This window comes from Pararge aegeria, chromosome 8, assembly GCF_905163445.1.
Source record: "Pararge aegeria chromosome 8, ilParAegt1.1, whole genome shotgun sequence".
NCBI lineage: Eukaryota > Metazoa > Arthropoda > Insecta > Lepidoptera > Nymphalidae > Pararge > Pararge aegeria.
In genome coordinates, this window is record NC_053187.1 from 14,674,958 (window position 1) to 14,747,046 (window position 72,089).

The 72,089-nt window shown below is 34.6% G+C and overlaps 1 protein-coding gene across 1 annotated transcript; it reads right to left on the reverse strand.

The window, feature by feature from the left end:
• Positions 1-759: 759 nt before the first annotated feature.
• On the reverse strand, positions 760-39,688 carry LOC120625797. The gene is made up of 6 exons (XM_039893008.1): positions 39,487-39,688; positions 14,894-15,102; positions 11,458-11,593; positions 3,917-4,050; positions 2,576-2,993; positions 760-1,453 (listed from the first exon to the last, which is right to left on the reverse strand). The coding sequence occupies exons 1-6, from the start codon at positions 39,587-39,589 to the stop codon at positions 1,392-1,394; spliced, it is 1,062 nt and encodes a 353-aa protein (XP_039748942.1). The 5' UTR covers positions 39,590-39,688; the 3' UTR covers positions 760-1,391.
• Between the last annotated feature and the right edge of the window lie 32,401 nt (positions 39,689-72,089).

Here is a 72,089-nt window from a genome sequence, read left to right on the forward strand (position 1 = left end):
GATCTAAATCTAAATTATTTACATTTTTGTTAAGGCCCGGAATCCTCCAGAATACTTTGTGCTCCTAGGTGTCAATGGTGGACAGCGACGCAATAAAACACAATAAAAAAATCCAAGTTGAATGGAAAATCCTTTTTTAATACAGCTGTTCAAACGTTATTACTCTTGATTTTACTTGAAACTATTATTTATTTTCTTACTTGCATCTAAATGTACCTTTTAAGCATAATGCCGTTTAGAAATTAGAAAAACTTTTGTAAGTAAAAAACTACTACTACTAAATCTTAATTCAATGTGTTCGAAAAAGCAACTTCAAGATAGACGCTGCGACGAAATAGCTCTGGAAATATCAGATTCGATGGCCCCTCATAATTAATTATTGAAGTAGATTAAAAAAACTGCATTGTACGAAAAGTTGTTTTAAAGTTCCTTCAAAGATAGCCAAAAAAGGTAAGTTAAAAAGGAACATACTATTTTTTTTAACATACCATTAAAACATACCATTAAAAAAATATATGATTATTACATTGAGAAAAAAATCTTCTATTGGAAGTTACTTTACCAAATTCAAAATTTTAATGGGTAGATTGACGTATAAACAAACTACAATTTTATATAAGTAGACCTACGTAACTTTTAACGATATAATTTAGCTACATCGTGATCTAGTTTATATAGTAGTATTCTAGTGTCCATACAAAAAGTAATATGAAAGTTCTTCGTCAATTCTGACGTCACAAAATGAATTTCCAGAAGAGAATCCAGGTGGTTCCGGCTCTTAACCCGCTAGGAATTACTGTTTGACAATAACGCAAACATTTACAAATCAACACAATAAAATATGGATATGTTACATGAATTTGTACAATGAGCGTCGCACTTCACCAAGGGTGCCTTTTGGCCAAGACATGAAAACCAGTTAATTTTCCATACCAACACGGATAAATTTTACAAACAAAATCAGTAATAGCAGTTCTGTTCGTACAAAGTTATCTTTATTTGGGAACGCCATCGGGGAACGTCTAATTAGTGGTTCTTTTGTATCACCGTTGATGGAGTTGATTGACCGTTCGATTTCGATCTCACACTTAGCAGCATTGGCGAGGAGTTCAATTAGTTCTTCTTTTCGTATACAGGTGCAAGTAATTGGTCAAAGATCGGTTTTATAAAATGTTCCAGAATTATCTTTTTTTTGAACAAAACCTAACGGACAAATCGATTTCAAGCTCCGCTTGTATAGGGGATGAAAGTGAATGGATGCGTCGCCAGGGACTAATTGGTTTCCCATACATCTGTCCGTGATCGTCCCCACACATTTCTGATAGAAAGACAACCTAAATAACCTTAACTGGAGTATTTTTCACTAAATTTAAATCAAACCACACAATAAACTACCGAATCGTTAACCAAATTATTGGTATAAGAGATGAAAGCCGCCAAAATATAGATGTACCTGAAACAGAAGATTTTATATTACATTTCCTAAACATAAAATATACTATCTCAGAACATGTAGTGCAAAACGTAAGCAAAACGTAAATGCTATTGAATCAATATATATAAATATTTGCTATAACGGATTTCGCAAGAGCGCTTTAATTCTTATTGCTAGTTTTTCATCTAATTTGGTATGTAATATTTTATAATAAACAAAAAGATTACCTTTAAAAACGAAAATAGCAATTTGTCATAATACATGGCTATCCCCCTTGGCTGAATTGAGATTTTCAAGCAAAAATAAAAAATGTAAAATTAAGGCTAATTTCTATGAAAACTTTCATCCCTTTTAAGTACTGCGATCAAAGTTATGACCAAGTTATTTGCAACTCAGAATAAAAGCAACTAAAGCGAGATACTAATCGGATGATTAGCTTTAGACGGGAATTGTACCTAGCGCACTATATTGCATATCGATACAGTACGTACTATGAAATAACATGAAATAATTATTACCTTACGGTTTGTCATAATGTATGTAGCAGATTTTATAAGGATCGATATGTATTAACCATCCACGATATCCTAACACCGCTAAGGACAACCCACTGAAGCATTAATTTGAATAATTTTCCAGTTAGGATTATCGATGATCCATAGACTTATAATCATAACACCCCAGATTTACTGTATAACGTACTCAGGTAGGCTCATAGTTAAATATACCTTCAAAATTAGCATACTAAATCCACTGAACCACTAAAGATTAAATGTCCACTAAATCTCTATTATTTCAAACGTTTTATTAATACTTTATGCCATTTGAACGTGGAGTATATTTTTATGAATTAAGATTTTGAACCGAATTTATACCATCACTAGGTAGTGACCTATATCAAATACATTGAAATTTTCATCAGTAGAAATTTATTTCCAGTAAACTAAGTATTTGAGCAGAACGATTAAAGCTGTACGCAAAAGTGCATATGAATGTAGTGTCATAAGAATGTAGGGTTGTTCAATTTGCATTAAATAAATGCAAGTTTCAATGTTAAATTAATATTTGTGTGAAATTTAATTTAATTTTGCATCGTGTGCTCCGGCTAAATGTAGGTCATACAAATTTAATAACACTCACCTATGGCACAATTACGAACGCCCAACACCGAAGCAACTTCTGGCTGCTCCATATCGAAAATTAGTTCTGCGCGTGCCGCATACAAGTTGTAAATACTTGCTATGCAGGTCAGCCTCAGGCTGCCTCTCTCAAACGCCTCGTGGCGGACGACAAATAAAACTTCGCCTACTGACGGCAGCCTATTATCGGGTCCCAACCTCTCGAATACTGGTTTCATATCCTCCTTAGGAGGCCGTCTGATTTCCTCTTTGTGAAGGTTTATATAAGACTCGTCCAAATATTGAATATTGCTCTCGTCGTGGAATATGTTAAAATTGATTTCGTCTTCGGGCTGCTCTGTGGTTGTCGTTTCACTTTTCGGGGGCGGATCCCATTTGAACCAAGCTGGTAATTCATGCAGGAATGATTCCATGTCGATCTGTGATCAAAGGAGCAGCTAAAATTATTACACTGCATTATGATACAAGTATGATAATACAAAGCTATAGATAGATGCAACGTAGGTGGTGCTATTAAACACGTAAAAATACATAAAAATAACAGTACCTAATAAGATATTATATAGTGGCTTACGATGATTTAAGAATTAATTCGCAAGTAAATAAATGTGTATAAATAGATTTTTGTATAGAACAGTATGTAAGAAGTAGGATGGAATAAACAATTATTTTCACAATAAGTAATAGAAACGTGATCCTAAGTGGATAGCGGTTTGCTGAAAGCTAATATTGCTCGTTATTGCTTTCTGATTAATGACTCGCATGCCGCTGGTGGTGGCAAAAAATACATCGCAAGAAACGAAATAGGAAAGTGTGGCACGTACATGCCTTATGTTGACCTCGACAAGCAAAAAGTGTTAGTGGTATAGTTTAATAATATTTAAGGATATCGCAGCTGTGTTTTGCATCAAAAAAAAAGTCATCACGAAAAGTCTTGGTAGTTTAATATAAAAACCATATATCGGAAAGTAGTTAATGTGTTCGGAATTAAAGAGATTTTTTTTTTATTTCACTACAAGTTAGCCCGTGAATGCAATATCATCTGCAAGGCTAGCACAGGAAGGAGACAAAAATTATACTCCCCGATTATATTCGCTGATAGGGGATATAATTAAGGTCTCCAAGTTATTTGTAAAAAAAACTTATTATTTAAAAATTCGGAACCGACTGGATTTGAACTTGCGACTCTCTGGCAATTTCGGCCTGAGTGCCACTAAGCTACGGTTCTCATACCATCGATGATATGCCCTTTTTTATCTAGTAGGAAACACTGCAGTTTTGATCTACTTTTTAAAGAGAGATCCACATTACTTTTTTATGATTTTCGTTAAAGTGTATTTACCTCGTGGCCGTTGAGGGCGAATGTGAGATTGACTGGGGGCTGAGCAAGCGGGGAGGCGCAAGTAGCTCGTAGGGTTGAACCGACGCCGTACCACGATCGGTCTGACACAAGCTTCGGGGCCCATTCTGGAGGCTCTGTGAAATAAATCATGATTGACAAAAACATGTTTAGATAAATTAACATAATACAAAGTAAATAGCCGCTCACTCCCAAAATGAGGCTTTTCCCACAATCACTGGGCTGGGCTGGGTTCGTGATCGCAGTAGATGATAATAGTGGCACAGAGGACGCTGATGCACTTTCTCCGATAAATTCCCATAATCTCCTTCGATAATACCCGCAGGAAGAGAAGCAGTGTTGACAACTGTATTCGTATGTCGTCACTATACGGCATGGCAAATATATGCATCTCCACCAAATATATGGACTTAATTATGTCTATTTGTTAACAGTCTTGAAGAAGTCATATTTATAACTTTCATTGTAACGATAAAGTAGTGAGGTACATTAGGTATTTAGTTAGGAGATGGAAAAGAAACTTCTAATCAGGTGATTCAAATTTTCTTTTCCAACTCCGAACTGACCAAAAAAACTCACGTAGACGTACACAACCGACTGAAAAAAAATATTTTTTGGTCAACCCAAGGCTTACCCAATAATTAGATCTTTGTAGATGATAACTTGTGTTGTAACTGAGTGGAAATGGATGGTTTAACAAATGAAATTGGATATGATACGTCATTCCGAACACAGGTTGAATGACCGAAACCAGTTTGAAATAAATTGAAAAAAATAGAAGTTTACGCTAGTAATGTACTTGTGCATTTGATAGAAAAGCGACTTAATGCTCTGGTCACAGAACATTTATTTGTAACTGTTACATTTACAGACACCGACCTTTGATTGGAGCTAAGTTAAGTCCGGTCATATAAATAGTATACTGAATTTATACTATATTTTAATTTTCCCACCCTCGAGGGTAACGGGATGAAATCTCTTTTTTACAGAGATAAGTTCTCTAATGTGCGCGTTTCATTCTTTACATGACTTTCTTTATTGGTTTTTGTTACAAAATCGAAGTAAAAATAATGGCGCAAATAAAATAAACCAAAACACAATTCTCGTCAGGAGACGCCAATAAAATACAGACTGACACTCATTATTCGTTTGTCTGGTGGTTGGCATTTTCAAATACATTCAAATTTGTAAATGCCAACCAATTTGAGAAGTTGTTAAACTTCAAAAAAAATATCAAAATTGGTTCACAATTGACGCAGAAATCGTACATATTACAGTCAACCACATCGTTTAGTTCGGTTAAAAAAATATTCACATATTTTTCTTACAGAGGATATTTTAATGTTGAGGGCAATCTTTAGGAGATTCTCTTATATTTAGTTACACCTGATTCAGGCTACATTCTGGTATAAGTATTCCAAATGTAATCATAGTGTGGTACTATTCTCATAAAGTTCACGAGAGTAATCTATCAACCAGTACGTCCAACTTTAAGGCATCTAGGATAGAGAGCTACTCGTATAATATAATGAAAGCATCGATCTTCGTCGCAACACGGAATCTGAGAGCCAATTCAGTCGACGGAAATCTGAGTAACTAGAAACTGTTGAATAATTAGTAGAGCTTTATCAGATTAACAAGTTTAAAAATATTGACCTTCTTTACTGATTTCAGTAAAAGTTAATCATGTGTCGAATATTATTATTTCAAAAAATCTATATTTAGCTTTTAAAATACCAGCCGTTCATCTATTTCGTCGTTTCATTTTTATGCTCTTTATTTTTACCTTACTCATCCTGTACTGTCATTTTACGTCTATTTTATTATAATTATAAAAAAAAATATCAATGCTCTCTTTTTGTAAAATTTAAAAGCAAGTTTTGTAAAACTAAGTTAATCAAGATCATTTGAATGAGACCTTTAAAAGAGTACTCAATAGCGTCCACAAAACGGCGACATTTACATGAAAATTAAAAAAAAAAACACGGAATTCAGCCTTTCTATCTTTTTTGAAGTCCTTTAAAATTACAACATGCGATTCAACGATACAAACGGTCGTTATATTGCAATAAGCAGAGAAATATAGAGTTTAAAAATGGAACAAAGAACAAGCCAGTCTTGTTAGGGTTCCGAACCGCATCACTCAAAATGGTATAACAGAACTTATATGAACTTACAGGATCACTTTGTTATCTCTCTGACACGGCCGTGTGATACAGCTTTTTTTTTTATTACAACTTTGAATACTTCAAACCATGGTATAAAACTTGTAATGCATTATAATAATAAAATCCAACCGGGAACGGCAGGGCAGATCACTTATTTTTACCTAGCATAAATTCATTCTTCTTGCAAAAAATCAATTAGTTCTAGTGTGAATTAAAGCCAGATGAGAAATTTTAAAGTTGATATTTTTACTTTGTTACGTGAGATAGGCAAAACGTGTTAAGGTTTCTATCCAAAAATAGGTTTTTATTTCCATTTCTAAATTTTCAGTTGTCTTAAAAATAATAATCCTATGTACGTGTTGCAAGTTCGAAATTATTCTTTACCACCAAACTTAGTTTTACACACTTAGCTTAGCTGTCACAAAGCAAGGGACATTTTTATTTAATTTTAGGCAGTCGTATTATTTAGCCTAATTAATTATTATGTCTTTCCTTCATATCTACAGAACCCTCGGTGCACAAATATGACCTCATAATTGGCCGATTTTTTATTCTGAATCCGAGTAAAATATGTACCTACAATATCGCAACAGTACGTTATTCATGTAAACGGAAATGTATATCGCCGGCTTTATACATAAATTTATTTTGTCAGGTGAATTTTATTGGAGCGGTAGAGCAAATGCGGAAAATGCCCTGTTCGGCATCTCTCTTTTATAGAATTTTACTGTGATAAAATGGATAAGGACATAGATGTCTATTGCAGGTTTGCTAGCAATCCGATAAGCAATTCCTTTGGCAGATTATCTGGAAGCAGGTGGCTCTGCTGGATTAGAGTAGATATCCTGGCTGTTTTCCAGCCAGAGAGCTCGAGCGAGCTACTACTCGCTTGTTCGACATTCGCATCAGGTTGATGCGCAATTTTGTTAGTTCGACACCCGGACGGGATACGTAAATGTATTGTACTTACAATTTATAAATGTATAAGTTTCCACTCTTTCGTTACACCGACGTTACTATATATGATGAATTTCTTAATTACAAGGGCGCTTTCATTTCACGCAAGTTATATTAATTTTTGTCAAAAACCTAATTTTGCAAGAGAGCAACAGTGGCGTTTCTTGCTCATTTCTCCTTGATAATATCTGGCTTTCGAATCTGGTAGAGTTATACAAACAGATAGACTTGATGTTTCAACAATGCTTATACTCGTATTAAGCCTACTTAAAGTCGAAGAGTTTTGAATTATTTCACTCAAACATAATGGTGCAAATTCAACTAATCACGTACAAAATATTTATCATTATTGTCCAAAATAAATATTGAAGTATAACTTTTTAAGGAGAATATTAACTCTACATCTCGTTTTTTTATATCACATCGTGTTTCTTATCACAACGTCGGAATTGTTGTAAAACTAACAGCACTCTTCAAGCATTACTTGTTTAACGAACATGAAGTTTAATTTGCTTTACTTCGCCAAAAGCAGGAAAATCTGGGTGGTGGTAACTGGAGACGATATTGAAGTGGTACCGAAGAATGTCCTCGTATAGTGTAGTAGCCTAATAATATTCTAATATTTCGATAAATTATTGGTAAGGTACTTCATATTGCAAAGCGACACGATTTTGTTGTAGTTACAAGAAATCTCGCTAGCGACTTTGAAGTTTGAAAACGTCTAAATAAAATAAATAAATAATTTCAAGAGTGTGCCGTTGGAATACGTAACGTAATAACAGGAAAAAAAATTGTTTTTTTATTGCACTATAAGCTTGCCCTTTACTGCGATCGCACCTGCTGGTACATTCAAAGATGGTAACGGGCTAATCTGGCAGTTAAAAAAACATTGAAAACACATGAAAAAAAATAACAAACAGATAAACTGACCTACTTTAACATACAATTAGTACGTTTGTTATCTTTTGACATTCAATTTATCACCTTTCCTTTCTGTAACAACCTACCTCTCTTTTACCTTTTATCTTTCCCATGATCCTATTACATGTCGGAACATGTACTTATAATTCATTCCCACATACATTTTTTAGTAGACCCTACAGCTTGTGAATAAAGTAGTTTGTATCCGTATGTTATATTTCCTTCGGCCGGATTTAAAAAAAATCTTAGCTTGAGAAACCACTATCACGTAAAGTGCAATAATATATTCGACTACCATGTTTGTATGCGTGTTTTTTTTTGTACGGTATAATTAAAAAACTTAATTTTTTTTAAATAACTCACTAATATACTTTGATATGGCAATATATTAATTATTATTATTTTTTATTTAAAAAGCTCTCTCAGCTTAGGTAGAATATGATTTTTACTTCTTTGGTTTACTAAGACATTCAAATCTTGTGAAAGTGATTCTGACAGATTGTGTATGAAAATGGTGTCATAGAGAATCAAAACCCTTACCAATTTAATGATATATTTTTGTGATATCTATTAATTCATAAACTTTAAGAAGGTATTAATAATAACTGAATGAGACTGCTTAACTTGCTCTTCGAGGCACGGTGTAGACACCGTGCCTCGAAGAGCAAGTTATAATGCCAATTTCATAAACACGCAATGCTGCTTTCATGCGCGTTTGCGAGCTAAACTATTTTAAATTATGTTAGTAGAAGAACGATGGCAGGGTGGGATTTCAGTCCTCCCAAATTATTATCTCCAATACCTTACATATTTCAATGATTGTTATTCAAAAATACTAACATTAGGATCTGGTATTCTATAAGCAATTCGCCAAATGATAACTTAATTAGAAAAAAAATTATGACTTGGCTTGTCGAGAAGGCTTTTTACAATCATAATGAACTTTTGGAAATTAAAATATTTTGAAAATTTACTTCTAATTATATAATAATATACTTCTAATTATATATAATAATATATGTATAAGTTAATTCATTATTTAATAACTACTATGTGACGTATAATAATAATATTAAGGAATAATTGACTATTAGACTAACCAGGCAGTCAGAAGAGATAGTATATGTGGGAAATAATAACACAATTTTGCTGAAACAAAGTACTCGTAGTACTCTTTTACTGCCGAACTCTGACAAAGTGCTACTAGGTTTTGTATCCTTATACTTGCTTTTGGTTGACTTTATTCATAGATTTATGTTGGCAGGTGAATTTTATTGGTGCCAAGAAGAAAATGCTAAACAAGCAGTGTTCGACACGTCCGTTTACATTCCTGTTGGCAGTGCTGAGCTACCTGCAGAAATACGGGAAAATAAACAATCTGCTACGTGTTTGTGTTGAGACAGACTTCAATTGATAGTAAAGAGAATACTGCTTTATTATCCAATTTGTATGGAACATTTACCAGTTCTTCGTGGAGCAACTATGTCCCCGCTTCGTTTAAGCTAGAGTTTATTTTTTCTTGCTTATAATTATCTTTTCCTTCCTTATTCTTTTGTGTAAACTATGTTTTAAAAATAATAAAAACTAAAACTTAATTTAACTTTTTAATTTCGTTTTCTCATTTTTATTTCACACAATTTTTTATTTTATTATTTTTAAAACGAACATTACACTCAAAAGTAAAAAGCAGTGTAGTGGCACTGGTCAAAGCAAAGAGTGGCATCGTGGGAAGCGGCCTAGTGGCTACGTGGAAAATCCAATTTCAATTTGCTATTATTTGGAATTATAAAACTGTATTTGGTTAGATTTATATAGACAATCCCTCGGCAGGTGAATTTTATGGAGGCAGCGGAGTAAATGCGAAACAAACGCTTGATTGACAGATTCATTTACATTATTTGAAGCGCTTTGTGTTCGAACATAACTGGAATATGGCGAACGTTTCTGTTTATTGAGTACCTATCTAACGGTAGATATTTTATAAAAATAAACACCTTTTAAGAAATAATAGTTATTTATAGGTAATTTTGGGTGTGTTTTTGGATTTATTATGCTTGATATTTGTTTTCTAAAGAAATTGTAACTACAAAACAAATTTTAGGCACGTAAAAATAAGTTTTATCCTTGAATAATGAATAAAATTTACTGAAACATATCATAAGGAAGAAAAAAAAAAATGGTAGTGGTTTGATGACGGCAGATCAGAATACAGTCGTGACCAAACCGTCTCTTCCCGCGGGTGTTGTAAGAGGTGACTATGTAAAAATAATGGATGGGCAGCAGCGTCCTCTGTGCTGGTACCTACTTCAATCTACTGTGATCAGCCAGCCATGTGATAATGGGCAAACCCTCCTGTTTGAAGAGGCCGTTAGTCTACAAGTGGCTATTGATGAACATGATATAAAATAATGAAACCTACAGGATTTGAATCCGCATCTCTCCGGCCAATCGCGGCCTGATCGCATTGCCAACTTAGCTACGGCTCTCGTACTATTGATGCTGATTATTATATGAATAAATGTACTACGATGTATTTAAAAAATTATATATAAGCGGTATTTACTCCAAGATAACAAGGTAATAAAAATATAAAATCATAGCTGATAATTAAAAAAAAATGTTTATTTGGACAACTTAGGCTAATATAGATATTTTAGTAATAAATTAAGCAACAAAACTTAAAAACTGCTGTTAGCAATTCATAACCTGAATATTATGTTATATACTATGACTATATTCAAAACTATGTTCAATTTCAAGTGAACCCGCTCGTAAATAAACGGGAATCAATTTTATCACTTTTGGCTTGTGGTTAAGAATCCGCACGGCGGCGAGTAAACTTCCTAAAGGAAATGGACCTTCATAATTTATGTTGGTTATAGACTATCCAATGCACCTGACCGGATATCTGAAGCTTATTTATTTATGCCGGGAAGCGGAGGGTTACGTAAAATAACACGTTTAGAAATATTTATTAGTTTGATCGAAACAGAGAAATGGTTAAACATTTTTACAGTTATAAATAAACCCCTTAATAGGAATAGTTTGACGGCCGAGTGGCGCAGTGGGCAGCGACCCTGCTTTCTGAGTCCAAGGCCGTGGGTTCGATTCCCACAACTGGAAAATATTTGTGTGATGAGCATAAATGTTCTTCAGTGTCTGGGTGTTTATATGTATTTTATAAATATTTATGTATATTATTCATTAAAATATTCATCAGTCATCTTAGTACTCATAACACAAGCTACGCTTACTTTGGGGCTAGAAGGCGAAGTGTGCATTGTCGTAGTATATCTATTTATTTATTATTTATTTATTTAATAGTGGGTAGCAACTCGACTTCACTTTTATAAGTAAATAAAACTTCGACGGTGAAGGAAAAAAACATCGAGATGAAACCTCCATGCCTGAGAGTTCTACATAATGTTCCCAAAGATATGCGGAGTTTCTGCCTCTTATATAAATATTAGTGCATACCAACAACTTCTAGTGGTGCAGATCGTATCTCAGTGTGGAAGGTGGGTGCATCGGCGGACACTTCGCAGCGAAATCGGCCCGCCATCGCAGGTGTCGCCTCCTGAAGGACAACGCGCCTCGCGCCTGAACGTGATATCTGTTTAAAGAAGATATTATTATTATCACGATGCTGCTAACTACTAATATAATATTGAAAGAACTTCAAATTCAAAGCGAGAAAATGTATAGGCCATTTAACTAAATGGTGGTCCGCTTTTAAGAATCAGTGTGTGAATACAATAAAATGTCAATGTTGCCTCCGACGAAAATTTTAAGTAGGTTTTTTTAGCTTGGCTTACCCTGGGCTTGGTAAATACGGCCTAGTCCCTTCTCATTGTGGGAATATTAAATATATGTGTTATGGAGTATTTCGGTAGTGTTACATTTTTTTAATACTAATTTGTTCTGATGTTTCAGCAGTTTAAGTGTTCTTACGTACCTAAGAACACTTAAATAATGATATAATAAAAAAATAATAAAAACCCTCAAACTTTCATTAGTCTTCTAGTTAAGCCATTTGATACCCGCTGATGACCCGGCAAGATGGCCGCTACCACAATGTTTATCAAATGGCTTAAGTAGTAGAACAATTAAAGTTTGGTGTTTTGTTTTTTTTTTGTTAATTACTGTTGGATCTGAAATATCGAAGACTCATAAATTGCATCAAAAATTGAAAATTGCAATTTCACGATCTATTTCACGATCTTAAAAACCTATATTCAAACATTTTTGCCTTTTTTTAACGGTGGCAATGCTTTATGGCTACCAGCTTCCCTTAGGTAGGATTTGCCTAACTCTAAACATACAAATTAATTTAAAAAAACGTATGTTTGCAATGTCAATATAAAAGTATGTACGGTATTATAGCAAAAAAACAAAACTGCTTTTGTAAATTTTAGTTCGCTTGTTTGTTTATTCCAGTTATCATAGGCTTATTTAATTATTTTATAATTTTAAATAAATTAGCTGGGGATGAAATACTTTATGAGAGCCCCAAGTTTTATAAAGTTAAAAATATTTCTAAGAAGGTATGCATTATTAGGCTACGTATTGGTATCTGATATATAAGAGTTTCTTTGAAATCTACCTCTAAATGCGAGTTTGTTTAACGCATCAAATTTAAGATTGGACGCTTATGAAATTGATTTCGAATTATAAATTAAATAATAATATGGTGACAGCATAATTACATACGTGATTTATAAAACAAATTGCTCTAATAATGACATTGTTGTTCAAAGCTTGATTGATATATTAAACTGAATATTATGCAATTATTATAGCGCAAATGGTTAACTTAATGTAACGTTCATAATTTGCAATATCAATGTTAATTGTTTTTGTATTAAATACGGAACTATTCTGTATTAACTTTTGTATTTAAATAAATAAAAGTACTACGACACATGGCCTTACTACGTATACAAATAAATACTTTAAATATACAGATAAACACCCAGACACTGAAAAACATTAATGTTTGTCACACAAACATTTACCAGTTGTGGAAATCGAACCCATGGCCTTGGACTAAGAAATCAGGGTCGCTGCCTACTGCGCCAGTTAGGCGTCAAAATAAGGGAAAAAATGCTGGTAGAAAACCACCTGAAGAATAACATTCGGTCAAAAAAAATGTAGGCCAGAGGGACGGGAAATGTGCCGAGTAGTTGTTTTTTGCAGCAGTGTACGAATTGCATTGATTAATGGCTGCAAACCTCCAAGAGGAGGCCGCACTACAATACTTCAATGAATGATTATCAAAAATATACGGGATGAAAGCCAAACACTGGTAGCATAATACAAACAGAACAGTAGGTAACCTTCATACAAAGTGGCCGCCGCCGGTTTGAATGGATGCGTGAGCAGCGGGCGCCGTGTACGCACGGAAGTTTCACGCACACATTCGCATAGTCTCAACCGGCTCAATCGGCCGGCAGCACGCAATCGCTTATTATGTCGCACGCTCGCTCTTTTTTGTTTGTTTAATTTTTCAATAAAAGTAGTAGCAATTATGACCTATTAGTAACAATTATGACTTAAAAAAAGTCAAAGTAAAAGAAGTAGAGTTCAAGTCTTCAAGATGCCATGCCCATGCTTCCCTAAAAGTTTTTTGCAAAAGTTATATGTTAGGATGAGAATTTATTTTACATTAACGGCGAAGAATAAAGCGTTCCTTACATCTCGAAATCGGAAAAAATATTTTTCAGTACCAAATTTATAATTTTAAAAATTTGTCGTTCCTTTTTAAAACGTCTTTCATTACATCCCATTTATGAATTGGTAAGATATTTCATTATAATTATTACGAAATTAAAAACCTAGTGCTGTCAAACATAATACGCAAATAATATTTAATTAAAAATAAAAGTGATAACCCTAGGCGTCAACGCAGGAGTAGGTAATTAACTCGCTGATCTGCCTTAGTTAGCCTACTATTCTGTTTGTACTATGCTGGTAGTGACCATTCAAAATGATATCAGGGAGCTAAATTTTAAGCCAGTATAAATTGCTAAGATTATATAATAGAAAATTTTATTTTTTTGAAAAGGCATTTTTATCCTAATAAATTTAATGTACATTCCTCTCTACGTAATTGCTTGAGAAATTAATTCACATTCATTAAATACTTATTTTGTTACAAACAAAGCTGGCTGGCGAAAATAATGTTACATAAACATAAACCTAACCAACTTCCTTTGTAGGTTTACTTTTTTAGTAGTAGTAGAGCTTTTTGAGCCTGTCAAGGGAAGTACTATCGCCATGCTTATTTCTGCCGCTAAGCAGCATTGGAATGCTGAAGTTCCAGGCTGAAAATTGTGGTTTCCGGTGTAGTTACAAGCACATGAGGTTTATCACCCATGCCTCAAAATGAAGAACACAGGGTGGCATGTTGTAGGTTTAGCTTCTAGCCTGCCTTGTGAAGCATCGCTCTGTGAGGTGCGCAGGCTTATTCCGTTAATTATTGGTATAAAAAAAATTGTCCTCATACTTAAGTATTCATAGAAAAGGGTGTTTGTTTGTTTGTTTAAAGTCTTTGTTGCACACACACATTTTATACAAATTAAACACGAATACAGAAGAAGCTTAGAAAATAAAATAGAGCGTTCGTTCGTTTTTTCTAACGTCAAAGGTTGTCTGGAAGCAGTGGCGTGCATAGAGGGTATGCACAGGGTATGCAGATGATATAAAATAAAGAAAATCTCCAGTAAGAGATATCAAAAAGGACAGGCATTGTAAGAGTTATTGTAAGCCTACCCTTGAGAATTTATAACTCGTACTGGTGATTTTCCTCATTTTATATCTTCTGCATACCCTGTGAATACCCTCTATGCACGCCACTGCTTCCAGACAACCTTTGACGTTAGAAAAAACGAACGAACGAACGGTTATTACTTACATCAACTTCAATTCCTGGCAGTGGAAATACCCTGGTATGTGGCAGCTCCTTGGGTATGTATCTGTAGAATTCCTCTCTTCCCCGGTACCATTTGACACTGTAGAGAGCCTCTTCGTCTTCCAGCTGCCAAGTGCATTCGAGGGTCACCGTCTCTCCAACCAGCACAGCACTTGGCACGTTGATCTCTAGGTTGTGGAGACCTCGAACACCTAAACAAGAACAGAAAACATTCATCATCGTCATCATTAAGCTATTAGAGGCTTACTACAGGCACAAAAAAAAACCGGAATTATTTTCAGAATGAGATGAGTTTAGTGTTAAGATGACAGTACTACTATATTTGAAAATTTAATGTACGGTCATAAAAACATTTCAAAATTTAAGAAAAAATGTCACTGCAATAATGTGAACGTTAGAAGTAAGAATAAACTTACAGTGCAATATACTAGGTTACATAAAATTCCTAACTCGTTTAAAGGAAATTGCATACAATTCTACAATAAACTACCAATTGACATCTTGGAGATGTCTCTTGAAAAGTGCAAAGTTTGTATTAAACGCAAGCTTATAGAATAGTCCTATAACAGTATAAAGGACTACGTAGTCGATAAAAAAGCTTGGGTGAAAATTTTTGCTCTAACCAGGTTGCTCTTCTAATAATTTTAAATGACATTGTGAGATGGTGATAACAAAAAAAAACACCTGGCTAGGTTTGTTGTGGGCTTCTACTTAGACCAGGACGCGTTTGGAACTCTCGTAGCTTTAGTTTTAAGTTTCGAATGTGGTTATCGCCATCATCTCACTACCGTGTAATTCTTATGTACGCATCAACAGTGCCACATATGGGCCTACTTGAATAAAGATATTTTTGAATTTGGCTTTCACTTTGACTCCGTAGTACACGCTGACCAAATTCGGATTAGTGTAGTTACCACGCCTTTGTAAGCATTATGTAATACTCACAGGCAAAAAGGTTTTTTCATTATCCATCACAATTAAAGCAAGTGTTTTTTAATTTCTTATAACGCTCACATATCACTGCTCTAACAAAAATAACAACACTAAATCTACCTATCTAATAGACTTAGGCGAGCAATCTTGTATTTAAAATAACTGATTTGGAATTAAGTTTTGTATTTAGGTAAGGTTGAGCGTTTTTGGTTTATCTATACAGGTGACTTACTTGAACAAAAATTCAATATAAACTATTGTGTAGAACAAAGAGCATTCATAAGTGTACTATTCAAATTACTGCAATTTATAACGTAACTCTCTATATGTCTCCCGCATTGTATATTCTCCGATTTTATGAAGCACCATGACACAGGTACCTACTTCGTTGAGCGTAATAGAGACCTGGCCTTGAGGGGCAAGAATCTCCCTCAGTAAGCATTCCCTAGATATGTCTTGCTTACGGAGTTAATAAGAGTCATTCATTCCATACGCCAACTGCATCCTTAAAAACAACCGATGTCAATTATCTTGAAAACAATACAGGTTCAAAATCTATACGTTTATATCAGGTTTTGTCTTTGGATACCAAATTGGATTACTCGATGGTTCTCTCGTCTCTCGTCGTTCATATGCCTGCAAATTGCCAAATGTGGAACCTTTATATTTGAATATTAATTTAACCTATATCTGTTCTGTTTCTACGTAATATCGTGACAGAACGATAAATCGCTAAGCGGCACATCTTTGTCAGTAGGATGGAAACTCACCACGGCCGAAGCCCAGACCAGACCAGAGAAGTTTCAGAAATAATAAATTCAAACGAACCTGGGACCTCCCAACCACAGCGCTCACCAATGCGCCTGGAAGGTCGTCACTGTCAGTATACGCATAAAACAAACCATTATAACATCATTACCATGCGCCTTAAGTCATAACTCCCAAGCCATACAACTTGACGCACAAGCCATACATACGACTGGATAATTAACTTATGAACTAATTATTATAAAAGCAATTCCAGTCTAAGGCACTACGTGGATGAAGGAATATCTCCGAAAAATAAAGCAATAAGAACTGCATTAAAGATCTAATACGCACTATGATCATAAGTTCCATATTTAAAAAAAAACCTCTAATTACAAAATACATTGAAGTAGTAACTGTCACATAATAGTACATTATTATATACGCGTTGCCTCGAAGAGCGTTATGCCATCGATTCAGATATGATCACAAACTTGTGTCAATAGTCGTAAAAGCCCACCAACTGGCATTGAAGCCGAGTGGGGGTTTTTAGCCGTAAAACCTATCCAACAGGGTTCTTAAGCTGCCGATGAAACTCAGTTCAGTTATGGAATAAACTAGCTTTGGTAGAAAAGGTAGAAAAATATAAGTAAAACCGATCACCAAAAAGGTGGAGGACAGAACAGAATACAGAGCAACAAACAAAAGTTGTAGAATACGGACACGACCTTATGAAATGAAGAAAACTAAAAAATACGAAAAAATCCTGCAATTTAGGGCCGTAAACGAAGGACTAAACTCCCAGAGAATTGTATCCATGATAACATATTATGATTAATATAGAACTGTTTTACCTAAGGAACACAAAGTTCCTCCGGCGAAGGTTCCTACAACCGACCCTGCAGGGCTAGTAAAGGCAGCAGGGTTAAAATAGGCAGGAGATTGTATCCAGGGGGACATAATTAAAGTGTCCACCTGTTAAAGCACGGGAACAGAGAATAGTAGAAGTTTACACCTGTTTATTATTAACCATATATTATTCGGACATTATTTCCACTTGTGCGACAATGCTCAGAGATTTGACAAAGCTGTGGGAGAAGATTTTTATAGTAACAATAATAGTAATAATTCTTTATTTTCAGGCAATAGTCCCATAGAAAAGATTTGTTGAACAAGAATTGCTCGTTTAAAGATATAAGATTTATATAACTATAAATTTTAAGGTACTCGTATTTATCTCGTGTGAAACCACCGAGCACAGCTTGTTTGACTATAGTAATATTTACTACATCAACCACAATAAACACGCCGAAGCCTTCATCTACGAGTAAAATAAACAAGGTTCCGTGAAGCATAAAGCGAATGGATGTCAAAATTAACACCGAAAACTATTTTCAATTTAATTGGGTCGAATCCTTTGTGTGCTATAAGATGGGAACGTTAAAGCCCCTAATTGCACCCATTTCACAACAAGCCATAGATAAGGCTTTTTGAGACTTACTCGTTAGCAGGCTAGTTCGCTACTTAACCTATATATTATATTTGGAACAGAATTCATTACTATAGTATTCGACATTACTCATATTCATATTAATAATCATATCATTTAACTTATACCTATATTTGTTCTGAGGGTTCCTTACCTTTTATTAAGAAATCGATACAGGATCACTCGAGTGTCTAATAATCTGTCTAAGAAAAGAAAGCTCTTAGAAAAAAAACAAATGCTAAATTATTTTACACACTCGTTTTTCTCATACGTCAGAAGGTTGGACGGCAGAAAATGTTTTGCGTTGTAAAAAATTATAACAGTTCCACGTTCGATTTTAGGTTTTCTATCGCGTAAGTCGGCGCTCACGCAAAATTAAATGCAATCAACGTTGACCACTGACACCTCCATCAATAAATTGACAGTTTTTAAGATTTGCTAGCAATCTAAATTTTAAAATGTTATCAGTGAGCTTCTATAATAACATACTATGCAATCAATTATTGTTGTGGTCTAATACCATAATAACTGGCTGCTTCGTTAGTGTAGTGTTTCAAGGTCATTTTTTACTATACATGTCTTGGATTTAATTACCGAGTTGGGTTAATAAATTAGTAGCGAGTTTTTGTCAAAAATGACAATTCAACAATACGTATAGTTTCTGTGACCTGACCTGAAGATCAAATTAGATTTTTTTTTAAATCCAAAATGGACACTGCACTAAATTTTGTTAACATACAATCCTCGTCTTTAGAACCGTGAAAACAATGTTTTTTAATTGACACTTTATTATTATTATTAAACTCTTTATTTGTATACCACAACATTAACATATTTAAAATATAACAAAAACAGAAACATCGAAAGAAGTAGTAATACAAAAGGCGGCCTTATCGCTTAATAGCGATCTCTGCCAGGCAACCTTAGAATTAGGAAAAAAAAAGAAGAAGAGAATAGACTGCTGGTGGTACAAATATTAAAATACATACATGCAAATAACTACATGCTAATACATAAACTAGTGTACACAAATAGATAAAAAGTAAATAATATAATAAATAAATAAATATAAAAATAAACTAATATATATAATAACAACACTTACATAATTAAATACTTTAACATACAATAAATGAATAAGTATATACATACTATTAAAAGTCGTTAACAATATAATGGGCCTTAACTGCTCTTTTAAATATCGCCAGTGATTTGGATCGTCGTATGCTCAATGGAACCGCATTCCACAATTCCACAGCTCGTACGCTAAACGAACGCTTATAAAATTTTGTCCTATGATAAGGCATACACAGCGTCAGCGCACGGCACGATCTTAAACCAGATTGCTCACCAAGAAAAGTGAACTTCTCTTTTAAATACGAGGGAGTTTTTAGATGAAATAACACACAGCACAGAAGAGAAAGTACATGCATATCCCGGCGACGACGAATAGGAAGCCACTTGAGTTTTTGTCGAAATTCGGAAACATGGTCATATTTGCGAAGGCCAAATATGAACCGAATAGCAAGATTTTGAAGACGCTCAAGTTTATTAAGCTGATCCTCGGTCAGATTAAGAAAGCTTGCATCCGCATAATCGAGAATAGATAGAAAGAGAGAATGTGCTAGCATAACTTTGGTCGGAATTGGAAGAAATGATTGCAGCCTTCGCAACGAGCTCATCGCCACAAACACTTTCTGACTCAGCTCTTTGACATGCACTGTCCATGACAATTCCCGGTCGAGGTATACACCAAGATCTTTAACATAGTCACAAAAAGCTTTAACTTTAGTGCTGTGGGCATTGAAAAAACAAGTATACAATAAAATAATCATTGTACTATATTAAAAAAACCTAATTGATGTTTAATATAATAACGTCGTACTTATAATATTTTAAAACGCTTAAGTTGGTAAAATTTGCCAACTTAATCTTTACGATTCTGTTCTTAGAGTTTACAGAGAAAAGAAAATTAGACCTTGCCTCTTATTGTACTTGATATAAAGGGCACCTTGGAAACCTTTTCATGTTTCTTGTAAAAACTCTTCGTTAGTCTTTAAGAAAAAGGCACAGGTTCTTGTTGAGGACACTTATCATTGAAAAGAACGTTCTAATTAAAAGCCCTTGTTTTGGTAAGATTACTACACTTCAACATTTACCAGTCGATTTTTTCACTTCCTTTTTTATTCTATTAGCTTTTACTCGATTATTTGGAAAGGGGCTACAAGGATCATCGATAGCCTATAACAATCCACTGCCGCACTAAAGGCCTCTCTCCATCGTCGGTTTGCCCGTACCACCACGCTAACGCGTGATCGCAGTGGATGGTAGTATCGAAGGACGTTGGACGTTGTTCCCCGTACTCCGTTATACTCCCTCAGTCACCTAGAACGAACCCACTGAAGGGGTCGTGACAAATGTATTCGGATCTGCCATCACATACAACGAAATCTATTATTAATAGCCCATAACAGACCACTGCTGGAGTGAAGGCTCCCAACCGAAGGGTTTGCCAATCACCACGCTGGGCAGACGGGTAGTAGCACAGAGGAGAGCTCGTTCTCCATTTTATTCCATTAGTCGCCTCGTACGTAAGAAGAAGAGGTATGGTGGCAACTCTATTATGGCCTGCTGCCACAAAGAATACCATCAGAAATCTTAAATTACTCGATTAAGGGAAATAATTGTCATCGTGCCGAGTAACGTATTTATACTTCTCAACCAGAAGGTCTCAGGGGAGTAACGATATTTGCAGCACGGACGTACCTAGTGCTAGTGTCTAAGAGCGTTCTCATAGTTTGTTCGGTGCTTGGTATCCTTTGTTTGTTGGAAATTCTCAACTTAAGGTGTTAGGAAACAATGGTGGGTTGACGAGTGGTACAGTGGGAGTTCTCCTTAGGTAGTTAAATATTTTGAATGCATGTAACAGTGTAATAAGTTAGTTAAGGCGCAAATAATTTTGCTATATTTAATTCTTGTAATAGAAATGTTATTTTCATTAAAATTTCAGTTTTTATTTAAAAGTAATTCATATTACCAGCCTGAAACAAGGAATTAGTGCAACCTCGTGATTCGGAGAGTACGCTGAACTGTTTGTTCAGCAGGGCTAGCACAGGCAGGAGACAAAAATTATATCCACCGATCATATAATGAAAAATACCCTAATAATTAACGTGTCCACCTGCTAAAGCACGGGAACATGTTAACCCCCGTTTATTATTACACATATATTATTTGGATATTATTTCCACTTGTGCGCCAACTCAGAGAGTTAAGAAAACTGTGGGAGAAGATGAATTTGTATCCCTTCCCCGTAGAGAGAAAATTTTCTCCTGTCCATTCCAGCCGTACCGGGGCATTCATGGGGATTATATTGTGATCCAATTTCTAAACTAAATTGACACGGCTAAAACTAGTGCTGTCCTTTCAAACTGTATCCCCTAGAAAAGGGTAGCACTATTTATGGACATTTCATTTTTGTTTATGTCAAGGTGATAACCTATAGTGATTTATACCTCGGCTACCCTTTCTGGGGGATCGAGTTCGATCCCCGACACGCACAAATAACTTTTCCGAGTTATGTGCGTTTTAAATATATGCAATTTAATAGTTCCCAAAGGCGTGGGAATTTTCCCAATCCACACTTGGCCAGAGAGGTGGAATATAGCCTTAACCCTTCTCACTCTGAGAGGAGACCCGTTATCTGTAATGGGCTGGTAAATAATAACTTGTGCCTTTAATAAGGTTGACCTTTATTATATATTATTGATCGTTTATTATTTTTTATTTGTATTTCCAATCGACGCTAATTACTTTGGACGAGTTTTCAGAACTTTTTCGATCGAATAATAGTCACTGAATATGTTCCTATTATAATATCAATATGATTAACGACCCAAAACATATATTTAACGAACAAAGTCGCATAAATACTTAATATACGCCATAGCAAAGTCTTGTTAGCTACATATTTGATAAAATCCCAGTTCAACTTGAGTAAATTATAGACTACGACGATCAATTACTCCAAACCGAACATTGTTGGTAAGTATATGAACTGCTTCGTTAGCTTAATATTCAGAAGGTTCGAATATCTGGGTTGGATTCCCAGGCCGGTCTAAGATTTATAAGTTACGAGTAGATATTGTGTTTAATGCTAAGAAATTCAAAAGATAATGCCCCCGCGTCGTCAGCGATGTCCTCGAGAAATGTCAAACAGTACTGAGGCAATACTGTTTCCCAGTATTCTTACTAGATGGCGCTCTTATGATTCCTTACAAATGCTGAGAATACAGATAGTAATCTACTCTGATTTCCGATGTGATAAGTCACGTGTGTATATTAAATTAGGCTATTGCCCGAAACTTCGTCCGCGTTTTGTACGGTTTATTTGGGAGATGTGTGGCATTCAATTTAGTGTAGTTCTACAGATATTTTAAAGTTTCTAATGTAAAATAGCAGCATTGTTAGAGATACACTTAATTGAAAAAGTTCTCTCTAATAATTTTACTCAATGTTGATTACTAAACCTTGGAACTTTAGTAGGTGACACCGATAATGGACTTCTATATTTTCCCGGGTTACCAAGAATTTATATTTAAATAGAGATTATTTTATCATTAACACCTTATTGAATCTTTTTCATAGTTAAAAGAGTTACAAGGAGCTGAGAGTACGGAGAGAATTTACACTGGTGGCTTGTAATGCGAGGTAGGATACACAATACGGACGTGCTAATACAAGTAAGGTTGTATGTTCCTGAGGGATATGTGAGGCGGAGGCGACGACCGTCACCGCTGGAAGAACTGATTGGGCGGACAATTTTTTTAAAAGAGGCACTATCCTAAATATCATATTAAATCAATATGATTTGTTTTGTTGCGCTCTGAGTGAATTCACAAGGATCGCAATGTGTGTTATTTGTTACGGGAATAAATGATTAAATGGCATAGGTTATAGTATAAGGATATTAAGATTTTTTTAAAAGCTACACTAACGCATTACGTTTAAGTATTCCGACATGATAAGTATAATTAGAATAAGAATATAAATAAATAATATTGTGGCAAACGGAGTAATGGCAAAGTAACAAACAACAGTTGATCATTCTACTTTGGATTCTGAGATAAACTAAATTTTCTAGTATCGGCTACCAGCAAGGGTATTCCATTATCGGAGCTATGCATATAAACATATTTCGACGAACGACGAATATTAATTGAAACGGTTATAATCGGCAATAACTGTTTGAATCTACGAGTAGCGAGAATCCAAAAGCCAGCCTATCCCGTTTCCGGCGTTTCAATAAAATTTATTTTAGATGCTCGTATAATGATATCTTTATTGGAACCAGGACAGCAGTGGCCGGGGGCGTCATTTCTACGTTATTATACGATAATATGAAATAATATTTCCATTTATTAAAATCACTTTCTCCCATTTTCATTTTAATGAGAATCTCGTTTGTTATAATAGTCTTTTTAGTATTTAATTCCGTAAATTTTGTATAATAGGCGAGCCATTTTAATTGCGTAATTATTTTCGTGTAGTACTTTTTATTGAAAATGTTTTTAAAATATTATAAAGCGTGTAAAGTTTATGAGCGAATAAAGCTTAGAGTAAAGAGCAATTTCGAAGCGTTGCGAAAATGCTCCCGTATTTATATCAAAATAACTACCAACTAAATATGAAAACCTGGATAGCAGTTTCATTTTTGTGCCTTTTGGAGTAGAGACTTTGGGACCGTGGGGTCCGGAAGCACGAGCTCTTTTTAAAGAATTATCAAAAAGGGTTATCGAGTCTACCGGTGATTCTAGAGCGGGCGGGTTACCTTAGACAAAGAATTAGTTTGGCCATCCAAAGGGGCAGTGCAGCATCCTAGGAACTGTGCCTCGCTGCGGTGGTTTTGAAGACGTTTTAGATTTTATTTAGTTTTACATAGTTTAGTTTATTTTAGGTTATATTTATAAAACAAATGTGAAAGTTGTAAACGATATTTAAATTATAAACAAAAGTTAAACTACCAATTCAATTTATGAACATTGGTTGTAAATCAAATATAATTTGAGTAGTTTCTTGAAAACTATTTATTTATTAAATGATAATTATAAGAGCATTTGTTAAAATCCTAATCAATTTAATAAAATATCTGGCATAAATTATTTACAAACTTTATAAAATTTCTGTAACATGTGATACCGCAATCCTGCTCTTACTCAAACAAATAGATAACAAACCCAAAAATTTGTAGGAGTAAACCAAAGTATATCGTTATTAAGGCTGAATAAATGCAAACAAACACAATACTAAAGTGCAATACGATCGACATATAAACAAGTGAAATAGAGTGGTCTACAACGTACAGTGATCAATCACTCAGGTTCGGTTGGATATTGATGACATTGGACTCGATACCTACCATCAGCCTTGCGGTTCGTAGGCGTACATACTTTATCACTTAACACTGATTGGTAATTTATGCTACCCTAGTAGTTCATTAAACAATACTTACCTACAATAATTATCACTAAAAGTTTTAGTTTTCTTTTTTTTCGTCATAAGAGTTTTCAATTCCTGATAGCTCTACAAATTCTAAATTCGTTATCCATATCTCACGGAATAATTCCATATCACAACAGTTTTTAGGGTTCTGATTACACAAATTATAAATTATCCTCCTCTTTAGACGACGATACATTGTCTTGGTCTACAGCAGCCCCCGCGATGCGCCTCCACTTGTTACGGTCTTCAGCGTTTTGGGAACATTGGACTATGGGGGCTTGTGTTGCAGTTTTTCTTATAAATTATACATGGCAGTAATTTGAATGGTGAGGATGGAAGTTTGTTTAAGTTTATATAAATTGTTAATACTGGACTTACTTTACTTGGTTCTTTAACTGTAACGTCACTGGGATTTTATCTGTACCAGCGTCATTTTATTATATCTCTTTATATGTATTATATGGTATTTTTTGAGCTATAAAATATACATCCTGATTCACATAAAAGACATACATAGTATGTCTACAGTAGGATGTTTATCCTTGCTAATGTTATAAATACGAAAGTTTGTTTGTTCGCTTGTCGTTACAGTCTTACTAAGCAACCAATCGACTTGATTTTTGGCATAGAGTTAGTTGAAAGAACGGGGAATACGATACGAAGTCCCAAGGGATTTTCGTATCGTATTTTTACATGAAAAACGGTTCTTTAATTACGCCCTAGTAAAATAACCAATAGACTTGATATTTGATATAGGTCACTGTTAATCATTCATTTTTTGAATTCAATTAGGTAACGCCGCGGGTTGGTTGGTGGACTCCACGCACATTTAAGAACATTTTCCGATCGTGATGTTTTCCTTCACTGTTAAAGAAAATGATATTTTAATCTCTTGAAATGCATATAACTGTTAAGAATCCTACCCAAGAAAATTTTATTTATCCGAGAAAAAGTCTTTGCCTTGCACTGTTTGTACTTTCATTAGCTCTTATAGCTACAACTTTATAACTAATATCTAATGAAATATCAGAAATATGCAAAACATTTTACTATATTGAATCAAAATGAATGAATCCTAACTATTAAAGTACAGCATTGATTTCCAAGACGGAGATACTAACCAGTAACTAGAAAATTATTATTATGGTAGCTCTAGATGTATCCGAGTCAGTGACTCCTTGTCATGTTTTAAAATAGGGAAAAAAAATCCAAATTATTTATACGAATTCGTTCACAGTTCTAAATAATAGCTGCTTATCGCCTAATATTTGTAATACTGAAGTGAAGATGAACGTCGTTTGGTCAGTGTTTTCTTGTTTTGTGAGGCCACTTGGACGAGCGTCGGTACACACCATGAAGTAAATTATGATAATTACCCTGATTTTGTGTGAACCTAATTAAACCAGATTGATGTAGCGTTAAGCACTAAGTTTCCTTCTCCGGTATGTGAGAGAAGGTATGTATGTGCTGAGAAATGGGGCACCAGTGGCGTGCATAGAGGCTATACAGAGGGTATGGAGATGATATAAAATGAAGAAAATTTAGTAAAAAATACTTTAGGGTATTCTTTTTATAACCCTACAAAGCCTATCCTTAACTTTTTTATAACTCGTACAGGAGATTACCCCCTATTCACGATACTGGGCATTACTATACACTTAGAGGTGATTATCATTAAACTGACGTGTTTGATGGTGTCAGGAATAGCTGGCCTCTGACATATCTGAGTAGACCGTTAGTTATTTAACAAGTTTCAAACTAATCCGACAATTTCAAGTACCTTAGTTAAACTCTATTTGATAGATCCGCTTACATAGTTAGGAATGAAGATGAGAACAGCGTAACGTTATAATCCTATCGGGATTTACCATCGTGCAACCCCCTCTTCTTATTAGTATATTTTCGTGAAGTATTGTTGCTCCGTGTAACAAGAGAACGTATAAAATCATCAAAATTCAAATATACCACCATTTTTATCATTTCAAACGACATACATCAACTAGTTCTCATCTTGTGAACGTGAAGTCCTAAAGTCCAGAAACCTTAAATTTTTTTTTGTTTCCTACGACTTACTTCTAGTGGGAGGTATACCAACGCTATATTTTATAATGCCAGTTTAATACCTCAAGCACCCCTCCATCGATTCTCCGAGCTTTATGCCTTACACGTTGCTATTATAGTTCCACAACTCATCGAACTATGTTGGAAACTTTGGTTCTTTAAAGAATCGGTCCACTTCTCTCTGAGTTAATTACGTAGAAATAAACGTATACCTAGTACCAATTTCTAGCACAGCTTTTAGGATGTTTTTAAATAAATCGATGTGTATTTTATGAAATCTTTGTATAGACACAAGATATTTTGAATCGCGTTGTTTACATTATTTTGTTTTTGTGATAAATATGTATTCTTTTGATGAAAACATTTCTGCGAGGTTTTCTTTATTATTTTTACTTTATTAAATTCCTTTAACACAATAATAACATTCGTAATTCGTTCTAGCTATTACACTGAGGTTAAACTGCAACATAAGAGATAAACTGAAACTCAGGTATTAATTAACCAATTTTGAATAAATTAAAACAATGTAATGTAAATTGTTGTATGTAAAACTAAGCGCTCTAACGCACCAGGGTATGATTTTCATTAGAGCTTGAACTCTAGCTGTCAAAAAACATTTCATTTCTTTATTTAGCCTTTCTTTCTTTATTTAACCCCGTAATATGTGGACAAATTACATCTAGACACACTGAACCCGAACGCTAATTCGCTTCCACATCTTTGTCAGTAGGGTGGTAACACGACTGAAGCCAGACCAGACCAGAGATAATTCAGAACTTACAAATTTCCAAATTGAACCTCTTGGGGAATGAACACGGGACCTCCCACCTAATACCATAGAGCTCTCCGCTGCGCCAGGGAGGTCGCCTGTGTTAGAGTTCCACTCTTTAAAGTCAAGAAAATCTTCCTAGAGAGACAAAGTACACTTGAATGAACAAAATTAAGTACAAGTAACAGCGTCTGCAGGAACAGCGGAGTTTATAACAATTGCTACTCAGTCGAGGCGAGAAATTGTTAGTTTCCTGTCTATGAGAGATACAAATGTCGTTGTAAGGACTTTGACCGAGGCGTAAATTATTCTCATTTGTGAGGAGATGAAATTTTACTTGTCTATTTAATTTTAAATGGGTACCTTACCTACCTACCAACGTTTGTTTAAGTACGCAACTAAATACGTTATTAGATAAGATAAGATAAGATAATAATAATAATAATAATATAATTTATTTCTCAAAAAACTTACATTCTAATAAAACAATAATTATTTTAGTAAGTACTTAAATAACTAGTCTAAGGATAATATTTATGTGCTATTAGGCGTACTTATTTTCTTACGGATGGGGTATCCTTTTTATTTTAATGTTTTATACAATACATAGCTTCTGAAGCCAAACTAAGATAACTTGTGCTTCAGCTTCAGTGCCACCTCCCCTGGGTGTATTTAAATAAACAAAATTTGGCCAGATATCATTTACGAGAATTTAAAATTTGATATCTAGGTACCTACTTATACAAAAACAAAAGTCAAATTACAATTTATATATAAATAAATAAATACATATTTCTATACTTGCTCCTCTCTAAAATAAATAAATAAATGTTATGATGTGTGTCTGTTGGATGTGTGTATAATGTTGTCGAAAGAGAGGGTGTGTAATGGTGTGTGTGTGTGTGTGGAAGTTAATGATATGTAGTATATTTTTTTTTTTTTTTTTTTTTTTTTTTTTTCGTAAGATAAGTAATGTTATTTTAAAGTAGTTAGTAGATTTTCAGTATTTTCATAAGATAAGCTAAGTAGGTAAGAAATTACTGTTTTTTTACAATTTGTTTTGTTGAGTGAGTAGATATGTGTCAATTCATTAATTTTATTAATTTTATTATATTTGTTCGGGGAAAGTTTTAACTCTAATCCAAGAGCTACATGGTTTCTTTTCGCCACTTTTATCGAAGCCAAAGACAAATTATAATCTGAATAATAAACTAAGATTGTCTTTTCAATTTCTTACAAATGGAATTTTCACATACAGGTACCTATTGCATATATAGCGATGTAGACTAGTTTTTGATATATCTATATGTATAAAAGAGAAAGTGTGTGGGTATGTTCCGTATAGGATCCAAAACGGTTGGACCGATTTCAATGAAACTTTCAGGGAATCTCTGGATTGACCTGGCGAGTAATCTTGTAAAGTTTGGTGACGATCGGAGCACTCCTATTTTTGAACTGTCAAGCTGTCAAATACAGCTTTTATTTACTATGATGATATTCTATTGTTGGGTGTACATGGGTGTAGATAATGATCTTCACCCGCTCGAGAAGAGAATAGAAGATATTGAATACGGAGAGAAATAAATGATTTAATATATAATGAGACTTAAATTAAAAATTTAATGATGGAAGTTTATTGTTTAAATAAAATAAAGCAAAATCTAGCCCGGCGAAGCGGGCTGGGTATGCTAGTTTCTTTCTAATACAAACCATTTTTTCCATGAAAACCAATGAAAGCCCTCGTGCTTTTATCTTGGACAACCATCATTAATTTGACAAAAACGGTTTTGATTATGATATCAAAAACATATTATGTATAACAACCAAGTTATTAATACAAGTAAATTTCCATGAACCACATGCGTGTGTAAATGCAGCCAGTAAATGGTTGTTTTATAAGAAGAGAGCAAAGAAGCTTATCAGCGTCTCGAATGCGTGAGTGGTCGTCAGTTTTTGCAAGTGCGGTCGAAATGGTCGCTCACGAATTGGTCTGTACAGTCACAGGAGAAAATGCCTCTGCGACAATGTTTGAATCGTCTAACATAGACGTCGAGGCCTGAATGTTGTTGTTGAAAAAAATGTCAAGTAGGTAACGCATTATAGTTATTTTTTTACATTTTTTATGCAGAGGCAAAACTACTGAGAGAATTAATGAGAGGGACGGATTTTCCACTACAGATGTCAAGATCGAGCACATTCTGACCTAGACCTGGCGATGGATTGTAGAAAGGTGTTTTTTTTATATTCTTATTTTAAAATTAGTGTTCTTGTAGGTTTTCAGGTTTTGGGATTTCGGCTAAGATATTTAGTATAATTATTAATTAAAGACACCATTAAAAGATTTATGTCCGGACCATGCATAAACAAATTAAATTTAATATATTATTTTAATATAAATAAATACAAATACTACGATAATACACAATCCCCATCTAGCCCCAAAGTAAACCAATCTTGTGTTATGGGTACTAAGATAGCTGATGAATATTTTTTAATGAATAAAATACACATAAATACTTATAATATACAGATAAACACCCAGACACTGAAAAATATTTTTGTTCATCAGATAAACATTTTCCAGTTGTGGGAATCGATCCCACGACCATGTTTCTATGCATGAACATGATAATAATGATAGCTTTTCTGATAGTCTAAAATGAATACTGAATTCACTTCTTCATTAATTTTACTACACTAGAGGGCGCTCTTTTGATGATCCGTTATTTTAATTTTCTTTATTTTTAACCACAACATTTTATGAAAATAAAAACAACATGCTCTTTAATAGTAGGATACAAAAAGCGGCCTTATCGCTAAGTAAAGCTCTCTACCAGGCAACCTTAGGATTAAGAAAACTAAAAAGAGAACAAAAAGGTGGGGCGTGTGGTAGTAAACCCATTTATTTATTATTCCCTGCTTATTCATTTATATGCATCATATAAAATGTATTCATACTAGATTTTAATTTATGATGGATTGCAAAGCGTTTTTACCGCGGGTGTAAAAGTCCCAATATTTTCACGTGTCACTTGAAATTAAATTTGACGCTTGATCGAACCGAGCTATTTAATGTATTCACCGAATATTTTGATAAGCCGCGGAAAAATACTGCGTGAAATTATTTCCTACCATAAATTTTTTTCCAAGAACTTAACGCTTTACCGAATCAAAAAGTATTTTATGTACTTACTTATCAAAGGCATAATAATTATTGTTATATTTGTGTGCAAGATTACATTTAAATCCGTTAGCGTGGTTCACAGCGCATTGTACAGCTTTAGACAGCTCGTCCGGGTAAGTACTACCGTCATGCCTATTTTTGCAGCCAAGCAGTATTGATGCAATACTGTTTGGACTGATCGGTGGCTGCTTTTGTAATTGCAAGCAATGAGGTTTAACACCTACACCTATAAATTGAGATATAAACTATCCTATCTCTCAAGTAGAAACACACATTTAAAAAATAGGTAAAATGGGCTCAGTAGTTTAGTAGTTCATCCCGGAAAAACATCGTTAGACTGAATTATATATTTAAAGAAAATAAAAAAATAAAAAGCCTTTTAAGTCTTGCTTTCATAATTAGGAATTATATATAGGTATAAGGTCTTTCTGTAATGTTTTAACTTCTGTAAGATATATCCTTACCCATCCCATCGCAAACCCGTTCTTTTTTTCATTTGCTTTTGTTACTTCATATTTTGTTACGCTGAAAAGCCATTATACTTCATCAAAAATAAGGCTTTCAAAAGAAAAAAAAGATATTTTTTAGTCGGCTAATAGTTCCAAAGATGAGTACAACAAGAAAACAAACTCTTCAGCTTTGTTATTGGTCTAAACAAAACCATCATCATCATTATCATCATATCAACCAATTACCAGTCCACTGCAGGGCACGGGTCTGACAGATAGGAAGGGCTTAGGCCGTAGCCCACCATGCTGGCCCAGTGCGGATTGGTGGACTCGACTCCATTGAGAACATTAAAGAAAACTCTCAGGCATGCGGGTTTTCTCACGATTTTTTCCATAACTGTTGAAGCAAGTGCTATTTTAATTGCATGAAACGCACATAACTTAGAAAAGTGGTGCATCGAACTCGGCCCCTCGAGAGTGGGGCCGTACTCCTGACCGCTTCTAATCAATAGTAGTAAATTGTATTTCAATGAAAAGGGAGGCCAGGATTAAAATATTCATCATCATCATCCGCAGCTTATTATCGACCAATCGTGGGCACAGATATTCTCTATTTTAGAGTGACAATCTTAGAGTAAAGATCCACCATGCTCTATTACCACAAGTAAAAAACCAGGGTCGACGACAAGACGGGTGTTGTGACATCGCCAATTTCCTTACTCTGGACTTACGCGGATTTTGAAAGACAAATGCGGAAAAAATAGTGATGCTATCCTGTAGAAGCTGTTTTCTTTTCCGGGATAAAAAGAAACCTATAAGCTATTCCAGAATATATCTCTGCCAAATTTCAGCCAAATCGGTTCTTTCGTTGTGGCGTTAAAGCGTAACAAATATCCATACATACATGCATCCATCCATGCATCTATCCTCACAAACTTTCGCATTTATAATATTAGTAGGATGGTACGCATGCATTCGATCGTTGTCCCATAAGCCTTGCGACTTGCTGTTATCTGTTGTTACTATATCTCTGCCAAATTTCAGCCAAATCGGTTCATTCGTTGTGACATTAAAGCGTAACAAATATCCATACATACATGCATCCATCCACGTATCTATCCTTACAAACTTTCGCATTTATAATATTAGTAGGATGGTGCGCATGCATTCGATCGTTGTCCCATAAGCCTTGCGACTTGCTGTTATCTGTGAAGAATTATGTCCTTGATATCCGACAATATTCATCAGATCTTCATTAAAATTTGACAATACATGCTTGGTAGTAGTATACACTGTCAAATAAAAGATTAATTAATAAAATTGGTTTAAATTTAACGGAGATTTGAAGTAAAATTGATAAAAAAAATTATACCATATCCCGGAGGAAACTTATTGTTTATCGGGATAAAAAGTATCCTATTCGTTGACCCGGGATATCAGCTACCACTGTACCAAAATTTTATTTCAATTCGTTCAGTAGTTTTCACGTGATGCCCGGACAGACAGACAGACACACAGACAAAATTAAATAAAAATCTGTTTTGGACTCAGTATCGATTATAAAGCATCCCCCGGTCAAAATTTTCAAGATATATTAAATGTACAGAAATCTTCCAGTTACAGTTTTATTATCAGTATAGATGATGATATTCTATTGTTGGGTGTACATGGGTGTAGATAATGATCTTCACCCGCTCGAGAAGAGAATAGATGAGAATGAATACAAAGAGAAATAAATGATTTAATATATTATGAGACTTAAATTAAAATTTTAATGATGTAAGTTTATTGTTTAAATAAAATAAATCAATACCGATTAGGGCATCATGACCTAGTTATTCGTAGTTGAACATTTTAATCACTAGACCATTCATACTAAATGAATTTAATAAAAACAAGAATTACTAACCTATTTGTAATACGAAGAATAATGTATTCCATTAGAAAGAAGAGATTGTTAACCTAATATCAGAATGCAAAGACGCGACATTTTCATGTATGATTTCGAATCAAATTAAACGCTTGATTGAACTGAGCTGTTAAATATATTCATTGAAAATTTAACGACGCACCGCGAAGAAAATGCCGGCAGCTTTTATTTCAGTTTGACTATAAAGTAAATGTAGCAGTATAGAAATTGATACAGTTGTTGGCTTGAAATCAACTTAAGCTTTTCGATTTTGTTTCTAAAGATACTCCATATAACGATCGAATCTAAATTTCTTTTGATTTTGTTTTCTTTTTATTATGTCAGACACACACATACACAGACACGTCAAACTTATAACACACGTCGTTTTTGCGTCGGGAGTGAAAAATAAATTTGCTTAAAACTACTTGCTTTACTTACTTATATATGTAGCTAATTGAGTTTCTGCGTGCCTAACTCCGCTTCAACTCGAAACCAACTTTTTATAGTGAGACACAGAAATCAACCTCAGTGATAACTTTGTTCGGTGACAAGAAGTTGCTGTTGTCCTGACTCTGAAACCAACTTTTGTTGGATTGGATTTTGGTTTACCTACACTGCCGTCCTAAAGCTAGTGTCGTTAACTACAAATACCAAGTTTCGAGGTATGATCGAAAAAGCGCGAAAATATTAAGAAACGATGCCATTTGATAACTAATAAACATATACAAAACTTGAAACTATGAAAATGTGGATCAAACAGAGCACTTTCAAATAACTGTATACTGTGGCTTTTTAGTCTAGGATTTTTCTCATAACGGCTTGTATATACATCGTAAATATCGTTAGGTGGCGTGGCTTGCATTTTATTATTTAAAAACATTTAACATTATAAATATCCCCCTTTTTATTGGGGGACCTAGCTTCCTCACGAATGTAACTGTAAGACTAATAAAGCAAGTTGTGCTCTAAGTATCTTTTCATTTATTTAATGACCTAAAATATATTTGACATGATAATATTTGTCGGTAATTTTATGCCATAGCATAAAAGATTCGTAGCAATATAAATCGGGACAGAATGATTATTTGCAATTTAATTGGCTGCGGTGCGATCCACCGTATTGTGCGCGAGCCTTTATAGTATATTTGACTTTATGATACTTTGCAAAGCACTCTCACCGGGTGTGTGAAATCGCGTTAATCTCACGTGACACTCGAAATGAAACTTGACGCATGATTGAGCAGAGCTATATTAATATATTCACTTGCTCGCTGAATCACTTTACATACTGGCAGAATAATATTAGTTTATACAACCTTCTTCTTCTATAACTTGGTTGGTAGCCCTTTTCAAACTTTTCTATCCATTGTTCACTCTTTCGAGTCTTCATAGATGAACCCAGCCTTTCTTTTTATTTGCCACACAAAATCCAGTTTCGTTCATCTTCTTTACTCTTTCTATCTTAGCAGGTGGCCAATAATTTTCCCTTAACTGATTCAACCAACACTTTATTAAAAATAAGGTTATTGTAACAGTAGGTAATTAGAGCGTCATTATAAGAAGTTATGTTACCGCAAATGAAGAATTTTTGTTCTTTCAATAAATAGTACTCTTAATTGGTTTCCACACGACACCATACTGAAATACTTAAGCCAGGTCCACAACATCGCGCCCAACTTGCGTCCTTGGCCATACCAATCACAAAACTGGTCGCTGCATGAAAACTTCAATGACGTTAAGGACACAGTTTGAATGATGCGTTTTTGGCTTGCCTTTAATCACTCTACGTAATGGTTTTTGCTTATTATTTTGTACGTAGGTACGTCGACGATATTTGAGCTTTTAAACTAGATTTGACTTTATGATACTTTATACTCCTACGGGACGTGTGGAATTGCGTTAATCTCACACGTCATTCATAATTAAACTTGACGCTTGACTGTGCTGAATTATTTAAAATATTAAAATATTCACTGAATACCTTTACTTAAATAACAGTGTGCAAAATAATTAAATCGTTCAAATAATCAATAAAAAAGCCGCCTTGCGTATTAAAACGGTAAAAATACTTTAAAATCAAAGTATATGGAGTAACTTTCTTTCGTTATTAAGTTTACGTTATGTATTATGCTCTACTAATCTATGATTAAACTTATCCTAAAAGTATACTGTTCATTAAACTAATAGGTAAATATTGTTGCGATTTATTTGCTGATGTCCTATATCTGTTAAAATCCAAATCAAAAATACCGACATAGACATGTCGAGTGACGTGACGATGTCACGTAGAAACCGATACTCCTAGTATTAGTATAATATAACTGTCATACCTTTAAAAGGTTAGCCCGTTACCATCTTAGACTGCATCATCTCTTACCACCAGATAAGTTTGCAATGAAGGGCTAACTTGTAGTGGAATAAAATAAGATGGGACCAACTAGACAATCCATAGTATGAAACATCACATCGTTGGATAAATAGCATACTAATTTGATATGCACTGCAACGTATGGTTTATTTATTTAATTACAATTTTTTATTATTTCATAAAATTTACCATATAGTTGCTGCTTTTATCATTGGCTTTATTTTATTTATAAAATTTGACATCGTTCTGGTGCCAGCTCCAAATCAGCGTTGTTTATTTGTACGTGTATCAAATACACATGTTGAGTGGTACAACCATTCTGACTGTAGTAACGTCTGTAACAGCAGCCTTATAGTATCTTTATCTAATCTTATATCTTTAAACGAGCAATTCTTGTATATATATAATTGGAATCTTGGAAATAAATTTAGTATACAGGTTTCGGGGGCGATAAATCGATCTAGCTAGGATTCAGTTATATTGGAATCTCGGTTAAAAACTGCAAAAAATATCCTTTTTGAGAGATTCTGATGCGTGCGATGCGTGAACGATAGAAAACGTTACGCCAAATGACGGAAGTATGTAGTAAGAATATCGGAATTGGTGGAATTGTTGTTTCTTTAAAGTTCTATAAAACAGTCCGCGACAACATACGAATATTTTTCTAAGTCGGCTCATTCGCGGTCGGAGTCGCTAGTATATATACAATATACATGTAGCTATATAAATATAAAAATCGTCTGTACGTCTGTATTTTACTGAACTCCTCCAAACTTCTGGATTTTAATGATATCAGGATTATTTTTGTTCTTAGGGCAGGATATAGTTGGCCCTGCCAAATCATTAATGTTGTGCAATGAGAGAAAAAAGCTTTAATATAAGGTACCTATTTAATGCTACTCATAAATTTATTACAGTTGTACGCACGGTAAATTATATTTTATGAAGCCGTAAATTTCGATTTCCACCGAAAATGAACAAGGTAGCTAAACTACTAGCAAGCTAAACCGCGGGAGACGCAAGTTTTCCCCTAAAACTAATGTCTGCTATGAAATTTGATTGGATCAATTAAAAAAAATATCGTGATTTAAAACAACATATATAATATGCATCCTTAAGATGGATATGGTTAATACTGGTCAGATAAACTACGGTATCATTGTCGGTGGAAAAAATATTTTTTTTCTTATCTATACACGGCTTTATGTCCTGGAGATAGGCATTAGTCTTCTTATCCTGGGACTAACTGTTTTGATTCCAAAAAAACAAAATTACCAAAGCAAGATGTCTTGTGCACCAGCAATTTTGGTTAATACCATGAGCCTCACATATTGGCTCACATTTTATTATTTTGACACTTTTATCCCTCGCTCTAGTCATTAGTTTGAATCTCTTACTCTTACTGAAAAACCGTACCTTGAACGTAACTCTCTTTCTCTTTTCCCTCCATCTCAAAATTGAGGCGACTAAGGGAATATAACAGAGAATGAGCAGCAGCGTTCTCTGTTCCATTACTATTATCTGCTGCGATCACTAACACGTCTGCACAACGTGGTCAATATGGGCAAACCCTACCGTTGGGATAGGTCTTAAGTATAGAAGTGGACTATAACAGGGTATTGGTAATAGAACTGAAACAAAGCTATCGAAGGATTTCCAAGGGCACGGATTCCTCGCCACGCGTCCTTAATGGAAAGGCAGCCTAATAGAAAGCGTCGCCTTCATTTGCCATTCGATCCTACTCATCAATTTAACACTGTAGTATTCGCGGTAGATTACACTTTATGATAGGGCGTAAAGCTCTGGCCTGGCGCGGGGAATTGTTATATTTTCAGGTGTCACCCGATATCAAATTTGAGGCTTGATTGAACCGAGCTATTTATTAACTTTGTGCCTGAAAGGTTGATCAAACCTTTGCCCCGTGTGCCTGCAAGTAAATTTTGATATATATTAAGGGGCATATTAACATGATCTGGTTCTCAGCAGTGTAGGTAACATTCAAATTACTAATGGTTCGATTTGTTTATGTAAGGTGGATAAATACCATCCTCCTTTAGAAATTTCCTTAGACTTGGTAATCGAAGAATTAGTCACCTCTAATAAGTACAAAAAACAAGATTTCTTTTCAGCTGATTATAATTTAGTAAATCGAGACCTTGAAAAAATATCTTGGACCCAAGTTTTCTCTGACAGTTTGAACGTAAATGACATGGTGTCCCGTTTTTATTCTGCAATTAAGTATATTGTTAAAACACGTATACCATTGAAACCTATTAAAAATAAAAAATATCCTTATTGGTATACTAGAAACCTCATCAAACGAGTCGAGGAAAAAGATAAATATAGAATTCGATTTAGAAAATTTGGTAATCCGCTTTATGAAATAGAGTTCAAGTTGCTGAGATCTAGGTGTGAGATACTTATAAGTTCTTCTTATATAAATAAATAAAATAAATAAATAAATGATTGCAGTTTGTACTGAAATACAATAAAAGATGTCACTCGATACCACATTTGAAGCGTGATTGACGAAGAAGAAAACCTTCTTCTTTTGGTTTAATTTTTTAAGCCTTTAATTATTTCAATTGATGAATTATAATATGAATGTATATAACAACCTATAATAATAACTTATTTTATTAGTGGATACTGTTGCATTATAATAACATCTTAAAAACAAATTATAAAAAATAAAATAAAATAAAAAAAGTTGAGAGATTAACATAAAATGAATGTTAAAGACACTCAGATTAAAAAATAAATAAATAAAAAACAATAACTAATAAAAATCAAAAATTAAAAATAAAATTAGAATAAATTAAATAACAATTAAAATTCAACTAATACGTTGTCAGGGGATGCCTGAGCGATAATTCTCATGAGCTTATATTTAGAATTTTGTATTATAGTATTTTCAAATGTCGAATAGTATCAAACAAGATTGATTAAGCCAACCTTTTCACCCGTCACTTTCTGGAAAGCTGATCAAAAGTTCTTCTTTCGTTTTTTAATTTTTACTTGCATCAGTTCATGATTGTCATTATTGATTAATACCGCTCGTAACCATGCATTTATAATATCGCAAAGCAAGACGAACTCAGCATAATTACCGCAGTGAGGCTTCAATCGAATTAAAACCCAATTGCATCTATTTTAGAACTGCACACTAAATTAAATGACTCAGCATAAACAACGCAATACATTTTTATTTTATTATTCAGATGTCTGTCCCGCTTGTCACCGCCGGCGAAATGAGATCCCCTCGCCCAATTGCGAGAATATTTCGCTTCATTCCATTATTTTGAATAGGGGATCATTCGTTACTTCAGTCGCGCCTTGTAAAGCGGAAATTTTAGTGAGGTTCAGCCCTGGATTACGCAATGCTATACAAAATCTTATTATTTGTTACTTAACTGAAAGTAGGTAGCTTATTCCTATTTATCAGTCTCAGTTTCTCTTATTTTCCAAAGGTAAGGTTTTAATTAAACAATCTACAATATGTACCTAGCTATTTCTTTGTAGGAAATTAATTAAAGTTTAACAATTTGGCTTAGGATTTCTTAAATCTCGTAATTCAAAATGTAATGGAAAATGTACGTGTCTTATTTCTATAGGAAGGTTTTATTAGACTTAAAGGCTCTCTTAGCTTCACTCGTCTTTATATTATTACCGATGTGCTTACTTAGGATAAATTATATATATAAGTAAGTATAAGTAAGTAACTAGCATTTACTCTTTGCTTTAATGGCATTAAACACTATAAACCTGTTAATTATTGTGTTTTATGTCTGAGAGCTCCCATCATGTACTCAAAGGCGTGTGAATTTTACCAATCCGTACTTTGTCAGCGTGAGGGTCAACGGCCTAAATCATTATCAGTTTGAAAGAAGACTAGGATCTGGAATGCCCTCCCAGCTTTCATTTTCCCCAGTGCCTACAATATGAGTACCTTCATATTAAGAGTGAATAGGCATCTTCTAGGCAAGCGCGCTCCACCTTAGGCTGCATCATCGCTTACCATCAGGTGTGATTGCAGTCAAGCGCTCGTCTATAAACATAAAAAAAAAACTCGGCTCTCCGCTGATCGGTAATGATGATATTTCTCTCTCTTAATCAAGTCTAGCGCATTTCTATCAAAACTTATACTATTGTAAGAACTCACCCATTCCCCAGAAGGCCGTCGCAATAAATGCCACGAAAATGCGGCTCCCAGTTGAGAGCATCACCTCCATACCACCTGATATCCGATACCGCCGCCGTCTCATATAGCACCGACCACTCTGTTTCACTTAAGTCACTTTACTCACTTCAAACACTTTGAACGTGAGTAGTTCGCCACACACACAATCTCATTATTACGTGAACGCCCCTTCACTGTACCTGCAAAGAAAACAATGGCAGTGTCAATTAATTTTTCCCATTTTCTCCCGGCAAATATTTCTCTTTCCTATTACAGAAAGTAGCTCGTTATTTAGTAGTGCTATTTCTTTATTAGCAATTAAAACTGATTACATGAAGGGTACTTGAGTGAGCTAACGGTATAATAGTTAAGTACGATTATGTACCTACTCCACAGGATCAAGTAATGGTTTGCATTGACAGAATGTTCTAGAAAGTTCTCTCAGTTTCTAAAGATCACGACAAAAAATGATGTGGTGTCGTGGGACACCAGGTAGGAACGAAGTTCCTTCGGCTAATGTAGAATCGACACAAATTGCAAAAAAAATCGTGCTCAATTTTATGTAGGTTTTCTTGATTTTTCTCTTAAATTGCTGATTAGTTTTTATTTAAGTACAAGAAAGTATTCAGGAAATTCAGTATTTTAGGAAATAATAAATTATTTAAAATAAAAAATCATCGTAATTCAAATTATCAACTAAAATAACAAAATATGTCTTTTTTTTTTTTTAGACAACATAAAATTACATAGAAATAGAACAAATTCCCTATCCCCTCCAAGCCTGCCGTAAGGAACTTCGTGCCAATATATCGAACCGTTGCTTTTAAATTTTTCTAACGCCGCTTCCTAATTTTATATGGCACAAGAGAGTGTAGCACACACCTTATGTTACAAAGAGGAATCTGTCAGATCTGTTGAGATATCTGACAATGATAAAAAACCCGTTTAATTTTAAACACATACACACGTAATATCTTATTGGAGAATGGGATGTAACTTGTAAGAGTATTACTTTTTATTACAAATCCTATGACAGTCAAAAGAAGAAGAAGAAAAAGACATGCATGTTCAAAAACGGAATGTTATATGTTCAAAATACAAATGTGTCCGTAAGTACACTGGCCTGTATATCAAAATAACATCAATATTCCAGGCCATTAATAGAGTTTAAAAGAGCTTTTAAAGTGGTAAAAGAGCTTGTTAAAGGGTATTTCAATGAAATTTATCGAGTTAAAAGTTTTGATCGTCCCATTTTACCACAATTAAATTGCGGCTTTTTTCGAAGCAATGAATCTAAGACGAAAATATAAACATGAGGAAAAATGAAAGCGTAATATTGAAATGATGTTTTTGTTATTAAAAAAATTTCAAAAAAAAAAAACTTATGCGTCTAGATAATTTTGATGTAACTAACCATTGGAAAATAGTCAATTGTGCAAAATAGTATAGGGGCCAGCCCTTGACGATAGTAAACGACCTTTGCCGCGCCAGAAGGAAACAAACCACTTGCATGGCAGAACCATAACGCTTTTTTCTTACGTGACGATTTCTACAAGTTAACTTCACTGTGTACCGTAAGCAGAGTTAAGGAACTTCCTCCTAAAAGTACTACCAAGTTAAACCGCGACAGAAAGGCTATCACATTAAGCCAATCCATCATTTGATGGACTTAAATCCTTTAGGAGTTAAAAGGGGTATACCATTGTGCACGGGTTTATTCTAGTTACAATACATTTTTTAAATTCAATCTCTGAAAGGCAAACGGGACAGGAAAAAATGTTTTACGTGATTTTTATACCAAAATGCGGCTTATTTTTACATATGTAATCAAATGTAGCTTAGAAAGCACAATATCGATCGACGTTTTCGTATCTAAGTAGGATGTAGTATGCCTAAAGGCATAAAAACAAAAGTTTTCAAAGCTGTAGAATTTATAACTATACATCATGTTTTCCTTAATAAATGATATAATCACACAAGAAAACTTTTGGGATCTAAATAGTCTTTTTTTAAATAAATATAAAATATACTACGACAATACACACATCGCCATCTAGTCCCAAAGTAAGCATAGCTTGTGTTATGGGTACTAAGATAAACGTAAATACTTATAATGTACATATAAACACCCAGACACTGAAAAACATTATTGTTCATCACATTAGCATTTTCAGTTGTGGGAATCGAACCTACGGCCGTGGACTCTGAAGGGGAGTGGAGGGTCGCTGCCCACTGCGCCAGTCAGCCGTCATTTTATGTTTCATGTTAGGCGTTAATCGCAGTTTTGTTGGTTTATAGTTCTCTCAAGAAAAAATGGACAATCGAGCTACGTAATTTTTGCATGCATATAGAAAATGACAAAAGCTACTTATATTCATTTTTACAAAATATGAAACAGCGAACATTAGCTGTAAATCACGTAATATTCTTCAATCTCCAAATAATAGTCAATGGTGAAACAAATTTGACCATTTACCAGTTAACGTCTTCAAAATTAAGCCAAACTTATTGCATCCTTCTTCCACTCCTTTATAAAAAGATTAAATTTCAGTTTTAATACCTAGTTCAGAATTTGCAATTCATTCATTTGCGTACTATTAAGTAAAAATAAAGTCTTTCAATGTCTTATAAAAAAAAAACTATCTATAATTTATTATCGAGCTAATATATTTTAATGACGAAACATATTAAATTAATGTAACACACACTACTACACCTTTAACTCTGGTTTGTCACATCAACAAAGAATACTAAGTTAAAATGTATTACGTAAGTTCAATATTGCTCAACTGATGACAAATAAAGAAATATTTCGCTTAAAAGGCATCTCACCTTTTACGTAGTGATATTTGGTGACACAATTTTGTCTAGTGCCAAAATAAGCTTAGTATATTGGTCTCTCGTGCTAACTGAAAGAATGTTTCGCGAAGCAACAAGGTCATGTATGAGTGGCTCGAAGAAAACTGTCTTGAACACGTTTAGGTATAAAAATAATGTCACGTTTTGTAAAACGTTTCTACTATGAGGCTTTATCTAGTCCACTAGAACGTGACGGATTCTAAAAGCAGTTTTGTACAATCCGAACCGATTTTTAAATTCGAATCAGACTCGTGCACAAGTGATTTAACCTCAATTTAATTAATGTAATGAGTATTAAATTGAATCATATATTTTAAAACATGATTTAGATCATATTAGATTTACCTTGTTTATACAAGATTAAAGAAACGTCGAAAATCAGTTTTAGATGACCTCCCTGGTGAAGTCATGTACGAGTATGTGTAAGTGGGACCTAGGTTGGCTTTTCTCTGAATTTATAATTTCTGTATTGTCTCTGGTCTGGTCTGGCTTTGTCCATGGCTAGTTTAGTGTTCCTTAAGGATGAAATAACTGCTGTACTCCTAATCGGACAAAGCTCGCTGTGACCGTTGCTCGATTTCATCAAAGAGCTAACTTGTCATCATCATCACCACCAAAGCTCTAAAGCCTTGGGTGAGCCCATGAGTAAGACCAAGCTTGGTCAAGAAAATGTGTCCATCGGAGGCGGTCAGAAGCAACTTCCTTTCAACTCCTTCACTTCTCTGTCCCATGGGCCTTCTCCAATTTGGCTTCCTCTTGATGTTTTCCTTACCGTCCAAGCGTTCTACATGTTTCGCGCTTAGCATTCCTAATTTATTTAAACTTGTAGTCAAATTTTAAAAAAATACTGAAAAGTCAATCTAACAACTCGACGAACCTACAGTTTTTAAAGTGTGTAAAAAGATACTTTAAGCTCAGCTGTATAATATATTGATAGCCCAATTTCGTCCATATCCTTTACTGTATATTTATATTAATGAAAGCCATACGGCCTACGGGTCCAGAGCACCCGGCGCCCGGCGCGCAAAGTTTTGTAAAGACCTCCTCGACATGAAACGCTCTCTACCCCAGCTGTCGCCAATCGCATCTTGCCAATCTCGACGGCGCGCCTTTGTGCCCTGTTTGCGTTTTATGGAGGCCCGACATCCCCAGCCCTTATCATATTGACACAGTCAGAGTTAAATCCTTCAATTTAGCGAGCCGTTCCCAATCTCATTGTGCCGGTGAAGGTCCAAACAACGCATTGTTTTTCATTTTAAAAATAAATTTATCACCTATGCATCTTATTAAGAAGCTACCTGACATTGTTAAAATATCTGTTGCTTACAACATGAGTAAGATAAGCTTTGCATTTAGAACAATTAGGCATTTTAGGTTCATTTCTAGAATGTTGCGGTATGACCCTCGCTTTAGGCTGAGGTCTAGAAGCGCAGATTATGAACTAAAAGCTTACTGACTTTGCTTAGCCAAAGTAAGAGTAAGTGAACGGAAAGATCGTGAGTAAACGTGCCTGAGAGTTCACCATAATGTTCTCAAAGGAGTGTGAAGTCTAATGATCCGCACTGGAACAGCGTGGGTTTACTCTTCTCATTCTAAAACGAGCTCTGTTCCGCGTAGTGGCCTGGTAATGGGTTGATAATGATGTTGATAATGATGTTGATGATGATGTTGATGATGATGTTGATGATGACAAACCGATATTTGATGACATGAAATTTCATTATCATTTAATGAGTAATTATACTTGGAAGGTAGTTATGTTCGTAAAAGTCCATATCATAATGAGACAGTCGGATGAAAATTCGTTAATCAGAAAGTTTCCAATCTCAATAAACTAGAAATGAGGTCAGAGGCAAACTATGTCTTTTTTCAAAGAAATTGGTTACTTAAGTTGGCATGAACATTTCATGGCACGTAAAACTTATTATAATGGGATTGTGAAAAAATATGAAACCAAACATCCCTTAAAATTCATTACTATAAATGATGCAATTCATTTCTTAATATAGAGGTAGGTAGTAAAAATAAAATACACATATTCGTTTACTTCGATGAAATATTATCATAAAAGATTTAAAACCTAACTAGTGAACCGAATTCTACGAACTGTTCATGGGCACAATCAGAAAGTATATCCAATCAAAAAAGGAACAGAGTCCTTTTATCAAAGTCAGTTGAAATAGTAGTATCAATGATAATAGTAGTTACATTTACTTACAATTCTGTCCGATTCGATATACCTAGAATAGGTGATAGACTCTTAAAAAGGGCGCTTTTATATTTCACAGAATGATATCGGGAATGTTTCTACTGTTTAATACATTTTACGTAAATTTCATCGAATAGTGTAAAAGCGCTTCGACATGCTCAGTTAGAGTCTAACGAAAATGTAACGGTCTTTATTTAAGCATTTGGCTTCGAAACTCCAAATACATTATAATATTTTCTGGATATATAATACAGGAGGAGCTCGATCGTTCAAAAGCTTTCAGTGTAATGCCTCAGAAAACAATTTTAAAGTTAACGTCAATCGATATATTCGTGCTCAAGATGAATGACAGGCGCAAGGCACGCGAATATTATACGGTTATTCGTTTATGTCACTTAATATCTTATCACTGATATAATATAGAAAGAATTTGCTCCAATTTTTTTTATCGATAGAAAAATGTTTCGTTCCAAAGGATTTTGTGGAAAGATAGAACTAAAAATATTTACACTATCTTTTGCTCACAAAGTGCTCCATGTTTTTTTGTCGGTTTTTACAAATTCGGCTAGGACCGGACTCTGAGCAAGAAGTACCCTATCACGGTTTCCAAGATATCTATTTAAGAATTTGTCAAGATCGGTTTAGCTGTGGTCCGCTAATAGGTAACAAGTTCATACTTAATATCCCCAGTACCTTGGTGCTTTTCCGTGATAAAAAGTAACTATTACTCTTACCAGGTTGCTTCTTAAATATTTTTAAATGACACTGTGAGATGGTGATAACAAAAAGAACACTCGGCTAAGATTGTTGTGGGCTTATTCTAAGACCAGGGCGCATTTGGAATCCTCATGGCTTTAGTTTTTGAATGTAATTATCACCATCACTTTTCACTACTATGAACACATTTTGAATGTATCAACGCATCAAAAGTGCCATCTACTCGTATATATGTGCTTATTTGAAATTTGAAAATAGAAATATTTGCACTTTAACTTTTGACATTTCCAAGATGAAACCTACAAATGTGCCTATGTTCATCAAGTTCATCAAGTTAAGCCAAGCATAGTAAGCAAACAAACATACAAATATTAGTCACACCAACCCATTGCCGGCCCACTACAGAGCCCGTGCTCTGTAGTGGGCCGACAATGGGTTGGTTCTCACAATCAGAAGGGGTTAGGACCGTAGTCCACCACGCTGGCCTAGTACGGAATGGTGGGCTACACACGCTAAAAATATTAGTACTTATGAATATTAGCTAACTTAGCTATTTCACCTACTATTTCATTCACTATAACAAATTCATGAAACTTCTTGGAATAAAGTTAATTTACGCGACTAGCTGTGAGATAAATTCTAGAAATAGTCAGATACGGAAGAAAATTTTATTTTATGTTATTTTATGTTACCTATTATATTTTATGACTATGTTAATAGTTTGGTTTCGTACGGCTAAGTTCTGATATTATCGTCAATCGCTGGCCGCAATACTTGTATACACCATGTGTTAGTTAAATGTGACTTATTCCGATACTCAGAGTAGGCAAGGAGAGTACAGAAGGTCCTGACGGGATGATGCTGACCTCACACGCTTTTTTTATTTTGCGCAATTTTCTATGTGGGCAGCACGAATGTCTTGACTCAAGACTCCAGGGTACTGAAGGTTTTGATGTGAAACCGTATACCGTTTTATGATTCGTAGTTAAAAACCACGATTAATCACCAACTACACTCACTAGACGAATCAAAGCGAACTAAAAGTGTCAGTTTGGTTAGTAAGCCCGCCTACACGCAATGGAACAGTGCTGGGCTCAGTATGCTGAAATGGGATTGTCATTCGGCTGTTGAAAGTAGTATCATTCTCCATTAAAAATATTCGATGTAGGTACACTACCTGCCAGCATCTTGGATTACCTACCATAATGTCACTTATTATAATAAATGTCTGAATCCGAAAAATAAAATAAAATTTTAAAGGCCATTGAGTGTCCATTCGAGTGGCGGAATATTCGATATTTATTGGGGCCATATTTTTTATTCGATAATAAAATTTATTGCCTTTTTATGGCCCAATCCTGATTTTACAATTCTCCTCCTGTCCCTATTTAAAAATTGTACGCAATGTAAGGTCTCCGCTTTCAGTATCGAAATAAATTACGTGTTGATTTTAATTTTTTTAAATAAATTACTCACATTCATACTATGAACACATACACATACAAACATAACGAAAAAAAAAAAGAATTAAAAAGAGGCAGATCGTCATCGAGCAACCTAGCAGATGATTTAATTTAGAAGTAATTTGACGGCCGATTGGCGCGGTTTGCAGCGACCCTGCTTTCTGAGTCCAAGGTCGTGGGTTCGGTTCCCACTACTGGAAAATGTTTGAATGAGCATGAATGTTTTTCAGTCTCTGGGTGTTTATGTATATTCTAAGTATATTATTCATAAAAATATTCATCAGTCATCTTAGTACCCATAGCACAAGCTACGCTTACTTTGGGACTAGATGGCGATGTGTGTATTGCCGTAGTATATTTATTTATTTATTTAATTATAGGTTATTGTATACAAAATATATCTCTGTAACTTAAATACATCATCATCATCATAATCACTTGAGCTGACTTGACACGCTGTTGAGAACATCTCATGAACTCTCAGGCATGCAGGTTTCCTCACGATGGTTTCCATCACCGTTTAAAGCAAGTTTTGAATTGCTTAAATAAAAAACGCTCATAACTCCGAAAAGTCAGTTGTGCTTGCCGGCGCTCGAACTACGTATCCACGAAAGGAAACCTGAAGCCTTGCCCATTAGGCTATCATCGATTCTTATAACATTTACAAATAATAATAAATTTTACATTACAATACTTACGGAAAAAATAATTGAAATAAAATGAAAAAATGAAAATTCATTTGTTCACATAAAACAATAGCAGATAAGGCGGAGAACTTCTGTTAAGTTTAAAACCTGTGCCAGAAGATCTCGCTCTTCCATTACAAAACACATTTTTATTACAATTTATTTATATAATACCTTTAATTTATTTCTGACTTGACTGACCTTTATAGCTATTGTTGTAGCTTTGAATAGTAGACATCCATTGATGTTACGATTTAAAAGGTGACACACACAAAAGTACGAACATTATTAACTTAAGGATCAAAAAAAGCCCAATATGGCCATATGGACTCAGCCAAAACGTTAGACGCGCCAGGTTAAGAAAGCCATCGATTTTCCCATCAACAGCGAATCGTTACTATACGGGAAATTAGTACAAACATTAGTACTTCTAAAATAATATTAGTAAGTAACGCATATAGTAAGTTTGCCATTATATTACAGTTTATTTAAAGGAACACACATACACATACACACACTCGCACTTGCACAATTACACACTGAAGAAAACAGAGACGAACACCTCAGCAACAGTCGCTACAAAACTAAAAAAGGTATATAATTCGACGATCTTATGTTCCCATTGAACATAAGACAGTCAAAGTCACTGGGCATATTTTAAAGGCTCATTATCTCGCTCAATTAAAACGACTATTATTTATTTATTTCCTCTAACTCATATTTAAGTACTTATGGTATGTTAAAGTACGTTAATTTTTTATATTTATCAATAGTATTTTTGTATTTGTGTAGTCTGGTTTAAGTATTAGTATGAAGTTATTCGTATGTATGTTTAACAATGTATCTGTCGGCGATACGCCAGGGTTTTCACGCTCGGTGTCCAATATAATAAAATAACGTACTAAATATCACGTAGTTTATTTTCGCACAATTGCTAGTATAGAACAGAGCCGTTTTACATAAATTTAACGCTTTAATAGTTTCCTTAAAATGGCTAAAACGGATAAAGCAAATACAACTTATTTTGAAACAAACAAATAAAATTAGGTAGTGCAAAATAATTCTTAAAATATTCCTTAATATTTATAATAAATGTTTAATCAATTTAAATTACTTAATCATTTATATAACACAGAGGTTTGTTCATTTAATTGCAACAAACATTAGTCAGTCTAAAGATGGCGCTGCAGGCCAGATTTAAAATGAAATAAATAAAGACTTATTGCATAAAATAATAAAGTTTGATACAGAATAATGATATTAATTCTATAAGATATCAATTTGAACATTTTCAATAAATGGAACATCAAACATCTTGAAAACATTCAAACAGTCAAAACAGTGTCTATTAAATATCAGACAACTATTTGAATTTAAATCTGATATATTTCAGATATTTTTATAATAAAATATTCACTTTAACGATAAACTAAAACATAAATATCAATAGTTGCCAATTATTTCCGACAGGTGGCGATTTGCGCCCATATATCCCACCTATTCGTTTTTCTAATCCTAAGGTTGCCTGGCAAAGCAATATGCCATTGTATCCTACTTCATTCTTGAAGTGTTTGTTCTTTTTTTTTTGTTTTTCTGAATAATGTGGTATACAAATAAAGAGTAGATATAAATAATAAATAAATAAATATAATAATTTCGGCATCGGTGGTACAATAGCCGTGGCTTGGCGAAGCACTCAGGCCTTGATTGCCGGAGAGATACAATCGTGCTGTTTTGTTTTTTTATACCTATTTACTTTCAATTTATACATTCAAAGAAGTTAATTAGACAATCTGACAATAACCATCCACTTCTTCATTCACTCTTTTATCTTAAACCTTGTTTAGTTTGTCACGGGTCCCTGTCGCCGACGAAATTTCAATTTTAATAAGACTAACGCTGATTAAGGCAACGCTTTGTCTCTTGTCTCTTTTAAATGGCAAGCCAAACAGTCTTTGTGTAGTTGTTTAATGGACGAAAACTGCCGTCTCATTATTTTTGAACCGTTTTAAGCAATTTCACAAGACCTTTAAAATATATTTTAAGCGCAACAATTTGTACACATCGTTTGTAGATAGCACAGTCGCCAGATTTAATGGACTTGTAATTTGGATTTAACCGAATGTTTCGGTAATTAAAAATCTGCACTCAAATGCTTCTAGTTTGATACTAGTTGCTTATACAAGAACTGCGTAGCATGTCAAAAGATGTTTTATCTAAAGAGCTTAAGTTTTGCATTAACTTTGAAGTAGCTTTCGCTTCTTGTGTTAAACTCCGTTACCTTAGTTATTTCATTTTCTTTATCATCACCCAGCCCATTTCAGAACCACCGCTGCACACAGAAAGGGATGAATAGATTAGACTCTTCAGACCAGTCCAATGTTGGCGGTCTTTCACGATTATTAACAATTTTCTTTATACAGTGGCGTGTATAGAGGGTATTCACACGCACAGGGTATGTAGATGATATAAAATGAAAAGAAACCGCCAGTACGAGTTAAATAAACTTAAAGATAGGTATTGTAAGAGTTATAAAAAGCCTACCCTTATGTATTTATAGCTCGTACTGGAGATTTTCTTCATTTTATATCATCTGCATAGCCTCTATGCGAGCCACTGTCTTTATAGTAACCGGAAACCACCCCGTACCGGAAAATACAACAATTATTATAAAGAGAAAATATGTATTTACTTGTTATAAATAACTTGTACTGAAACTATTTTACTAACTCTTTCACGATTAGAAATCTATTCTATACAGAAGTGATAAAGGCTGATTTTTTTTTGAGTAGCATCAAGATTATTACCACCTACCTATTCCCTGTATTTGTTTTATTTGCCGGTTGCCTTGAAGAAATCGCTATAAAGCGATAAGGCCGCCAAATTGTACACGTTATTCTAGTAAGCGCTTACAACATTAGAGGTAAAATAATTGCTGACAACTGATAAATGGATTTAAGTGATTAACCGCCTGTTCCAAAAACACTACGTTGTTTTGTTAGTACATTTCGTGGTGTGCAACAAAAGTATATTCACTCAAATTATATTCATTATTTGGCTGATATAATAATATTTGGCTGTATTTGAAAACCTAGCCAGAAAACAACGCATAACGTGTTGCTTTATCTGCGTGCCATGCCAACCCAAAAGTGGGCCGGTAATGGGTTGATATGATGATGACACGTCATAATAATGTACATATGGTATTACTACTCCATAGTGTAGGTGAAGTTAGCAGAGCATTTGCCAGCAGATCAAAAATAAAACGGAGTTCTCTTCACATGCAGCTGAGTTCTGGAGTTCCTGATGATTTTTACGAATAGTTCTGGCGTTTTTACCCCCAAAAAAAGGGTGTCAAAAAATGATCTGCTAACTTCCGATAGCAGATCATTTTCGAGCAAATCAAAATTTGATGCTTGTTCTGGACGCATGCAGCTTAGATTTATAGTTCCTGATACTTTTTAATAATAGTTCTGTCGTAAATACTGAAAAAAAAAATCTTAAAGAAAATAACCCTAAACATCCTATCGTACACAAAGACCTTTGACTAAAACATTTTTTAGACTCGTACTCTCTCGAAACTCTTTTCTTTCTCACACATCAGTATATAAACTATAATAAAAAAATATTAAAGTTCTTATAAATCAAGTTTCAGAGTCACCACAACAAACATGAAAATTTATTTACTTAAATAATTACATAAAATAATACCAAACATTGGTTTTTGAAAACCCTACCTATTAAAGGGGTAAGAACTCTTTTGTTTCTGTTGAAGCATCATAACGCCTGAAACATAACATAAATTCAAGCCTAGAACACACGTACTTTAGACTGCATATCACACGTTAATATTTTAATATCGAAAAAATTACATAACAGAAAGTTTAATTATTTTTGGCAACCCTTTATTCCCCACAGCCTAGAACTCTTTTGTTTCCGATAGAACACTACTAACACTATATCATAATACAAATTCAAGCCTAGAACACTCGTACTTTAGACTGCATATCACACGTCAATATTTTAATATCGAAAAAATTACATAACAGAAAGTTTAATTATTTTTGGCAACCCTATATTCCCCACAGCCTAGAACTCTTTTGTTTCCGAAAGAACACTACTAACACTATAACATAATTAAAATTCAAGCCTAGAACACTCGTACTTTAGACTGCATATCACACGTCAATATTTTAATATCGAAAAATTAGATTACTTGGTTATTTTTTTTTTTTAGATATTCATCCTACAGCCTAGAACTCTTTAAATTCCGATAGATAACTACTAAAACTAAAACATAATTAAAATTCAAGCCTAGAACACTCGTACTTTAGACTGCATATCACACGTCAATATTTTAATGTCTAAAAAATTAAATAACAGAAAGTATATTTTTTTTTGGCAACCCTATAGACCACACAGCCTAGAACTCTTTTGTTTCCGATAGAACACCTCTGACACTATAACATAATTAAAATTCAAGCCTAGAACACTCGAACTTTAGACTGCATAACACACGTCAATATTTTAATGTCTAAAAAATTAAATAACAGAAAGTATAATTTTTTTTGGCAACCCTATAGACCACACAGCCTAGAACTCTTTAATTACTGATAGAACACTTCTTACACTATAACACAATTAAAATTCAAGCCTAGAACACACGTACTTTAGACTGCATATCACACGTAAATATTTTAATATCGAAAAAATTACATAACAGAAAGTTTAATTATTTTTGACAACGTAATATTGACGTGTGATATGCAGTCTAAAGTACGTATGTTCTAGGCTTGAATTTTAATTATGTTATAGTGTTAGTAGTGTTCTATCGGAAACAAAAGAGTTCTAGGCTGTAGGATGGGTTTCTTAAAAAAAAATACAAACCAAGTAATCTAATTTTTCGATATTAAAATATTGACGTGCGATATGCAGTCTAAAGTACGAGTGTTCTAGGCTTGAATTTTAATTATGTTATAGTGTTAGTAGTGATCTATCGGAATTTAAAGAGTTCTAGGCTGTAGGATGGGTTTCTTAAAAAAAAATACAAACCAAGTAATCTAATTTTTCGATATTAAAATATTGACGTGTGATATGCAGTCTAAAGTTCGAGTGTTCTAGGCTTGAATTTGTATTATGATATAGTGTTAGTAGTGTTCTATCGGAAACAAAAGAGTTCTAGGCTGTGGGGAATATAGGGTTGCCAAAAATAATTAAACTTTCTGTTATGTAATTTTTTCGATATTAAAATATTGACGTGTGATATGCAGTCTAAAGTACGTGTGTTCTAGGCTTGAATTTATGTTATGTTTCAGGCGTTATGATGCTTCAACAGAAACAAAAGAGTTCTTACCCCTTTAATAGGTAGGGTTTTCAAAAACCAATGTTTGGTATTATTTTATATAATTATTTAAGAAAATAAATTTTCATGTTTGTTGTGGTGACTCTGAAACTTGATTTATAAGAACTTTAATATTTTTTTATTATAGTTTATATACTGATGTGTGAGAAAGAAAAGAGTTTCGAGAGAGTACGGGTCTAAAAAATGTTTTATTCAAAGGTCTTTGTGTACGATAGGATGTTTAGGGTTATTTTCTTTAAGAATTTTTTTTTCAGTATTTACTACAGAACTATTAATAAAAAGTATCAGGAACTATAGATCTAAGCTGCATGCGTCCAGAACAAGCATCAAATTTTGATTTGCTCGAAAATGATCTGCTATCGGAAGTTAGCAGATCATTTTTTGACACCCTTTTTTTGGGGGTAAAAACGCCAGAACTATTCGTAAAAATCATCAGGAACTCCAGAACTCAGCTGCATGCGAAGAGAACTCCGTTTTATTTTTGATCTGCTGGCAAATGCTCTGCTAACTTCACCTACACTACTCCATAGTCTTTAAGAGACATGAGCTAACAAAAGAAGTTGTTTTCACGAAAGCCCTTTTTCTTTTGGTTTGGAAAACTTTTTGGTTTTTTTATATAACCGTAACAAACGTGGACAAAGATGCAAAACATCTCAACTGTTGACAATTGTACTACGAAAAAAACCACAATAAGCAAATATGGTAAAGTCCCATGCAATCCTGTGTTTGTGATAACACTGTTCAGTACAGCGTGTTTGCGATAGAAGAAAATTCATGTCCAGGCTGTTCTCTGTTATAGCACAACCACGTTTTTAATACTTTTAACTCTCTTATTATATTAGCTACAACTTTAAAAGTAGTCATAATACATTTTATTGCTCTGTGCAGCGGCTAATATTTACATTGATCCTCTCGCTATTGATCAATACTAAATTCAAAAAATTCAAAATTCAAAATTCATTTATTTCAAGTAGGCCTAATATAAGCACTTTTGTAACGTCAAGTCTGTCTGTTTGTAGTGATTATACCACCTGTTCGGAAGGCAGATTCTACCGAGAAGAAGCCGGCAAGAAACTCAGCAGTTGCTCTTTTCCAACATCAACAATTTACATTTTGCATTTTAACATTCATTTTTCTATCTTGTGAGAGCTGAAAGCGGAGCCGGATGCTTCCAAGCAACCTTGTCATTAAACAATTCATCAATTGTATAGTAACCTCGCTGTAATAAATGTGTTTTAACAAATTCTTTAAACTTGTGCATTGGCAGGTCCAAAATCACCTTAGGAATCATATTATAAAAGCGTATACTCAATCCCACAAATGATCCCTGTACCTTACGCAGACGATATGCAGATGACACTAATTTATGACCATTTCTTATAAGTCGACTGTTTATGTCCACTTTTTGTTTATAAAGACTAATATGTTGTCTTACAAATACTATATTGTTATAAATATATTGTGAAGCTACAGTAAGCATGCCTATTTCTTTAAACTTCTCACGGAGGGATTCGCGTGATTTAAGTTTATATATTGACCGTACAGCTCTTTTCTGCAATATAAATATAGTTTCGATATCAGCTGCTTTACCCCATAACAAGATTCCATAGGACATAACACTATGAAAGTACGCAAAATAAACTAGCCTAGCTATTTCAACGTCAGCAATCTGTCTAATTTTTCTGACTGCGTAGGCAGCCGAGCTTAGTTTACCCGCTAGTGAATCTATATGGGCACCCCACTGTAGCTTCTTATCCAAGGTCACTCCCAGAAAAACTGTGGAAGTCTCTATTTTTAGTGATTCACCATTTATCATTATATTTTTATCAATTTTCTTTACATTTGGTAAGATAAATTCGACACACTTTGTTTTTTTTGCATTTAAAAGTAAGTTGTTAACTGTAAACCAGTGCGACACATGCGACATAACACGGTTTACTTCGTCAGAGTTATCTTTACTCCTATCAGTCTTAAAAATTAGAGATGTATCATCTGCAAACAATACAATGTCGCATGTTCCACTGACATGGTACGGTAGATCATTTATATACACTAAAAATAGAAAAGGACCCAAAATCGAGCCTTGTGGGACACCCATTGAGGTATTTGAACCCTGAGACTTTGCATCATTTATGCAAACTCTTTGGGTTCTATTGCTGAGATAAGAGGCAACCAAATTTAGTGCAACGTTTTGGATACCATAGTGGCTTAGCTTAAGAAGCAAGGTTTTATGATCAACACAATCGAAAGCTTTAGATAGATCACAAAAAACACCCATGGCGTTCTGTGAACATTCCCAGGCATCATAAACATGTTTTATAAGTTTAGCGACTGCGTCCGTTGTGCTACGACCTTTAGTGAAGCCATACTGCTCAGGGTGTAGTAAGTTATTTACATTAAAATGATATAAGAGTTGATTTAATATAATTTTTTCAAATATCTTACTAAGAGCTGGTAAGATTGAGATAGGTTTGTAATTGTTTATATCATTTTTATTACCAGATTTATATCATTTTTATTACCAGAGAATAGAGGAATGAGTTTACTATGTTTCATTAGGTTCGGGAAAGTACCTAAATCAACACATTCATTGAAAATTATGGCTAAAAGAGGAGCAATGACGTCAATAATAATTTGAGATATTACCTTTACCGACATTCCCCATATATCACCTGTTTTCTTTAATTTTAACAACTTGAAGTTTTTACTGATATCCGATGCATCTATATGTTTGAAATGAAATAAAACTTTGCACTCATCAATGTTGCCTCTTAATAAATTCTGAGCTGCAGTAGGTGAGGAATTTAGTGAATCTGTTAACAAAATAGGAACATTCTGAAAAAAGTTTTCAAAAGTACTAGCAACTTCTGTATCAGTAGTTACCATATTATTATTAATAATTAATTCAAAATTTCCGTCTCGAGATTTAGTTTGCCCAGATTCATTATTAACAATTTTCCAGGTTGTTTGTATTTTGTTTTCAGATTTTACTATCCGATCTTTAATGTATAGCGACTTAGCTTGTCTACAAACATTTTTAAATGTTTTGGAGTAACTTTTTACATATTCAAGGAAAGTTGGAGTCTGATTGTATTGTTTTTCATCATATAGCTCATACAACTTATCCCTGCTTTTGTAAATGCCTATAGTCGCCCAATCACTAAACCTCATTTTTTTATTAGAATCTATGTATTTAAAATTAAATACTTTATTAAATGCACTTTCTATTTCATTGAAAAGCGTACGATAAAGATTGTCGGGATGACAGTTTTCAAAAAAGAGAGCAGGAATTTTGGCTGATATTTCACCTTCAAATCGCGTCAGTTTACTCTGAGTTATCGGCCTGTACCTATTTATTTATTTATTTATTTAAGCCTTATAACTTTCCTGTACTTAACTTATACAACTACTATACAACTACAGTGAATTATGTACTACTTAATCTATTATTCAACTATTATTACTTTATGTATAATTTTTATGTATCAGGAACCCTCTTCGGTGAAGGCCTCCTCCAAGACTTGCCATCTTTCCCTATCCTGAGCTATTTGGATCCATTGTGGACCCACGATTTTCTTAATGTCATCATCCCATCGAGTACACGGTCTGCCTCTGTTGCGCTTGCCTGGTGGGCCTCTCCATGTGTTACTGTTTTGGTCCACCCGGCCTGTACTTAACAATATGTTTATTTCTATTTGTACCAACAACAGTAATTTGTTGGCCACAATGATCTGACCTTAAATTGTTTAATATCGATTTACCTAAGATATCACAGTTAAAAAAAATATTATCTAAACAAGATGCTGAAGTTGCTGTGATTCTAGTAGGTTCATCGAAAGCATTATTCAAATTAAAGCATTTAAATAAGTTTAACAACCTAGTCGTAGTAGTATTATGTAATAAGATATCAACATTGAAATCCCCGCATACTATTACATTTTTAGTAGACATACACAATCGCTTAAGGACATCTTCCATTACATCCTCGAATTGGTTGAAATCACCTGAGGGGGGATGGTACACACACACTATTATAAAACGCTCCAGCTCCACACAAGACAGTTCAATTATGCGCTCCACAGAAAGACTAACTATATCTTTTCGCTCCTTACATGTTATATTATTGCGTACAAAAATTAAGGATCCACCATGAATAGCAGTCTTTCTAAAGAACACACTTGACATTTTGAAGTTATTGATGTTAACTGCTATTTGTGCTCCAGTGAGCCAATGCTCAGTTATACACAATATGTGTATATTGAATTTTTCAACAAACAGTTCTATTTCTAATTCTTTGCCGGTGAAGCTCTGTATGTTTTGATGTACAATGTTCATATTACAGAGCTTCCCCGTTGTCTCACTGTCTAGTTTAAATAACTATTTGAATTAATTATAGTACTAGAACAAGTACTAGGGTCAATATTAGAAATATTGGTGGTACTTGAAGTACAATATGTAGAGGTGTCAATAGACTTAGTTACAATACTTGTAACAGTATCATTTAAGTTGTAAGCTAGTAAAGATGCCAAGTGATGCTTACTTTTCTTAGATAAAATTAAACTATCTCTAGACAATAGGGATGACATGGATTTATTGATGTCAAAATAAAAAACTATGACGGCATGTCAGGTTATAAATTTATAAATTTAAATTATAAATATGTTCATTCTGCTTTGAACTAAATGTGCCACAGTAAGGAAAGGCACACGTAACGAATTTACATTGAGTTTTACTATGTAAAGCTAGTAATTTATCAATGCATCTTATAATTTGATGCTTTTTGACATTCAAACTGTCTCCTATTAAGAGAACAACATTTAAATTTACATCTAAATAGTCACTATTCAAACTATTAATAAGATAATCTAAACTAGCCCCCGGTGAACATCTATTAGTCACTGAGTGATCAAGGTAATGGTTCATAATAGGTCCAAAACCTTTACCTAACATGTCGGAAAATATAATTGTCTGTTTTTTAGGCATACTTTTTAATAAACCTTTATTAAAAAGTAAGGGTCTGGTATGACAGTTGTGCACTGCTCCAGGCATTTTTCTAATTGGTTGGAAGATACTGTATCACATAATTTTAGGTTAGTCATAGGTATCTCATGAGTACAGTTACATTTATTTGCTAAAGACTCAAAGCGAGCCATGTTGTAAGTACCTAGGGCTAACAACTCATCAGCTGCCAGAATTTGTTCATCAATCTGCCTTTGTGATAGCTCATATTTAATGGTTACAGTTTTAAGTGAGTCCTCCAATTGTTTAATATACAAAAATAAACAGTTAAAATATACAAAAATAAGCAATATAATATGACGGCCGATAAGCGCAGTGGGCAGCGACCCTGCTTTCTGAGTTCAAGGCCGTGGGTTCGATTCCCACAACTGGAAAATGTTTGTGTGATGAACAGAAATGTTTTTCAGGGTCTGGGTGTTTATATGTATTTTATATAAACACCCAGATCCTGTATTCATGTATATTATTCATAAAAAAAACAACTCATCAGTCATCTTAGAACCCATAACACAAGCTACGCTTACTTTGGGGCTAAATGGCGATGTGGGTATAGTCGTAGTATATTTAAAAAAAAAAAAAATATGTCATCATAATAACATAACATAACATATTTTGTTAACAAAAAGCACATACTAACTGCTGTTAGGACAAATAACATCGCAGCTTTGATTTAATAATGTGTTTGCTTTTAATTTGTGCGAGTGATGTTTTAGTTTAGTAATATGCACTGATATTTGGATAGTTTAAATTGTGCATTGGGGTGGGACATATAGCTCGGAGAACCGATAGACGTTGGGTTTCCAATATGTAATGGCAAACCCCGCACCGGTAAACAACCAGCGACAGACGAGATCAAACGAATCCATTTGAAGTCGCAGAAACAAACTGCTCGGTACCTACCGTGGATTGTAGAACTCCCATAATAAAAACATACCATAATTTAAAACATACAGAACCCTCTTTTAGGCATTATTGCATGTAGTGTATTGTGTCCAAAACAGTGAAGGCCACGTGCATGTCTCACTTGACAACTGCTTAATGTTGCTAGGTCACTATCTTTTTTGCATATTATAGTAAACGTTTACAATATTAGAGGTAAAATAATTGATGACAACTGATAAATGGAGTTAAGTGATTAACCGCCTGTTCCAAAAACACTACTAAAGAGGAGTGGTTCTTGATGCTTCAATATAAGCCGTGTACAGGGTTTCTGTATGTTCTTAATTCTATGGAAATTCCTCACGAAAGACCTTTGCCCAGGACTGAACGTCAATTAGATGATATAATAAAATTTAGTGTTGCCCAAATTCAGTCTTGGTCTTGCAGTCTTGGTCTTGTTCTTGCGTTTTTGCAAGACCAAGACCAAGAACAAGACCGCGTATTTTTAGCAAGACCAAGACCAAGACTGACCGTGCAAGACTTGAGCAAGAACAAGACATAGCCTGCAAGACTCTTGCGTCTTGCAGCTAGGACTTAGCGCTATTTCACGGAGTAGTTAGTTGTAACAGTTCGGTGTATAGGTAGGTAGGTACGCTTAGGAATTCTATGAGACGCAAAAAACTATATCAAAGAATATGAAAAACTGGACCTATGCGCATTACGACTAATACCATAAACATAGCGAATAAAAAAATATCTATTAAAATCAAACTGAGTGCATGCATAGTTATGTTTTAACCATCGGCACTTTGATAATGCGGCATCAAAGGTTTTGTACTTACTTCTCAAAGAAATTTGCCGCTTTTCGGAAGTACATGGTTATGATACACGCGCCGGCGGCTTCTTTTGAAATCTAAAACAATCGTTGCCGCCGCGCCGAAATCATAACATTTGACACTATTCATGCAAAATAATTTCTAATTTTAAGAGTACCTACAGGTGTTCCAAAGAATAAATAAGTTTCAGAGTGCTTAGAATGAAAATGAATACATTATACTGATCACGCAAGTAGTATTATGATTAGGATAAAATGGTGAGGATAGGTAGTAGATGTCATAATAATTCATTCTAGTAAGTAATTATAATATTGATTACTTATATGGTTTTAAACTAATTACTTAGGTACTATTATTGTACATTTAGTCATTATATTTCTTAAGTTTTTACAAGTTGTTTTAGCAAATGTAAGCTTATAAATCATAAATGTTTATTAAGAAACAGTTACTTCCATGGAAAACGACATATAGGTCAGTTGATTTTTCGAATTTCTTATCAAATCTTCAGTTATTTATTAATCTGCTTGATCTTTACTATGGCTATGTTAATTCAAGCTCACAATGTTCCAATTCTAATACGTTTTTCTAAGATTTAAAGTAAACTTTAATAAATAGTAATAGACTAATAGGTAATTGCAAGACTTGCAAGACTCTTGCTGCAAGACCAAGACCAAGACCAAGACTGGGAGCGCAAGACCAAGACCAAGACCAAGACCAGGTGTATTGGCGCAAGACCAAGACCAAGACTGGCTAAGTCTCGTCTTGTTCTTGCATTTGGGCAACACTAATAAAATTGTGCATTATTTAATGAGTTTTTTAGCATTGTTAAAAAAATTATAGAAGTGTTTAAAGTTTTGATATAATCAAACGCTTTTGATTTTATATAATAATCGTTTTCTCTAGGCCAGTCGTAGGCATCTACTTAGAAATCATTACGAAGAACATAGACTTTTGTTAAAATATTGACCCTTATGAACCATCATTGTTAAGGAGAACCATCTCTGTGTATATATAATTAGTGAAAACGAATCCGTCCAAAAGCGTGAAATTATGGATGGCGGCCCGATAGCGAGTGGATTAATTTTAAAGAATTGGCCCCAATTGGAAAACTTTTTCTCAAAAAACATTCACTATTATTGTTTGTTCAATTACATTTTAAAGTTTCACAACGATAAAGGCTATATATATATATATATATATATATATATATTTTTTTTTTTTAAATGTAATTTTTATTAATACATAACTATAACCTAAAATAAACTAAACAAAATCTAAAACGTCCTCGAAACCACCGCAGCGGCACAGTTCCTAAGATGCTGGCAGCATTGCCCCTCTGGATGGCCAAACTAATTCGTTGGCCAAGGTAACTGCCCGCTCTAGGATCACCGGTAGACTCGATAACCCTTTTCGATAATTCTTTGAAAAGGGCTCTGGCCTCCGGACCCCACGGTCCCAAAGTCTCTACTCCAAAAGGCACAAAAATGAAGCTGCTATCCAGGTTTTCATATTTACGCCTCTTGGCCTGCTCGGCACTGGAAGCAGCCGCACCTACCATTGACGAAGTAGCCTGGATGTGTGATGCAGCTAGGGTATCAACACAAGTTGCATCCCACAGAAGTGACCTTCCAAGCCTCCAAGGTATGAGCGTCATACCATCAGGTCTCTTGCCATCGCTCCGCGCCAAACCAATAGGTTCTAATACAGCTGGTACGTGAGCGGTAGCTAGAGAACGTCGGATGATGTCGTTGATGGTGCTATGGCGAGAGAAGCGACCAGCGCTTCTTGAACAGGAGAGTCCATGGTGACCGTAGGTGTCAACGCTGTCACCGCAGTGGCATCGATGAGGCTGAATTATAGAGGCGCCAAGCCTAAGACCAATCACCACCGATAGAGTGGTGTGGTCTAACATAGTGCCCAGGTTAGCTGAAGGGAGAGCATGTAGCCAGTAGCCGGACTCCTTAGCAGAGAGAGCGAGAAGACGAGCACGGTCTCTTTTAGATGGCATTTGGTCTAAAAGTGTGTCAAAAGTTTTTTTGCAAATAATGTAAAAAAAATAATATATATATTACATTCACAAAAAAATTATATAAAAAAATTGTGTTGTGTTATACGACGTGTAAATGAAAACCAAGTAATACTTCACAGGCTTTAGTGGTACATTATGAACTGACTCTGAGACTTGTCTGTGAAATCGAAAGCCTAATAGTTTAATAGTAAATCATTGCCATAGTTTTTACTGAAAGGAATACAGTCCAAACATCACAAGCAAAATTAAAATCATCTGACTCTTGTCAAATAGGTACGTGTCGCGTAGCATAGGTACTATGCGCATGTCTATATTTTATCTTCAATAGGGTTGCCACAAGTAAAAACTTAGATTGTTTTTAATTCGTTTGTGTGAAAATATGAATATGTCTCTTATGATTTAATATTTTTACAGGGTGATTGCTTATGAAATATACATATACATCCTTCAATATTATTTCGTAATTCTGTTACACGTTGAATAGGTTATATTTTTTTACTTAATTATTTTCACTTCGTAATTGGTTTAGGTTTCGTATATATCAGATTCAACAACTACACTAGTCTTTTTTATGTTTATAGACTAGCACTTGACTGCAGTCACACCTGATGGTAAGCGATCATGCAGCCTAAGGTTGAGCGCGCTTGCCTAGAAAATGCCTATTCACTCTTGATTTGAAGGTACTCATATTGTAGGAACTGGGGAAGCTGGAAGAGCATTCCAGATCCTAGCGGTGCGGATCAGAAACGAAGATGCGGAGCGCTTCGTACGCGTCCGCGGTATATCGACCACGTAGGGATGCAGATCTTTACGGTCATTAAACATAGATTTTTGTTAACATAATGACCCTTATGAACCACCATTGTTAAGGAGAACCATCTCTGTGTATATATAATTAGTGAAAAAGAATCCGATTTAATTATGGAAGAATTTTTGGTTATGGAGCGTAGATACGCTACACGATAATAAATTTTTCAACTCAGCTCACTTAACTCTGTTTACAACGGTTAAATTGGTATTATTCTCTGTTGTTAGAATAGCATAATTTTGGTGGGTTTTTGAGATGTAATTCGTTGCTAATAGCTAGACACTTCTTTGAGTTTAAAATCATGAGAAGGGGAAATTATATTTCTTCTCTATTTTCAATCATTATTATACCTCGGTAATGGCTCTAACGATTTTAAGGAAGTGCATTTAGATGAGGCTTTGCTATTAAGTTTAATCTGTAACGACGGTTTTCGAGGACCTCTGTGGCGCAACGGTGAGCGTTGTGAATTTAAGTTAGAGGTCCCGGAATCGATTCCCGGAAGGGGCAATTTAGAATTTCAGATTTTTTTCTGGTCCGGTCTGATGGCTTTGGCCGTGGCTAGTTACCAACCTACCGACAAAGACGTGCCGCTGAGCGGTTTAGTGTTCCGGTGTGATGTTGCGTTAGCCCGCTATCATCTTAGACTGCATTATCACTAACCGCCGGGTGAGATTGCAGAAAACCTGTGTTTCGTGGAAAACGCGACGCGAAAAAAAACCACCCGCCTCCGCGGTCGTCTTGTACGGCTAGCATAATCAGGAGACAAAAATGTTATCCCTCGACTATATCAAGGAATAAAATTAACATGTCCACTCTCTAAAGTACGATGACAGTGAATAGGTTAAGTTTACATCCTTGTTGGATATACCCGGCCACCAGATTGACTGTAGAAGGCGATATAACAACTTTCCCTGGGTAACTAGTACTTAAAGTTTTCATAAAACGTAGTCCTCTTGAAACATCCTTTAGACATTATTTAAAGCTACAACAAAAACGACAAAAAGCTTAAGGTATAAATTATTCTAATTAAATGCTTTACTTAAAACTACATTGAAAATTGTTCAGCTAAGGTCGAGTTGTTAATTGAATGCAGAAACTTTAGAACTTTTGCAGTCTGAGAAATACTCGTAACATTATTTTTCTTTGTTCTTTGTCAGACGTCCAAAGTTCTCAAAGGAACTATGTAATTCCTTACCGTAGGAAATGAACTACGTAGAAAGCGCGGTGAAACGCCTCGCAGCAGCAAAACCCTCTATGCCTCTGGACAGGATAAAAACTATTGCGCTTTTTTTAAGAAGACTTGTAGTTCCACGAATTTATGTCCGCGTTTTTTTTATTTAGTACCTCGTGATCATACCACGATAATATTATGGAATTTGTCGTGGTCACGACGGGACTGAGGTGGAGCGAGTTGAATGTCACGAGCAGAATCTAACTACCCACTTTCGTGTTCTTCTCGTTGGTATTTCACGAGCTGTTCGACATACTACACTGATAACGTCACTTTTAAATTGAGAAGCTGTACGATGCTTTCTCGGTTTGCATAATTCTACCAATTGATTCTACACACTTACTAATTTAAAACCGCACCTCCGCAGACCCTTCGTGACCACGATCCATGTAACTGGGTCGAAATATCGACAAATTCCATAATATTATCGTTGTAGGTATGTACCCGTTGAATTATTTTTAAGAAATGTTACCTTACCTCGGGATCGTTTGATTTCCCGAGTCTAAAAGTTGCATATGTCAGCCACCATGCTGATAAGCTATTTTTGTACAAAATTTTATCATATCAATTCAGCTGTTAAGCCATACTATTTTGTTGCTCCACAACTAGAGAGCCTTTAACTGCTGATAAGTGGTGATGCAGTCTAAGATTGTAAAATATTAGCCTTTTATAAACTTCTACCCCTAATCGGTTTCTAAGTGACGTACCAGAACGCTAAATCACTAGGTGGTACGTTTTTGTCATGCCACATTGTTTAATTCCGCGGCAATAATTTTCCGATGCTTTTACGCAATACAGAGAAGTACGAAAAAAACGCTGGGCCTACGCGTCAATGTGGCTTAACTAGGCTATATCACCCAGACATAGCATTATACTTCGTGCATTTTCCATCAGAACTCCAAACATTTAGCGACGCAAACACGAATGTAATACGGAGAAGTTCGAAAAACACGCCGGCCCATCATCGCGTTAGAAAATATGGGCCACGGTGCGAAGCGCTCAGCGAAATGTGTTGCATTGCTCTTTGTGTCGCGCGTCGTCCCCTTTTGTTTAGTGATATACCCTCGAGCGAGTTTAGTTCGCATTCACAATATTTACAGTCCCGACCAAACATCAGTGACGCCACGTGTCACCAGTCTATGTATGTGAACAACAGGAGTTTTGCTTGTGAACGTTTCGGATGCAATGAGGAAGGCTTTGCTATTATTTGTTGAAGAAGCTTCACATAAAGGGCGTAGAAGACTGAGTCAATGTTAAGTAAACCAGCTTTAGACAGTGGCCAAAGAGCCATGAAAACACGAATGTAATCGACAGCACTACATTCACAATGATTCTTTTAACTTGGTTGGCGCAGTCGGCAGCGACCCTGCTTTCTGAGTCCAAGGCCATGGGTTCGATTTCCACAACTGGAAAGTGTTTGTGTGGTGAACATGGATGTTTTTCAGTGTCTGGGTGTTTATCTGTGTATTATAAGTATTTATGTGTTCGATTTCCACAACTGGAAAGTGTTTGTGTGGTGAACATGGATGTTTTTCAGTGTCTGGGTGTTTATCTGTGTATTATAAGTATTTATGTGTTCGATTTCCACAACTGGAAAGTGTTTGTGTGGTGAACATGGATGTTTTTCAGTGTCTGGGTGTTTATTTGTGTATTATAAGTATTAATGTGTTCGATTTCCACAACTGGAAAGTGTTTGTGTGGTGAACATGGATGTTTTTCAGTATCTGGGTGTTTATCTGTGTAATATAAGTATTTATGTGTATTCATAAAAATATTCATCAGCTATCTTAGTACCCATAACACAAGCTACTCTTACACTTGGATACTATGTGTAGGTACTATGTGGCATTAGGGCTGGATGGCGATGTGTTTATTTATTTATTTATTATAAATTAACTTAGTGTATTTTCCACTGCAAACATTGAGCCACGCAAACACGGATTTTATACGAAGTACGAAAAACCCGCTAGCTTACACCTTCAAATCACTTATCCACGGACTGATATTCGGTTTTCTAATTAGACTATATAACCTTGTTACATCATTATAAATAAGTGCATTTCCCATTACCATTTTAAATATTTAGCCACGCAAACACAGATATCTTACGAAGCATTACGAAAAACACGCCGGCCTACGCATCTACGGTCTACCACACAGACGGACACAGGCATCAGTATAGTCAGTACACATTTGAAAATTTAATGTACGTTCATAAAAAACATTTCTAAATTTAAGAAAAAATGTGACTACAATAATTTAAATATTAGAAGTAAGAACAATCTTACAGTGCAATATACTAGGTTAAATAAAATTCATAATTCCTTTAAAGGAAATTGCATACAATTCTACAATAAACTACCTACGGCCTACTTTAATAAAGATATTTATGACTTTTACTTTGACTGATTTGTGGCTTACTAACTAGACCATACAACCTTGTTAAAGCCTTATTACTAAGTGCATTTTCCATAAAAATCTAAATTCTTGTAGTTCACATAGGAGAAGTACCATAAACACGCCGGCCTACGCGGCGTCTATACTATTTAACTGGTAGTATATTTACAGTTCCAACCAAACATCAGCGACGACGAGATGCTTGACTAGTCTATAGTCTCTACCACTCGTATGTGAACTACAGGAGTTTTGTTTGAGAAAGTTAATATTATATAAGTAGTATTTGAATCTGGCACATAGTAGAAATAGTATAGCTTAGAAAACCGAATCGAAATTGATGTTCTTAACTTTAATTTTAGTGAACTTACATACCCATTTTGACTATTATTCATTTGTTTTCTCTAAAATTATAATTATTTTAAATCCTCAAAAATAATATTGTGTGTACATACTCGTATAATTATTACATAACATTTTACATGATAGAGGATATTTAAAAATAATGGATGCTTTTAAAAACCTAGTTATAAGAGGTTCCATATAATTTAACTAAAGTCAAGCAATAGGAACTCCATAAAATCCTGGCAACATTATTTTTTTCTAAACTACTATTATAAAAAAACGTATAAAAGAATATTAAAATTTTAGCTATATTTTGACATATTGTAAAAATAAAGCAGTGTAATGTAGTCATTTTACTTTACAGCTCTGCTCTGGATCTGGCCCTTCTAAGGCTGATGGGCAAAGCGATTGTATGAAAATTGAATATTTATTTTGTAACCCTATTGGTATCAACATGATAGCTCCGCTCCGTTTCATATTCATCCAACGAAAAAACCACGGGGTATAGCACCCCGTGTTTTTTGTTTGTGTGTCCGAAGAACCACAAAATGACAAATTGTTTTTTCATAACTCCCTCAATATATATCCCTTATCAAATGAAAATAATGTCCACTAAAATAAAAGTCTGGGTTTTTTTTAAATTTAGATATATTTGTTTTATATTATGAAGCTGTTTAAACTTGTCTGCTATGATGTAGTGATCACGACTTTTACCACACCTACGAGATATATGCTGCGGTCAACAAAAGTCAAAGTCAAAGTCTCATCTGGCACATCTATTCCGGTAGCCAAAAAAAGAAGAAACAGGCTGATATAATTGCAAATTACGAATTTCGAATCCGCTAGCTTTCACTTGTAAGACCAACCACCACTGCTCCAGGGAGATTGGCAAAACCTTGAATAATAAGTAATCCCATTCGTGATTGAATAATTAACGTAAATTATATAACTTAATAAGGCTCGGAGTCACTCAGCGGGCGATGGAGACAGCTATGTTCGGAGAATCTCTACTTTATTAAATCAGATGAGGAGATCTGTAGAAGAACAAGAGTTACCGATATAGCTCAACGAGTCGCGAAGTGGCGGGGCACATAGCTCGGAGAACGGATGGACATTGGCGTCCCAAGCTGCTAAATTGGTACTCACACTGGTAAGCGCAGCGTTGGACGATCCTCAACGAGGTGGACAGACGACATCAAGCGCGTCGCAGAAAGACGCCGGACGCAGGCGTCCAACCGTGGCATTTATAACTCTCTACAAAAGACCTATGTCCAGCAGTAGACGTCTATCGATTGATATGCTGATGATGATATTAAATTAGTGACTGATTTTACAAGGATATTAAATTGGACCAAATAAGAAGAAGAAATTAAACAAAATGTGTTTGAGAAAGGTCAACGCTATTTTTCGTGAATTTTGTTTACTTAATGTCAATGGAAGTCCGGCTTAATTGCTTTCTTTCGGAAGGTTCGAGGTAAGACCGCCCAGAGAGATTTTTTTATTTAACAAGTTAGTCCTTTACGGCAATATCACTTGATGTTAAGTGATGGTGCAGACTAGGATGGTAACTAGCTAACCTGTTAGTTGTATGGCAGATGTATTAAGCCATACATGTACTGGAACGCTAAATCGCTTAGCAGTACGTCTTTATCGGGAGGGTGGTAACTAGCCAAGGGCGATGCCTCCCACCAGAAAAGATAGGGTTATTGGATATTTCTCTTAAGAAATTCTCGGTTGCAACCCGGAGTTGAGAAAAAGATATTGCTTTGCCCGCGTGGACTGTGCGTCTGAACTCAGCTATATTGTGAAGACGACGTTGATAGACAGCATCAACTATTTATTTCATGGTAATATGAATAGTGTATTATTATTATTATTCCTGATACCTGGTATTAGCTTAGACTCAACAAACTGGTCTTATTTAGGATAATTATCTTAGGAAACCTGCTAGATCCAACAATGGCTAAACAAACTCTCCGAGGTACGGAAGTCAGGCCAAAATCAAACTTCCATAGTTGACATTGATCTGGGCTTAACCAATTGAGTTGTAACGTAACGGCTATGGGATATTCATCTTCGATACAATGAATAAAAAGCTTAGTAATTCCCTACTAGCTACGGTTTCACGGTTTGCTTTCTTGGGATAAAAAAATAAATAAATCGTAGCCTATGTTACTATCCTTCCATTCAACTAATTTTTTCCTTGCTTTGTTAGGGCCTGAAGGAAGGACAAACAAACAAACACTTTCGCATTTATAATTTTAGTTAGGACTAGACGTTGCCCACGTACTCAGTCCGTGTTTATAACGGTTTCTTACATATCCCGTGGAATCAAAAATAGCATATCTCTCATCCTTTTGACTAACTCTATGCCAAAAATCTAGTTGCCCGGTTGCGTAGTCAGAGTGCGAAGTAAGGATAAACGAGTAAACTTACACACGTTCACATTTATAATAATAGTAAAGATTATTTGCGACTACCAAGCATGTGTATTGCACGGCGTAACCTCGAAATCATAAACACACCTCACAGATCTTTCATTTCGTTTTTCACGCATGTTTCGCTCTGACAACGGAGCATTCTCAGGAGATGCTGACTTTCCAATTCACAGAGCACGAAGTAAATTGCTCATAAGGTTGCTTCTTTGTCGGAGTCCATGATAAACAATAAACAACAATCTTCCTAAAGTAATAATATAAATGCGAAAGTTTGTATGGACGGATGATTTGTTACCGAATCCCACCAGAACGGCTTATAATATCTAAGTAAAAAAGTAAAATTAAAGTTTAAAATAAACTTGTGGTGCAGTTTACTAGGCTGCATTAAATTAGTAATTCATTTATGGGTAATTGTATATCTTTGTATAAAAGTTACCAGATGAAATCCTTAAGATATCTCTCCATAAGTTCAAAGTTTATATAAAACGTAAGATTATAAAAAAAGACTTCTGTTACAATATTACTTACATGTTTGATAAAAAAAGCTTGGGTATGAATTGCTCTAACTACACAGCTAAATATTAACTCGACTGTGAGATAGTGGTAACAAAAAATAAAAAACCTGGCTAAATTTGCTGTAGGCTCTTCTTAGACCATGGCGCGTTTGGAACTCTCCTAGCTTTAGTTTTATGTGGACGAATGCAGTTATCACCATCACTTAACATTTGTGTTAACTTGTTAAATTTATGAACGCTTCATAAGTGCCTGTGGTACGTCGCTACATGAATAAAATATTTTTGAAATTGAATTCGAGTAAAATCGTAGTTTATATAGTGTGGAATAGCACGTAGGCTACATTTTATCTCATAAAAAAATTTGGTTCCCATTTGATTTTGTTTTTCACAAAGCAAGAGCTCGATATTTTTATTTTTGCATTGTTGTAGTTTAGGGGACAGACAATAACAGGCATTCAAATTAAAATTTTCACACAGACGAATTGGCGGGCACCAACTAGTTACCTATAATCCGCGGCAACCAGTCAAATACGCACAGTAAACTTATAACTTCATTAAACGCCAACACGTGTAGAAACGAAACGTGGCTTATACAAAGTTACTAAAGACGGATTTTAATTCAATGGTGTATCCTGACATTTACGGTGTTAATTATCAAATTTTAATGAAAAGAAAATAGTGTTGTAACAAAAAGAGTGTTAAAATGAATCACTTACACTAATTATTTACTATAATTCGCGACAACCAGTCAAAATACGCACGGTGCAACATATATCTTCGTCATACGGAGACAAAGATGTCGAAGATGCGTTATGTGGTGTACACAAACTTACTAAAGTCGGATTTTAATTCAATGGAGTAAACTGACATTAACGTTGTGAATGATCAGATTTTAATGAAAAGAAAATAGTCTTGTAACAAAAAGAGTGTTAAATGAGATGCGTTGTGTGGTGTATACAAAGTTACTAAAGTCGGATTTTTAATTCAGTGAAAGAAAATAATTTTGTTACAAAAAAAGTCAATTAGCAAAAAAGTCATTCCTCAGAAAATGAGGAAGTGAGTTGAATCGCCGAACTTGAACAAACCGACTGCAATAAATGTGTTAACATTATTTGACAATTGTGACATTAGCAACCATCAGTTTACTGTTGTGACTTGAGCTGTCCTCCGCGGTTTTATCCGCATTAGTTATAGGTCGTGATGTTGTGTTCTATTGGCCACGCTTACTACCACCCACCCTTCGTTACAAAGAACCCTACCGTAGGTCCTCTAATTTTCATTATCTCCTAAACTATGCGTTTAATGGTTATTAATAATAACTCCGCAAAGTAAAACCTGCTTCTCCTTTCATCGTCATCCTCTCTGAACCTATTGACACAGTAAGTATATTGAAGCAGTATGGAAACTACGAAGAAACGTTCGGAATGGTACACTCACACAGATGCACGCACCGACGAAGCCCCCGAAGCAATTATCGCAGGATTTGCTATTAATGTCACTGATGAGTGCTGGCCTCGTCTCTCACAGGAGAATTTTTTAAATCATAGACACACCGTACCGCTTTATAGTGGCTTAGAAATACTAGTCATATTATTTAAAACATTTCTGCTACATAAACAACATAACTTTTAATATCATAAGACATGCTAAGACAAAATAATTAATTTAACAAAGTCAATTCAAAGCGATTCTGAGTAACAAATGGCCTAAGGCTGTGTCTAGTATTCGTTAGCATGTTCGCTAAACAAAATGTTTTTTTTATTATAAAAAAAACTTTTCAAAGCTTTTCCCCGGAATCAAAGAAACGTTTAATCGAAGTAGGTACCTAACTCCAAAGGGAACACTGAGCATAATTGGAATTTTCTGTCGGTCACCAATATTTTGAAAGGACGCTTTCAATTTAATTATTACGCCTTTGGGCAATCTAAATTCTTGTTTTTTATTTAATTTAGGTAATAATTTTCAAAGGGTCACTACGTAAATTATTATTGAATTCGAATATTATTTCGATAAATAGGTTTTATTGGTCACAGCCTACCAATCCGCACTGGGCCAGCATGGGGGACTACGGCTTAAACTTATTGTGGGGGGAGACCCGTACCCTGGAGTGGGCCGGTAATGGGTTGTTGTGATGAAATAGGTATTAAGCCATCAGCAAGCCTAATTTGCTATAATCTGTAAAAATAGGACAACAATGAGTGTTGTGTAATTTAAATATTATATTTAAACGTTTTTTTATGTCTACCTTTAAATGTTATTTATGTGTTTCTTTTTACATATGCATAACTTTTAAAACTTCGTATTTCCTGCGACTAAGACTGTTTTTTTCGGTTTACAAATTCCCCGTGATACGTTGGTTTATGGGATAAAAAGTATTGTATTTCTGTCACCAGGATGCAAACTATATCGATGCCGAATTTCGCTAAATAACGTAAATTTATGAAGCGAGCAAGTATGAGTTACAAAGGCTAATTTAAAAATTGCCCGCGTTATTTTCTATGACAAAACTCCTTATGTCTATTTCCAGGGTGCTTTTTATATTTTTGCATTTATGCACAAGTAAGCCCTTGACTATAATCTCACCTGGTAAGTAATGATGTAGTCTAAGGAAGAAGCGAGTTAACCTATTAGGGGAAAGCAGCTATATTTAAACTATACACCTAATCAGTTTCTATGCCGGGAAGCTAAATCGCTTAAAATAGCCACGGCCAAAGCCACTAGAGCAGACAGAAATAATAAATTCCCAAATTGCCCAAACCGGGAATCGAACGCGGGATCTACTACTTAAATTCACA

What these genes read in the sequence shown, in the direction of transcription:
- LOC120625797 (XM_039893008.1), bottom strand. Translation starts at nt 39,589, where the DNA reads ATGAGACGGCGGCGGTATCGGATATCAGGTGGTATGGAGGTGATGCTC. An exon ending in GACGGCCTTCTGGGGAATGG is followed by an intron (nt 15,103 to 39,486) that starts GTGAGTTCTTAC and finishes GTTCTTGTTTAG; the next exon opens with GTGTTCGAGGTCTCCACAAC. An exon ending in TGCCAGGAATTGAAGTTGAT is followed by an intron (nt 11,594 to 14,893) that starts GTAAGTAATAAC and finishes TTCTTTAAACAG; the next exon opens with ATATCACGTTCAGGCGCGAG.